Here is a 72,089-nt window from a genome sequence, read left to right on the forward strand (position 1 = left end):
AATTGCCCAGGGAAACTAGCAGATGGACTGCACAGCAACAATACCTACTGGGTTTTGTGCCCTATTCCCCACCTGCTCCATGGTGCAAAAGAGGTACAGTTCACCTGGTTGCAGAGGAACACAAATTCATGCTAAGTGATGCCAATGCAGGCTGCAGCCCAGCACCATTAGTACTGCTGGTAGCATGGGGCTCTTCTCACTTTGTCATCAGTCAGGGCTTGATGTACTAATCTTTAATCATAACGCATTGGCCTCCGATCTTCTCTTTTGCTGGTCAGGAGTATGTATCTAGTGTTTTCATGAACTATCAGTGCTGACAGGGAGTCACTTTTTTTCCTCGGTTGCAGTTTGTTTGCTTTTTGGGGACTGTTTGTTTTATTGAGCGAATTCCTGGCTAAAAATCCAATAGAAGGCAAAGGATAATTAGGCAAAAGACAGTGGTGGCTTCATTTTGTGATGAATGAATTCAGGAAGGAGAAGCAGTGAGACAAATTAAAATATGTTTGTATACAAATGCTCTGTAATGTTTTGAAATAGTGTAAAACCACTGTTGCAAAAGAAGCAAGGCTATAGATTTCAAAGCACTCTGAGTTTATTCAGTTGTAAATAAAAAGGATTTATCTTAGTGTTAGAATGCATACATATAATTAGGCTTTATCTGATGACTGTTAGTGGGATGGTAAAGAGCAATTTGAATTTAAGTACGGGCACCATTAAGTGAATCCATAAGTAACCTCTGTATATCTGTAGTTAGTTTCAGATTGCTTAAAATACAGGGTCTTATTCTACTAGCTGTCTGTTGCTACTTACAGTAACTTCTGGAGTTATACAGCTGAGAAGGAGCTCTTCAACAACCGAATCACTGGCAGACCTGTAAGCCTTTTACTGACTGTGCTTCATCTCAAAACTGTCTCTGACCTCAGCCTCTGAGAATCCTGTGTCTCTGGTGTTGATGAACTTTCTCGTGGTAGTTCAGGCTGCACATAAGCCAGTGTAACTGTGCTGCTGCCAAATGAACTCATCCTGTTCCCCCAGCCATGGTTGCCCTCTGCCTCCTTTGTATCTGAGCTAATGAAAGTAAGGGTACAGAGTGGGTCAGACCAAGGCAAAACTGTTTCTTTTTTCTCTTTGATTGATTAGGCTTGTGCTGAAATTAATTTTCAGTACTAACAGATCAGTTTAAAAATAAACACAAAAATTATAAGCCAGATACACTGCCATGTTCTATCTTATTTATGGAATGTACTGTACCTGGACTTTGTTTCTCTTTTAAGATAATAGATGGGAAACCATTATTAAGATTTTTCTTTTAGATAAGAAATGTTGATGCAGCCTCTAGAAGCCTTCACATGCTCTGAGCTACACTTCTGCACCTGTAGACACTGTGTGCTCCTGTGCCCGTATTAAGTAAAGGGAAAATCAGATCATCACAGTGATCTGTTTATACTGAAAGGATATTGATTTCATTTTGAAATTCAAAATGTTCATAAAGAGGTGTTTGAATGTTCTTATGTACAGGTGCTTTTAGGGAAATTAGTAGTATCTGGAATGTATTCTACTGAGCCAAGTTTACAGTGGTTTACATCTTGCCAGACTCCAAGGGTCTCAACAGAAATGAATGGATCACCATATATCAGCATTTGTGTCATTTTTTCTTACTTAGAGTAAGCACAATATATGTTCTGCAACCTTGAATGTCAGGTTATGAGCTTGCATGCCCTCTGCAATGATAAACTCCCATAGGGCGCTCAGGCGTTTGCAGGAACTGGGTGCCCCTTACAGAACATGAACCCTATTTCTAATGCACAATGTTCTGACGTCAGATTGAGAAATGCTACCCGCTGGTGCGCTTACATCCTCTGAAAACCAGCCCTGATACTGATGGCAAGTTCCAGATAGTAACTGTTTCTGATTCACCAAGTGCTGAAGCAACATCAGAAGTTAGAATAACATGTGAGAACAGTATCTTTATTTCAGAAGACCGTGACTCCCACCTGCAGAAGGGATTCCCATGCTGGGGAAGAGGCTGGAGGAATCTCAGCTGCGTATGCAATAAACTGACAAATATTTATAAACGAGGAATTACTGTGCATGTATTTCTTCAGGCCTATCTTAACTACTCAATTCCTACTGAACTCAGCCGCAGGTTCTTTCACAATGTTTTGGTAAGTTTAAGCATTTGATCAAGTAGGTTTTGATTCATAGGAAAGCAAACAGACTTGAGGTTGGGTTTGGTTTTTTTTTTCCTTTCATAAATCCTAAACCAGTTAAACTGCATTCCTGTTAGCCTGGTGTCCTTAGTGAAGAAATAAGTGTTACACACAGTATGTATGCAATTTCTGGATAGAAAACAATCTGTGGTTCTACTAGCATCCTTTAACTTATGAATCGTTAAGGAAGGTGAAGTGGTTTGTGCTGTCCTCACACTGAGGCATACTCTGCTAAGATGTGGTTTAGACTATGAAAAATAAGTTAAAGACAAACTATCTCACTTTCCCTTTATGATTTTCAATATGACAACCACAGAATTTACTCACATAGATAATATTAATGCATATTTTAATTCAGTCACAGCTGCTAATAGTTCCTTGTGTTCATTAGTGTCTTTGTGCTTTGTTTCCTGACATTTCTCCACTTCTTGTACACGCATCTCTTAGGTGGTGAGTGTTTTCATTCCTCTACAGTAACTAACTCCTCACAGTGGACTTGCACTTTGTTCTCAGAGGTGCTGGATGAGGGGAGGGAAAGGGATGATGAATTAGCTACCGGGAAAATGTTGTAATTTACAAGGCAGTAATTAGAAAATAAAACCAAATAAACTTAAACCAGCACCCTGCGTGCACCTTTAAGCAAACTTATTCTTCTACTCTGGAATCTGATTCAGGATGGGACCTTCTGTATCCTTCTGAGTGTTTGCAGTATGTAGCAGTGCATTTCAAATACTTGCCTTGCCATTTTCTGCCTACCAGTAATTTTGTGGAGGTATTTAAGTCGCTTAAATTTTAATCCACAGGTATTTGGAAGAAGGATGAATCAGGGGTCGAAAAGCACAGCTCATTAATTTTACATAAAGCAAAAGAATAAATAGGTCAGTATTCTGGGTGTTATTTTACTAATAGGATTGTCTAATTGCTGTGTAGTTAGTGTTTATATGGCACTTCACAGGTGTAATTTGTTGTACAGGACTAATGTTGTGTTTGTAGACTTGTACATCTAGCTATACTCAGAAAGAAATAATTAACCTCGCATTAAGTCCTTTTGGGCTTCTGGTGCATAGTGAAAGAAACCAGGTGGCATTCAGCTGACCTAGTGCTTATGTGTACCTCTGAGCTACATGCCTAGACCCCCCACTACAAATAGGAAAGAAATAGCCACCTTTGAGGAACAATTTGTTTTGTGCTAAAGTAGGTCTCTGAAAATAGATCATACGATTCATTTCTGTCTGCTTCTCGACTGCAAAGGAAGTTTATGGTGGCTGGGCCTGATGTGGACACCTACCTTGCAGATAACTAACGTTAGATAAGAGAAATCCCTGGACCAAACTAGTTCAGTGATTTGGAAGTAAATTTAAAGGCTGCTTAAAATGAGTCAAATAACAGTCTGGGCTGGTTGATTGAAGGGACTGACTCAAGGTAACTTGAAGAGACTGTGTACGCCATATACGTATGTACTTGGTTCCAAGCATCTTTCACATAGTGAATGAAAAATGTTATAATGCTCTTTTTCTTTGTCCTCCCAATCTATGTTTTTCTTTCTGCCAAAGCCTAGCAGGACACGTTCCTAGAGCAAACCCATCCAGGCTTAAAGCTGTATCAGCCTGCCCTGGCTTCCTTCCAGACACTTCTGAGCCTCTCATACCAGTCAGTCGTGCGGGTGGTATCTCTGAAGCTGAGTCACAGTCTCACGTGGTCTGTGGTAAGGTAAACACAAACCAAATATAAGACCTTCGTTCCTTCTTGGAACTATGGCAGACACAAAGCTCTCTCCAGCCTCCCCCATACTAAACTGATTGTCTTCTGCTGCGAGTCCTTCAGCCCCACAGAAGCAGTTGTTTAGGTGATCAGTGGAATCCACATCTACCCACATTTTGGGTGCCCAATACTGAATGGCACACTTTACCTCAAACCTCAACAACCTCTTTCCTTCCAGGGACATCTTTGCATGTCTGAGTTAGGCTGTCCTCTAGAAAATCTTTATTTTCAGGTTTTTGCTAACCTTATTAGCAAATAAAATGAAGCTATCTTTCTCAGTGTAGGATTGTGTTGTGTTCCTGCAAGGGTTTCTCCAGCTCCTTCCCCCAGAACTGGTCTTCCAGATGGACCAATGCAGGGCTGTGCTTCTGAGGGGCTCTCTTCAACCTTTTCCAAATCTCTCCTTTACTTCTCATTTTTTGCTGACCAGTACAAGCAGCTGGGCCTCATTTCCAGTTTTTCTAGTAAGCCTCAGCTCCATTGGAATAAGAACTGGCTAATACCCTTCTCCATGCACAGGGAAAATTACCTGTCTGCAAGGACCAAGAGGGGCTGAATGGGGCTGAATATAGGGACTGATGATAGAATATGGAGTATGACATCTCTAAGTTACAAATCAGATCCTTGTGTGTTGGGAGGAACCATGTCCTGAATCAAGTTAATGAGTTGTATGTAATTAGAACAATTGGGGAGGATAAGCAAGGATACCTGTCTTTATTCCATAGGCTTCCCTCCTCTGCTTCCCAAACTCTCATCGCTGCTTAGGTAGTTTTGACGTAGAGTTCTTCTATTATTATTATTATTATCATCTTATTTTCTCTTTTATGAGAGTCTTTTAGTGGCATCGCATGCACAGTCACTACCATCTGTCACGCGCTGTCCTGTCCAAGGAGAAAACAGTGCAGTCATATACATTGCTTGCTTAAACTTTAATGGGTTCACTGGTATGTGCCTACACTGGAGAATGTTCATATCTGAGAAAGCAGGAATGGAAAAAGTGTGCCTTTCACAAGGAAAGGCTTGTAATTGTCCTTGGTTTTGCAGAGAATGTGTTTCTACTATTTCTACTTGTTCAGGTCCTGAGAAAGCTCTCTCTTTTGCACATGTGAACATGCAGAAAGCTCTGGGGTTCCTGAGCTATTGAATTGAGATTTCTTTTTGGATCTACGGACAACCTTTTAGATTTCCTCTGACAAGCTTTAAAGCATTTTCGAGACCTGGAAACTGGCTCACAGTGGGGAATAAATTCCTCAGTTCACATGCTAAGCGTCCGCCAACTCTGTATTCACATTTTTCTGCAATGTTTTACTTAATCTTTTACTGACTGACTGATCATCATTGTTGCTCCTTCCACCCTCCACATGGTAGAATGCCCCACGTGCTCAAGGAATGTTGTGGGGCAACTGATATAAAGGCTTCTATTGTATCAAGTTGGCATAATTAGCATCTCTTGCTAGACGATTCACTGCTGAGAGGTTAGTAAGATAGCAAAGGCTTGAAACATCTAGTAAGGGGAAAAAAATGAACAGGGGATTCATGACTGAAATCTATTTCCAAAAAGACATTACTTATATTTGTGGTACTCCTAAGGATTGAACTATGTCTGCAACAGTAAGACCAAGGTAATAATTGGCATCTGGCCACTTTAAAAAAAACAACCATAAGCAAAGACAAATGCAGCTTGTACCTGGGTGGAGAGGGAAGATACATACTGAAATTGCATTGTATGAGAAGGTCATGGCTCTGCAGATGTGCTCATGCTGTACTGCCTAATACCAGCGAAGAGCTACAGCCCTTTTACTGCCCTGACATCTGTAGATCTGCACTTGATTAGGGACAGGAGTTCTATGGGATTTAAACATAGGTATAGCACTGAGGATGTTTAGGGTCTTAGGGATTCAGAACTCAGAAATGCCCATGATCACACACACTTCCCAGCCACGGAGATTTTGTGTAGTTAGCAACTATGCTTTGGTAGGCTGCTAACTGCTGTCTGCAAAACAGGGCAATGCAAGTTCCTGGTCCCACCCACCTAATGAAAATCAAGTGAAACTTTTCCTGCCTGTGTTGAAACATCCGCATGGAGAAACCTTTCCAGGCCAGGGCCGGGTGGGGCGCCGGGGCTGCAGTCGGGCGCGCTGCACACAGCAGGTAGGCAGAGAATTCTTTCACGATTTGGTGTTCTCCCTTACCACGCAAGCATAAAAGCAACCCAGATTAAACTACTGCTTTGATTTTACTCATTCTTTCTTACAAATGTCGAGTAGGTTACTTTAGGTGACTTTAATAAATAAGAAAAGAGAGGCGAAAAAAAAATGGTAGTTCATGGGTTTTGTACCTGTGCAAACATATTAAAGCCAGACAATCTAGAGCAACACTTTCCAAATAACCATAAGCTGATCCCTCTCTCTGTGAGATATTTACTATTTTTATCATCATACATAGTGTCAAGTTGCATCTCTTAATAACCATTTCACCCACTTGAACAGCAACTGCAATGTACTATTTAAGACTGTATGTGGAACTAAATAGAGCTGCCTGTATATTCTTGTGGCTGTGGTCAAGAATGTGGCACTCCATTGCTCTAGGTACATTTTTTTTTTTTTAAGTGAACAGATTAAAGGCAGTGAAAAAATTAGATCTGCTTAATGCCCACATGAGATTGTTTGAAATGCTCAATTCTTAATGGGATATATTGATTCTGTGATCATTCTGTGATCATTTTTAATAAAAATTAAGGAGGAGAAGCTGATTTGGAGCAATCAGCATGGATCTATCAAGGGTAAATCATGTCTGACCAGCCTGATTGTGTTCTATGATAAAATGACTGGATTTGTGGATGAGGGAAAGCAGTGGACATCACTTATCTCAATTTTAGCAAGGCTTTTCACACCATCTCCAACAACATTCTTGTATCTGAGTTAGGGTGTTATGGTCTGGATGGATGGACAACCAGATGGGTAAAAATTGGTTGGATGGTTGGGCTCAGAGGAGAGTGGTTAATGGGTGGTACTCTGCCCAGAGGACAAATAGAGTGCTTACAGGGGTCTATAGACTGGCACTGTCCAGTTTAACATCTTTATTAATTAGCTGGAGGAGGTGATGAAGTCTGCTTCCATCAGGTTTGCAGATGACACCAAATTGGAGGCAACAGTGGATATACTGGCAGGCAGGGCTGCCATAGGCTAGCCTGCACCTAGGCAGGCTGGAGGAATGGGCCAACAGGGACCTTACGAATTTCAGCAAGGACAAATGCAAAGTTTCCTTTGGGAATGCCGAGCCCTTGCACCAATACAGGCTGGGGCTGACTGGTGTTACTGCGAAGGCTCTGGGGAGTCCTGGCAGGCAGCATGCTGCCCGTGCCTCAGGAGTGTGCCCTGGCAGCAAAGGTGGCTAACAGCATCCTGGGCTGTGCTAGAGGGAGCATAGCCAGGAGCTTGAGGGAAGGGATTATCCTCCCGCTCATCACCTGTTAGATCACATCTAGACACTGTCTCCCTTTGAGCCCACCACCACAGGAAAGGCATGGAAAAATTGAAGCCAAGTTCAGCCGAGGGCCCGCAAGATGGTTGGGGACGGAGCTAAGGGAACCCAATTTGTTCAGCCTGGAGAAGAGGTGGCTTCAGGTGGACCTCAGCCTGCCAGGACCGATGAGGGGGTTTTCGAGAAGACAAAGCCAGGCTCTTCACAGTGGTGATAGGTGGGCGGACAAGATTCCAAACACAAATACAGGCTGGGAGGAGAACGAATTGAGAGCAGCCCTGAGGAGAAGGACTTGGAGGTGCTGGTGGACGAGAAGCTGAACATGAGCCAGCAATGTGCATTTGCAGCCTAGAAAGCCAACCGTGTCCTGGGCTGCCTCAAAAGCAGTGTGACCAGCAGGTTGAGGGAGGTGATCCTGCCTCTTTACTCCACTCTCATGAGACCCCGCAGGAGTACTGCATCCAGCTCTGGGGTCTCCAGCTGAAGGACATGGAACTGTTGGAGAGAGTCCAGAGGAGGGCCATGAAGACGATCATAGAGCACCTCTCCTATGAGGACAAGCTGAGAGAGTTGGGCTTGTTCAGCCTGGAGAAGAGAAGGCTCCGGGGAGACCTTAGAGCAGCCTTCCAGTACCTGAAGGGGCCTACAGGAAAGCTGGAGAGAGACTGTTTACAAGGGCATGGAGTGATAGGGCAAGGGGTAATGGGTTTAAGCTGAAGAAGGGCAGATTTAGATTAGACATTAGGAACAAGTTCTTCCCTGTGAGAATGGTGAGGCACTGGCACAGGTTTCCCAGAGAAGTTGTGGATGCCCCCTCCCTGGAAGCGTTCAAGGCCAGGTTGGATGGGGCTTTGGGCAGCCTGGTCTAGTGGAGGGTGTCCCTGCCCATGGCAGGGGGGTTGGAACTAGATGATCTTTGAGGTCCCTTCCAGCCCAAACCATTCTATGATTCTATGAAGAAACAGTGGGCATAAATTGAAACAAGAAAGGTTCAGACTGGGTATAATGAAAAGAAAAACATGGGAAAAACATAATATTGGGATTGGGTAAAATGGTTTAGGTGCTGAGCTGTAACAGACCATAAATCCTGAATAGTCAGACACCATTTCCTGTGCTCCTGGCTCCATTCATTTCATGTAGAAACCAAAGGTACTTTACCTCCCACAGTGACTTTTCATTGGCTAGCAGTGGAACCTGTGATATAGCCCAAATTCTTAATTAAAACAAGAATATTTTTTTCTTCAAAACACAGCTATAATATTTGAGTTAGTGCAGGCTCTCCTTGTGTCCGGATGGCATGTTGCAGAGCTGTATGGACCTACCTGCCAGGTTTCCTGTGCGGATAGCCTCTTTTATTTGGCTTGGACTGTGAGTTAGGCTTCTTGGCAAAATTATATTAGCTAGGACCCAGTGCTGCAGGAACGGGTTGCACGAGCATCTGATCTCATGTATGCCTGGCTAGATTGAATTTCTGTGCTGTGGTCCTCTCCTGTCCGTCTTCTGTAGTTAGCGAAGTAACAGCCACGCTAGGTCTCCTTGTTCCAACTGGTATAGCCTTGGCCAATGTTACGTGCATACATAGTGGGTAAAAAGGTTGGTTTTGTTTATTTTTTCTATTTAAGAAAGAAAGAAGCTGGTGGGGTAGAAGAGGTAGAGGATGGAGGAAAGGGGCAGTTCCAGCCTTTCCATGTCAGAAACCCAATACAAGTTCCTTACTCACTTCCGTCAGCCGTGCAGCCAGAGACTGCGCCAGTCATTTCTTCCCATATGGGGAGCATGCTCCAGGATTACCTATATCTCACGGTCTCCTAAAATAGACCAGAATTTCAATTCAGACATGTATTCTCTGATTTTGTACGTGAAGGAGAATGCCTGGTCCAATCTCAGGCAGAGCTTGGTCCTACAGCAAAATATTGCTCCTCTTCCACCTTCTCCCAGCTCTGAGTTTCCTCCTGAAGAACGGATAAATGGTCTGTTCATGCTGATTGTAGCATTAAGAACATCTCTGGCTTTTGTCAGCCAGTGGTCTCAGTGTGGCCAGAGGGTTCCAGAATTTGGACCCCCAGTCTGGCAAGCATGTTTTGGTGTCTTTTGGGGTCAGAGGTAAAGATTGGGGGTGGAGAGGGTATCGGTGTGATTGTACCTACCCACAGGGATGTTACTATGCCACTTCTGCATGACTAGTAAGAAGTGACCTGCTGTGAGTGAGGCTAGCAGCCCCGACCTTGAACTTCTAAAAGGCATTACTTCACGTCAAGAAACTTTGCCTTGAATTAGTCATTAATTCTTTATTATTACCCATTAATGATTCTAAAACCAAAGTGTTTAGCTTAATGAGTTTATTACTATAGATCCTAAAAAGTGTAATTCTGCTTCATTTTGGGGAATATCAGTTCCCAGGAAGGGAACAATTCAGGATGAGTTATGTTGTCCTAAGTAAACCTGTTTGCCCAAATACTCTCATAGCATAGTAGAGGAGCGATGAAAAGAAATGTGGTCCCACCCCTTCATTTACAGGTCTGAATAGTTCAGCAGAGGGTGTGTAGCAACACAGATAATTTACAGTTGGTAGCAACAAGTGGTTTTCTGGAGGAAAAAGTGGCAGAGAAACTGGATTACAAGAATGGTTCTGAGTCACAGAGTCTCCTGGGATGCTCCTGTGTTGGTCATTGCTTGCAGATGAGCTTGGAGTCAAACCAGCAACCAGCTAAATGGTTTGGAGGATTTCCCTGTTGAGGATGAGGTTGAGGAAGTATGACTGTTGTCTAGTTGCCTTGGCAGTGCTGTACACAGCAGTCAAAGGGAAACTTTGGAGCTGACCCTCTGCATTACTAGCTGATGGCATGTCCAGCTCTTCGTATACCCGGAGGAAGACTATGTGCAACCGGTGCTCAGAGTGACCTGCAGGGTACATTGCTGCACTGTGCCTAGTGTCTAGCATTCTCCTTAGCCTCCAGATATCATTCCTTCATTTTTAGTGTCAAGTGGGAAAGAAAATCTATAGACCTTCATTGCAGGGGCCCTGGGGTTTCTCTTGACATCTCCTGCTGTGAGGAAAGGTGAACCACAACTAAGAACAGGCTCACTTCTGAAGGCAAAATAGTTGCTGTGTCAGAAGAAAAGAACTCCTTCAGTATTATCAAAGATATGAAAATACGATCCGTTGTGGGCAAACTGATATGGAGATCTGAGTAGGTGGGCACTGACAGCAAAATCTTCACACTTACTGCTCATCATTTGTGGAGTGTCCCACTGAAGTGCATGACTAAGTTGCTCAACCACACCTGACTCTGGGTTCTTGGGGGATAAAGCCTGTTTTATAGCTGCTTCCTGCGTCGCAAAGGCACGGGTGATTTTAGCATTAGACATCAAACGTCCTTGCTACTGAGTTAGGGAGTTAACATGTTCCTAGAATCTCTTGTTAAACCAGCAGTGCACATTGGTATAGCTGATACTACATGTGCCTGTTTACAGCCTACAGCAATGGTGTTACTTCCTTTGCACTGTTCTCTTTGTCCTAGGCTTTTCTAGGTTTTTCACAGATTTTTGGGGGACATCAGAGGCTAGAACCACTCCATCGATTCTCAGGTTGCCTACAAGCTGTGCAGGCTTGCATGCAGAAGTGCCATTGCTAGGTTAATTCTTCACACCTCAAACCAGCCTGATGGATGATGAAGTTAGAAGCAGAGATAAGCGAGCCCTCCCCTGCATATCAGCAATATAATTGCACAGCCAAATTAAGGAGACTATAACAACTTCTCATCTAAGTTTGAAGTTGACCCTGCTTTGCATGGAAGATTCAAATAGATGACCTCCAGAGATCCCTTCCAACTTAAATTACTCTATGATTCTAACAAAGGAAGGATTTTTTGAAGAGAAACTGCAAATCTGTTCTCCCAGCTCTGAAGTCACCAGGGAAATTACTGGAATTTTCTGTGCAGGTCAAAGATGAGTAAAGATCACACTCTTTCCACCTATGGACTTTGTGAAGCACAGCGGTAATTAATATACCAGTGAGTTTACTATTTCTGGCATTAGTGAAATCATATTCACCTCTGTATGCTCTAAATTTGCTCCTAAATTCCACACAGAAATGCCCACCCTAAATTCCACATAGAAATGAAATACAAATTCACACCTGGCTGCATGCTCCCTGCAGATGTGTGCTGACTTTAAGGCCACTGCCACCTTAACAGTAGTTGCTCTTGCTTAACCCAGTGAGGGGAAGGCTGAATTGAGCCCTGTCCCTGGTTGTCTGCTCTCCCTACAGCAGATGAATGAGGAGGGGTTACTGTATGTACAGCAGGTGCCAAGCACATTCCGCAACACTTTTATTTCCTCTTCTTGAGGAATTCACAGACAAAGTAGATGGTGACTTGGCACTCGGAGTCATTCCACTCTCCCGTGCTGAGCATTTCCACACAGTCCTCACGGCCAGCTGGGTCATGAGGCTGTCCTTCCTTCCAGTTACTGTAGTTCTGCAGCGGACTGTTGTCTGCGTACACAAACTGTCCTTCTTTTTCCATGTCGTTCAGCCCGATGAAGGCTCGGAAGAGACCACTGTTGGAGATGTAGTCAGCAATCAGGGCGTTGGTTGCCTCATCTTTAGGCATGGCCAGTGTTCCTCCTCTGTCCCTGCAGTGGATCAAGGCTTCTCTGTAGTTCTTCTCTTCTTTCACGATGTAATAGAATTTCTCATCTGTCTCCCTGATACCTGCTATAACTTTAAATGGGAAAAAAAATTGCTTAATGGCTTTTCAACAGATATTGAAGGTGCTTCTGTTCCTATATGACAAGGAGATGATTTTTACATTAGAATTAATAAAAGAGAGAGAGGAAAAGTATTCCCACTGCTGAATTTGTGACGAACAATGAGGACATGATCAGACACTGATGGGGATGACAAGTACCTTGTACACATTAGGACAAGAACTATTCAGTCCTGATTGGCATGTGTCTCCTGTGACACTTCAGTATTACTTTGCAGATATCTAGTACTAATCAAATTAAGGCATGCTCAATGGACACAGAGCAATGTCTAACTCTGGATCACCCTCGTTGCTTTGCATGTTTTTGAATACAATTGTGAAAGACTGCCCTGGGATAGAAACACAGGGCTATAGATAGCTTTTCAGGCCCTTTCGATGTAGAGGAAAATCAATGTGACTGCTAAAATAAGACATTTTAAATACAGCCTGATATTCAGAGCTGCTGTAGCCACTAAGTGGCATTGACTGGGAAGGAAACTGTGGCTGCTTAGCAGCTTTACAAGGCAAACCTCTCAGGCAGCGTGTATCCTAGTGAATTAAGCAGTCCTGAGGAGCATGCCTGGGCAGATGGAAGTTGATTGTCCCTGCTGATGGATTGCTGGAATGATCCTTAGCAGAGCTTTGGCCTGGGGCAATGTGTTGGTTTTGGCTGGGATGGAGTTAATTTTCTTCATAGTAGCTAGGATGGGGCTATGTTTTGGATTTGTGCTGAGAACAGTGCTGATAACACAGGGATGTTTTCGTTCCTGCTGAGCAGTGCTGACACAGAGCCAAGGCCTTTTCTGCTCCTCACCCCACCCCACCAGCGAGTAGGCTGGGGGTGCACAAGGAGTTGGGAGGGGACACAGCCGGGACAGCTGACCTCAACTGACCAAAGGGATATTCCATACCGTATGATGTCATGCTCAGCAGATAAAGCTGGGGGAAGAAGAAGGAAGGGGGAGGACATTTGGAGTGATGGTGTTTGTCTTCCCAAGTCACCGTTAGGCGTGATGGAGCCCTGCTTTCCTGGAGATGGCTGAACCCCTGCCTGCCCTTGGGAAGTGGGGAATGAATTCCTTGTTCTGCTTTGCTTGTGTGCACGGCTTCTGCTTTACCTGTTAAACCGCCTTTATCTCAGCCCATGGGTTTTCTCACTTTTACTCTTCCGATTCTCTCCCCCATCCCACCATGGGGGGAGTGAGCAAGCGGCTGTGGTGCTTAGTTGCCAGCTGGGGTTAAACCACTACGGGCAACTAACGCTTTCCCAGACAATTCAGGAGTTGTTTAGGCACAGTTTAGGAGTTAGTAGAGGACCACTCCTGATAATATGGCATTGAGTTTTGTAGGGTTTAATAATATAGATGAGGGCTGTTCTGTGCCAGTTACCCACAGTCTCAGACACTTTTAATTTTGTGATACAGATCTAGTCCTAGAACTGTTGTGGAACCTTCTGAAAATCTCTGCTATGCCAGGAAACGTGCTTCTTTCCTTTCAATGGGGGCATTTTGCACTGTCCACCTGACAGCACTGCCTGCAAATGTGGCTTCTTACAACTCATGTCTTTGGGTGTTGATCTCTCGTTACAGGAAAATGATGCTTGCATTGTGGGAAGCATAGGAGTACCGTGCCTGCAGCCTTCCTGTGCTGCAGAAAGATCAAGAGGTTCTTATTGCCTTTCCTGCCTCCCTGGAGCAGATTGGCACAAACTTTTTCCTTTCATTGCCTGAGTGGCTGCGGAGCCAGAGTAGACTGGTTAGCAAGCTGTGCCTTGTGCTTTTCATGATTCTTTCTGTTGTGCTTTTGATCATTTCTGCATTGTTTTTGCTTTTATTTATCTGCTGTTTATATTCTTACAGGTGTAAGACTGTCTCTTTTCTGTATGTTTTCAGAGTGCCTCACACAGTGGGACCCTCTCTCTTTACCTGGATCTTTCCATAGAGCAGCAATGGTAGAAGAATAGCAATGATAAATGTTATAGGAGCCAATAAATCATATCAAATACATAAGGATCCTTACCGTTCTTTACAAACTTGATGGACGTGTTAAGACGAGCAACATTGATGTTCAGTTGTCCAACAACTCTGCGATACCTTCCACAGTCACAGACTGTGCCTGATGCAATACAAAGGACAGAGGATTTATCTCTTTAGAAGCATTCGTGTGCGTGCATGGAGGGGTGACTGTAGCCCACTTCCAAAGGTTCCGAAGACTTGGCCTCGACTTGTAGAAAGCCAGTCTCACCCTGCCCCACTGATCATATTTCTGTGGATCAAAGCACTTAATATTTTGGCTCTGTACACTCCCTTGCTAACTGGCTTAAGGATCCCTGCTTTTAAAAATGCGGATAGAAGACTTTGCTATCTTCTTTCCACCCATATCAGTGTAGGATTTGCACATCCTTTGCCCCTCTCGTTATTCCGTCTAGCTGAGGGGTGCGCCTTGTCATGGTGATCACTGCAGCACTACATCTGAATGCCGGAGGTCTGCCTTTGTATCCATAGACACCACTGGTTCCCTGGCATTCTAATAGAAACAACAGCCTCCATGACATGGGGAACTGCTGTTTTCTCAGTGAAGGAGTTTTATGAGTATGCATAGAGGTGGGACTGGCAAAACTTTGGTGGAAGGACCATGTTAGTGAACTGCTGCATGCACTGTGGGCCAGCAGGAATAGTTGATACCAGCTCAAATGATCAATAGCTTTCAAGCACTGACGTCTCAGTTATATTTTTGTTGGTAAACTGAAATTTGGCTTGATATAGGGTTTTTTGTTCCTCTTATTCTTGAGGAGAAAATTTGTTGCTGATGGTTTCCCATTAAGAACCAAAGTGGCATTGCATATGAAATATCCTAAAAATGAACACAGCTGTACATTCAAGGTGGGAAAACATTCAAGGTTATTAGGACTCTGAAGAAACTTCTGGGTCATCAGATCCAAATTCTTCTCCTGTAAGCAGATGCATTGCATTTATTTGACAACAGATTATGCTCTGTCTAAAATCACTTACGTTTTTTGTCTCCATGGTCCTGTTAGGAAACTCTTAAAGGACTTAATTCCTTTGGTATTCAGAAACCTTCTTCTAGTTTCTAGTATAAATATACTCCTGGCCTGTTTATGTGTTAGTTTTTATGATATCAAACATTGCCTATTAATTTAGGTAACTCTTATCCATATTTTGTATATGTTGGTGTATTCATAGCCATCAGTCATGCCCTACCCAGCCTTCGTTTTGGTAAACAAAACCTTTTCAGTCTCTTCCTGTTCATTTCACCTATTCTCAAGTTTATCCATGGGCCTTAAAATCTTGTGAAACTCCAGACAAACCCACCCTGAAATCAAAGACATTCTGCAGAGAAAAATGCATAGCATACCTGCTTTTCCCTTTTTTCCAGACACCCCCGATAAGCCTTTGACTCCTTTGTCACCTGAATAAAGAGGAAAAGATATTCTCAGATCTCCGACAGCGCACATGTCAGGGGACTGTACGTGAAAAATCTGTTTAATAATATATTAATGATGTGCTTCTGATAGGAAGCCCTGATGTACTGTACTGGCAGATGTGCCAAGTCAAACAAACCATGATTAATTCTGGTGTATGGAAATAAGGAGAACCTTTTAATAGCTAACTCACTGATAACACAGGCATCTTGTGTGCTACTGGTTCCTGGTACCACTCACTTTAAATATAAACTGCACAACGATCCTGAGAGGCTGAAAGCACTCAAGAAATCTGTGGGAGGTGATACCTGGGTTCTCGCATTGCCTTGCAGAGGTTCAGTAGCTCTATGAGGGGATGAGGTACCAGATGAGGCTGATGGGCACTAAGCCACTGAATTCATGTGTGCAACAGATTACGTGTGCGGGCAGCAGTTAGTACCTGCACAAAATGAGGTCAGTAAGGAGCAGCATTTCATTTCAGATATAGTTCATGGAAATGTGATTTATTTTCATCCAACTGCTTCCCTCTTCTTCTGTAAATCATAAAAATGATAGAAACATGTCTCAAAATGCTGTGCTACTATATGAGTGGAGGTGACTAGATTTTTAAAAATTGCAGCTGTGATTTGGATCAGGAACAGCTGGGCTTTATCTGAAATTCATGTCAGCTTTTTTATGAATTAAAACCTTCAGAGGTCGAAAAATACTAATGCTTGCTCTGCCTTCTTGACGGCCGTGTTTTGATGTGCTTTTTCCTTTATGTGGTTGTGGGTTTTTAAAGAATTTAGGAGTTGGCTGTCATTTTAATTAGCATTGCTTGACAATGCACACTTACTAGCTGAAATTTCAGGGTTGCTTCATTAAGAACTTGAATGTTTAATGGTAGATTTAAACAGGGACTTAGTGACCTTTGCTTCTGCAAATAAAGAAAATCAGAAAACTAGAAGGGGACATTAAATTGTACATTCAGGTTGAGAGAGGTTGATTTAATGGCTCAGAATATTGGTTTACTTACAGGTAAAGATAAGCAATTTGTGGGATTCTTATATTCTAGTCTTCTTTGGTGATTGAAGACACCTTAGGAGATAACTATCTGTGTTCTCAGTTGTCTAGGTACTTCGGAAAATTAGTCCCTCAGGCCAAATTCTTTTGTTCTTCTCTGTTAGTGAGGTTGGCTGGAGGCCATCAAAGGTTTATTAAAAAACATTGGCTTGAGAAGCTCCCCAGAGATATTGTTCCACCCACTCACCTGCATGCCTGGGTTGATGCACTGGTTAGAGACTACAGAGTTCCCCTGGGGATGGTGGAGTCCCTGCTCAGCTTTCAAGGCAGGTCTTGTGGCAGAAGTGATATTCCCTCTTAAGCAGCTCTTTAGGAATACTGGAAAGAATTGCCTGAGCCTCTTCTCAGATGACTAGAGCATAATTTCATGAAATTGTTGTCCAGGTAGACTTGGAGTCTACCTTGATTTGCAAGTAGTTGTCATCCCTGATTATGTGAGTGCTTTCTTAAAACTGCTAAAATCCTTTCCTTACCGAGCTGTCCTGCGCATTGCTTGCTCACAAGTCCCACAGCAGAGCAGGTGACAAGGTGTGGCATCCTGAGCAGCAGCAGAATATTGACTTAGGCCTTCAGCATCCAAAGTAGAGGCACAAATTTGGCTTTCTCTTTTAGAGCGTTCAGAGGATTTACTTCACAAGGGGCAGATTTCTCCCTTACTCTTTCACTATCAAAGAAGATTGATTTCTTAACCCATAAAGCAAATTATTTTAGCTAAGTCGAATATATTGCACGTGGGAAATAAAACAAGAATATCTCAGTTAGCTCTCGTCACCAATCTTTATGCATAACTTTATTTGGAGAGCATTGGTCACAGCATTATTTGATATTACTCCATACCTGGAACTCTCACAAAACACATATTTACCTTGAGGGAAACAACAAGAAATTTTCGAGACCAGAACTTACCCTTTCCACCAATTGGGCCAATTTTCCCAAGCATTCCCTGATCACCAACATCCCCCACAGGTCCTTTGTTTCCTAAGATAAGAAATAAAGAGGAAAAGAGTATGGATGGTTTGTTATTTCTTTCCCAAGACACTATTTAGGTCTCTGCTTTTCCTGAGCATGGCCAGTCTGCATGTCAAAATGAGAGGAGCCCCAAGGATGGTTGGAGGAGGCCAGCGCAGATCTCTGCTACTGTAGGATACTACAATAGGACATTGCAATGCACCTTAGTAGGACTGCCTGTTCAGGGCCCAGAAGTGTCATGTTTTCTTACAGAAAACACAAACCAAAACTGCTAGTGAGTATTCAAATATTGATTTTACTTCACAGCCAAACCAGGGCAACAGCAAGTTTTATTTGTTGGTTTTTTTCTCCACCCCAGACAAAAGCCTTTCCTTCTTCCTGGAGGTAAAGTCCTTGTGGCTTTGCTGGGAATCCTTCTTAAAGCAGGACTGCAAATAGGGAGCTACTAGTTTTGCTGTGTGTGCTTTCCTGGTCCTCAGAGCACCAAAATAACAAATGCCTTTTTAATTGATTAATAGTTTAAGTTCTAAAATAGCTGGCTAATGATGACAGCCCAATTTAGGGAGCCTCAGTTTGCACACTGAATTTAACATCACTAAGATGCTTCGTAAATGGTTGGTTACCTGATTCCCTTGTATCTTACCTGATCTTCTTTTTAAGGTAAGAAGCAAAAAGTCCTATGAATGCATTTAAAAATGGATTTTTTTTTTTATTGTAAGAGTAATAACAGGATGATTTTAAAGTTTCTATAAAAGTAGAAACTTTCCTGATTAGTCTTAAACTGCTGTCAAGGAAGAAAGACCATGGATATGCATTCTCATTAAGCTTTAATGATAAATTAAGTTTTTGAATTACAATATGCAAACAAGGCTGACACCATCACATCTGGTGTCTCCAAATGCTCTGCCCAGCTCACACTGTGGATATGGGATATGTTTAATAGAGCTGAGTCCTGAGACATCTGCAGCTCCTTGTTCTCAGCTCAGATGCTGTTTGATCAGAGGAACTTTGTTTCTCAGTGTATGCCTTCATTTGCTTTTCTGCAAAATAGGGACAACTGAGACTGGATTTTGTTGAGCATCCTGATGCATTACTAGGAAATAACTCTCAAAGTTCAGTTTCAAATAAAAGATCATTTCAGTAAGAGAACAGTAATCTTTCTGATTATACATATGATCTGGTTTATGATAATATATATGATCTGGGTCTTCTGGATCTCACTTATGACAGCCACTTGGGAAAGCAGCAGTAAATGTATTGGTTTGTTACATGACTCTATAAATTTATTGCTATATACAGCTGACATGTACCGGTAGGAATTGCACCAAGCTCTCCAAGTATTGTTAGGTTCACTGATTAATGTTTGACAGGATTGTGAAATCCACTGGTGCAACAGGACTGAAAAGTATTAAACGTCACTGATCATATGCACCAGTACAGTTGTGTATAATAACATTTATATACCCGTAATAGCCAACAAACTGTCATAAATACCTTTTGGTCCTTTTGGTCCAACCTTTCCTTGTTTGCCCACTTCTCCTCTATCTCCTTTTTCACCTTCATCCCCTTCCAAAAAACCAGAAAATAAAACATCATGGTACGTTTCTCTCACTGCAGTAAGTGCAACTATACATCCTCAGAAAGTAAAGTTCACATTTTTTTTTCCTGCTAATTTGTGTTTATTTCACATTGAAGGCACAATAGCCATGGGATAAATTTCCAGAGAAGAGCTGATGAATCTGACCATCATTAGGAAAAGCTAAAAACTTTCCCTTTTGGAGAGGCTATTCCAACATGAGAATTATACAACACCAATTCCTAGTCCTACCCTTTAAACTCTATTAGCTATAAAGCAGATAAATAAGCCAACACTTCTCTGTTGGGAAATCTGTACACACACAGTAGGACTACCCATGGAGGCAATAGGAATTGATTAATTGTTCCTAGTGACTCTGTAGTGACTCTGTGTTCAAGGTATGCAGATGCTTTTGGAATGGGAGGAATGTGATATGATGAAATAGATCTTAACATAGACTTCAGCACTTAGTATAGCAGAAGTCTTGCCTTCAATTTTTGACATGTGATGTTTATATGTTGATATAACATGTATTTTGCAATTACCCCAATGCTTTATTTTATTTTGAAAATGTCATACACAGAGTATCTGTAAGGGGTAAAATCATTGCATTTATTACAGTAGTGCAGAGATTTCTCCAAATGAGATCAAGACCCTATTACACAGGCTCCTGTATAGTACTGTGTAAGTACTCTCACTACTGTAAGAGACAGTCTTTCACTGAGCAGCTTACAGTCTAAAGGAGCAACACAGCAATTAGTGGGAAAGAAGTATTATGTCCTTCCTTAGGTAGCATAGTATTTTGCTTCACATTATGCAGGAAATTGGAGGCACAACTGAAGTTGATTTTCTGTCTACTACTTCTTAGTTTTGAGCCAGATCTCAAGAACATCTTTCCTCTTTTTTTTTTTTTTTTTTTAAGACAAATGCTGAGGGGGGACAACCCCTGCACGCCCCCACACTAACTGACCAGCAGGGAATACAGGCAGTCTTCCAAAGCCTCTGCCCCCATTCCCTACCCTGGTCAATAAGCCTTGCCATGCGGTGGGAAGCAGAGCCACAGTCCCTTGGCCAAGCCAGGATCTCAGGTGTGAGTGGCAGCTGGTTGTGTCTGTGCCTGCAGCCCAGACGGGGAGAACAGGCTGCAGTCCAGCATATGGAGTACCCAAGGGAGGGAAGGCTGTCTGGATGTCAGCAAAAGAGAAGTGGGGACAGAACAGCATTAGGTGACAAGACCAATTACCTGTCTCACTGAAGAAGGTGCCTCCAGCCCTGGCAGAAGGTGTTCAGGGCACTGGGTGTGCTGGAGGTGACCGTCCCAGGCAGCCACTTCCAGCCTCCCATGAGCAGTGGTTTCAAGGGCTTGCCTGAGCCAAGCACTGCATCCAGACCACTCGTGAACAGCCACTAGTGATTCTTCCCTGCACAAATTAGTCCTGTGCCTTTTAAACCCATTTATATTTTTGGCCCTTATAATTTCCTGTGGCAAAGAGGTCAACGATTTAATTATGTGCTGAGGGAGAAAGGAGCTTCCCATGGTTGCTTCCAGACTGATTGTTTCATTGGGTCTCATTCTTTTTTTCTGAAAAATACTGCCCACTCATTCGTGATTTACCTTCTCCTACTTCTGTAGCCATAGGTAGCATATTGTGGGCTGTTCTGTGGGGTCATGAGAGATGAGAGGTGGTGCATATTAATTGCAGCATATAAAATGTGGTATTAGCTGTTTGGCTCCTTTCCATGTGAGTTATGGGGACTGGGCTGAATCTGTCCCTGTATGCTGAAAAACGCTTCAGTGTTGGGACTCTGTGGTGGAGGACAGACCTACCTCGTTGGTCAGGATGCCCTTCGGGGGGTGGTCAGTGGTCCAAGCTGAGGAAGATAAAGGGCTAAACTTCAGTCCATTTTAGAGGGAGGAAACATTCGCTAGAGGGAGGGACAAGGGGGAAACCTCATGTGGTTGGTGTGTGTGCTGGCTCACTCAGGCCCTTTGTTTTTAACAGGCTGCTACACGACAAAGTAGGAAGGGAAAAGGCTATAAGCAGCCAGCAATAGCAATTTTAAACATCTCTATTTTCACTGGTTCTTAAAACATACTGGAAAAGTCAGTATATGTTTCCAAAAGCCAAGCTCCTTAAATATCCAGCTGAAGCTGTAGGTCTGAGCCTGGAGCTGATGGAAGGATGCCTGCTTGTACTGTGTTCTTGTCTAGAGATCATTAAGCAGCAGAGCCAGAGAATGTACAGTTTAATTTTGCTGTTGACCTCAGTGCTAACAGCATTTACACCTGAGAAACCCAGAAATTGTCCTTTCTAAACCCATCTATGAAACCCTTGAGAAAACTGTAAAGTCACTTCTCAGTAGTTCAGACATTCAGAAAAGATTCCCAGGGGCTGACAAAGAGCTGGTGAAATGAAATTCCAGGAGAAGGTTAAGAGCTGATCTGATCACAGTGTGCAAACCTGTACGGGGGGGAGAAATGTGTGGTAACAGAAAGGAAGCAGGGTGTGATTCAAAGGCTGGAAAAGCTGGATGAGCCCTGACTAGAAATGCAACACAGGATATTTAACAAATGGACCACACTTTCCAGCAGGGGAGGGAGACATAGGAGGCTTTCCATGCCCAACCTTTCCCTGTGCAATGAATTCCTTTCTGTAAGATATGCTCTAACTCTGCATTTGGTGTAGAAACTGGTGAGGGAGTTCCTTTGGTCTGTGTCATGCAGGAAAGCAAACCAGATTCCTGCTGACCTTCCAAACCAGGGCTTGTCACCCTGGTAGTCCTCATCACCTCTCTCAGGCCAGCTAGTTACATTCCCTGTGGCTTGCAGACAGCTCTGTGGGGTTAAACGCTCCAGAGAGACTGTTGTTTGCTGCAGAAGGAAGACTTGTGTGCAAGAGAGATGCCTTTTTTTTTTTTTTTTTGGTAAGAAACATTGCTTAGACAGTTAATCTTAGAAATAGAGCCTAGGAAAGAAAGTCAATCTACAAGTAGAGAAGCTGTTATTACTTTCCAAAGATGTTTTCTTCCAATCTCAGTTTCAACATTTTGAGCCACTGAAAGCTGCAGTGGCTTTTTCTGAGAGACTTTGGAGCAAGCTTTTCACACACAGGGCTGCTGGACATGAAGCTAGGTTGCCCTGTATGGGCTATCAGACTGAGAGCCGGCAGGTGAAAGGGGTTAAAAAGTGTGGGAAAGTTTGTTCTGGAGATTTTGAGAGATTAGGGAGTGTCTCAACTTGCGTTGCTAACACCTCGTGTAGTCCCAATTTTTGCCCAAACCCTGTAAAAGCGTAAGGGAGAGGGAAGTAAGATCTATCACCTGTTTCATCTTGGCGTAAAGCAGCCTACCACACTCTGCCTTACTTTCGCTACCTTGGAAAATGGGAAGAATAATAATTTGCCTATCTGTAAGGCAGGGAAATCCTGCTTTTCTCCTCATATTGCATCTGAGAATGGACAGGCCATTACAAAGCAAGGGGAGAAGCAAACAGTATTAATTAGTGGTACCATCTCATTATTAATTTAGGACTGGATTAAGCCCAGTGCTTGATAACATGGTGTTATAATTATAAATGCCTTGTGTCCGCCTTCAGCTGTTGTGTGCAGTGATCTCAGATTTTGGGAAGAAACGTGAACTCTTGGGTTATGCTCCCCCCTTGTGGTCTCGCTGTGATTTGCAACCAGGTAGGGGGGGATTGTGAGAGGTTGGTCGACTCTGTTTTGGGTAGGGGTTGAGCTGGCTTTGTCTCTAATTTATAATAAGCATCTCTCCCTTTCCTCTGGGACTTCATGTGAGCAGGCTATCCCACTGTATTAGCCACTTTTTTTTTTTTTTAATCTGCCAGAAAACTGAATCTAAATCCTGACAGTACTCTGGACTGGGTTTTTGAATTTTGTACTACTGTGCTTTGTGCAACATGAGTTTTCTTACAGAAAAAAAAACCCACCCTCTGATCCCTGATCTCATGTTCTTGTAGTTTATACCTAGAGATTAACTTCTCCTTTGTGCTGCCTTACACTTGGGGCAGTGTCAGGTTAAGTTTTTACCTAATCAGCAGATTGTCACCTTAAAACTGTGGTTGCAAGGCTGTCAGATAATGCACTGCACTGGCATTTGAAGCACTTGGAGCCAGTAGCTGAAGCAAGGCCATTTCTTGACCTTGTTAGTATTCCCTCAAGCTGATGAACTTCTTCTGTGTCACAGATTTAAAATACCAGACTATTAAAGTGAACACTTGGAACAATAAATTGCTAGACTCTTCCAGCTTGGGACTGTGCAAGACAGAAGGAAAGCAGAAGCCATAAGCAGTAAATTACTTTTTCAGCCATTAGAAAATTTTAATTGTAATTAAGAGGGAACCCCAGTCCTTCCTTCTCCTATAAACAAGCTCAGGAAAATGTTGAAGGTCTAATAACCAGCAGGATTTTTAGGCAGTTGAAAGGGTCTCTGCCTCTTTAGGAGTTTCACTAAATAAGACAATATTAAGAGGTTACATTTGGTAAGAATTTAATTAGTAAGAATTTACTGACAAATGACTTAGATTTCCCTGCTGAATATTTTGTAGGCAATTTATGGGATTTCTATTCATGAATGGAGGAAGTTTTCAGGTTAAATGTGTTTAGTGACGCCCCAAGTCTTGTGATCAAGGGCTGACCCTGGTTCTTGGACAATCAGGATGTAATCCCTGGGGATTACAGAGCCCACACTTATCTGTAGAGGCAGCCCTGCATCAGGGTGAGAAGATGCTTTAATGGCATTGAGAGCAAACCTGAGGACAAGGACTTGGGGGTGTTGGCTGATGAAAGCTCAACATGAGCCAGCAATGCCATATCCTGGGCTGCATCAAAAGCAGTGTGACCAGCAGGTTGAGTGAGGAGATTCTCCCCCTCTACTCCACTCTCGTGAGACCCCACCTGGAGTACTGTGTCCCGCTCCAGGGCCCCCAACATAAGAAGGACATGGAGCTGTTGGAGCAAGTCCAGAGGAGACCATGAAGATAATCAGAGGGCTGGAGCACCTCTCCTATGAAGACAGGCTGAGAGAGTTGGGGCTGTTCAGCCTGGAGAAGAGAAGGCTCCAGGAAGACCGTATAGCAGCCCTAAAGGGGCCTACAAGAAAGCTGGAGAGGGACTGTTTAAAAGGGCATGGAGTGATAGGACAAAGGGTAATGGCCTTAAACTAAAGGAGGGTCGATTCAGATTAGATACTAGGAAGAAATTCTTTCCTGTGAGGGTGGTGAGGCACTGGCACAGGTTGCCCAGAGAAGCTGTGGATGCCCCATCCCTGGAAGTGTTCAAGGCCAGGTTGGATGGGGCTTTGGGCAACGTGGTCTAGTGGAGGGTGTCCCTGCCCATGCAGGGGGGATGGAACTAGGTGATGTTTGAGGTCCCTTCCAACCCAAACCATTCTGTGATTGTATGATTCTATGAGGTCTGTAGGATGCCTAAAGTATAAAGCCGAGAGGAGCCTCCTAGCTGAGCTTATGCATCTGTCTCTCTGGGAGCACATACCATCCAGCCTTTTCACTCAGAGCTCTGCTGAGAGACTCCCTGGGTCCATGCAGGATTTTACTGAGACTTCACCAGGTGTGCTGGCAAGTCATGGCCTCAGGTCAGCTCCAGTTCCTGTCTTCTGACCAAAAATACTACAGAAATGTTAATGCTCTCTAAGTCTCTATTTTGCAGTGAATCAATTAAATCATTTCTTTTGAAGCAAAAGAAGGGCAAAGACCCTTGACCGTAGTGATCCATCCCAACAGGCAGTATGAGTGGCACTGTCCCAAGTTTAGCTCCCTGTACTCTGTACTTTATCACTACTTTACCCCATGGGATTAGCACCGACCACAGCCCCACATACCTTCCTCAACACACCAGGGCATACTCACCTTTCAAATGGTAGAAACACAACTTTTGCTGGGTTACAGCACAGTTGTCTTCCTACATCAGATACTCTGAATGGAAAAAAGTCCACTACCAGCCAAAAAGTCCTTGAAATGCCATGGGGGCATGTCTGATTTGCTGGAGGTGGTGGTGGGGGATTGTTAACCTTGATTAGTATGGGCAAGGCTGCTTTGTACTGCTTGCCTTGGATGCATTTAGCATGTCTAGGCATAGGCAATGTCCCACCACAAAGGCTTTGTATGGAATCTGTTACGCGGTTTTACCCTCTGATCATGTGTGACACAGTTCTGCTGAGCTCCATATTTCATGCTTGTAGTCCCACCCGAGATGGCATAGGGACCTTCCCTACCTCCATAGACAGAGTGTGAAGAGTACAGGTGATTTCTGCCTGTCCCGAGTGTGAAACTAAAGGGATAAGGAGACGTGCATAATTCTGAAGCCTTGAGACCCCTGCCCTCCTGGAAGAGCCTTGCAGATAGCCACAGGATTAGCTCTCAGCATCTTCAGTCTGCAGCCTACAGACACTGAGTGACCCTGACCACGCCGTGAACCTTTGCAGCACTTGCACATGCACAATCTCTATTGAGAGGTTTTGTCACCAGAGGGAGTCGCAGACTCCAAGAAATAAGCAAATAAAGCCGAGTTTGTCTTCCCAGTGTATGAGCACGTCACAGCTACGTCAATGGAAAGCCTCAAGATTTCCTCTAATTTCACTTTCAGTGTCTTTTAGATCCTTAGCAAATTTCCCGTAGCAGTGGGGATTCTTGCCTTCAAGCTATATATAGGTGCTGAGGACAGGATTTCTTCACATCTTCTGCCTATCTTCCCTGTCCTGCTTCCTCCCTTCAGCCCCCAGCACTGGCCTGCATGCCTCCCTCCCCTCTGCCTGACGTTGAGCGCTCTTCTGACCCTGTGTTGAGGGAATTCAACTCACTAAAGAGGGGAATATCAATAAGGCAAATAATACACATTTTTAGTGAGTGAGCAGAATCAGCTCAGTGAAAAGTCTGATGAGTAAACAGCCGAGCCAGCACAAGGTGAAGGTCAGAGTGGGGGAAGATGTTGGGTGTCCCTTTTTGGCAGAAAATCTGACAGATGAGTCAGCTGTAGTGTGCAACTGCAGCCATAGCCACTCTCTCAGGTGTCCTGCAGGAACATGCAGGGGTCCCACAGATTCCACTGTGAAAAATAAAACATTTTGCTCACAAGTTCTTAAAGTTCTTGTCTTTTTTCACCCAGCTCCAAATCAGACAACAGGGGCCCCTCCCTGGTGAAACAGAAAGAATCTTCAAGAATAAACTGGATTCTTTGCTCGCTTTTCTGCTTTCCACTCACAAACATCCACAACCTTCAGTGGAAATACCCTCTTCTCTCATTGCATTGCATGAGCCAGATCCAAGCCTTCAGTAGGCTTAGTGAAGCTCTGCTGACTTGTATTATTTGAAAGTGTGGGCTTTTGTGCATGACTGGGAAACATATTATTTCTTTAATAACACAGCAATAATTTAAATTATTCCTGATTCTCTTTTCACTTGGTCTGCCCAATTTAATTTTCCCACACTATTCCCCTGCCATTCTGACATGATCTCAGAGACCCATGGATTACGGTGGCTTCAGTGAGGAATCAGACTGACATTGGTAAGAAAGAGCCAATACCTTTTGAATTTATGTATTTAAATCCACACATACATGCTTTGTAGCTCAGGCTGATAAACTTCACAAACTTAACATATGCTACAACGACGAAGTCTAAAAGATATGAAAAATAGAATTATGTGTTGAAATTCAAGGGCTCTTCAGATCAATCATGAGGCGCTAAGAGGGAAGGTTAGTTATAGGTTTGAACAGTCTATAGGATGTGGTAAGGCATTTTATGTTTTTGGAAGGAAATGTGGATAACAGCATATCTGGTTTCTGAGAGAGTTTGAGATTTTCCAGGAGTGGAATTGCGTAAGCGAAATTAAAGCTGAGAGATGGACAGCTATACTGGAGACCACAGTAAATGCTATTTTGAAGCACCAGCCAATGTCATAGAGTTTATAGCATCATTTGTCAGAAATAATAATAAGGAAACGGTTTACATCCTAATTGCTATGGGAAACTCCCGGTATTCTTCAGATTTCATCTCATTACAGTTTCTCAACCTGGACCTGATTCAAGACCTTTGAAGTTCCTGTGTCTGGATTTCAAAAGAAATGAGCTGGCATCTGGGACAGATAGCAAGATCTAAAGCCAGTCTTCTGAAGCACTGAGCTCCTAGGAATCCATGTGAAATCAGCTTCTGCAGAGCCAGCCCCCGCCCCAGTCATCTCCCCCTGCTCATGCTTTTAATGGGAGTTTAGGAGTCAAAGTTTTGGGCCCCCAGCTTATTTCTCATGTTGTTGCGTGTTGATTTACTCAGACCAGGTCAGATCCCATCTCATCTGAGTCAACAGCCCACTTAAAACTTCCTGTGCAGGTTAGACAAAACTGAGCTTGGAGTCTCCAGGCTAGAAGAAAGGACAGAGCTGGGACATCGGTCGAAGGCAGAGCCCAAGGGAGCAGAGCCTGGTGTTCCAGCCACTGCCAGGGCATGGACCAACAACTTCTGGTTTTGCTCCCACTGCCTCCTCAGTCCCAGTTCCTCTCTCAGCAGCAGCAACAGCCAGCCTGCTTCCAGGCTTGGGAGGGTGGAAAGTAAGCGATAGGGCCATGACTAATTTTGCTAGGCCAAGCACTTGGCTGACCTGGGAAATTCCTTGTTTTGTTTATGCTTGACCTGGTTCTCTTCAGCCCCAAGATGTCGATGGAGTACAGAACTTGGCCTTTACTGCCCTAGTTTCTCCGCTGTGGATACATGTTATCTGATGTAAGTTTCCAGAGGTCCTGTGCCAAAGCAGTCCAGCTAAGACCAAGTTGTTCCTAAACATCTCATGCCAAACACCAAAAATCACTATTTACAAATACTGAAATCTGTTTTGGTCCATAGCAAAGACTTTTTTTTTCTTTTTTGGTTTTCCAGGGTATTTCAGTAAGGGTCCTAGAAATGTCTCCCACGTTTCTGTTTTTAACTGCTATACAAGCCAGCTTGCTGTGTACTTCAAAAGCTTTCTCAAGAAGGCAGAACAAGACAGCCATTGCACAAGGACTGTGTTCACTAGAAAGAATCCCCTTTTTGAGAAGAGACCTGAGCATTGCCTAGAAAAGGAAACTGGGAGAGGAGTGCCAGCTTTTGATTTCTCTTATTCTTTTTTTCCCTTTTTCCGGAGTGCATATTTAGAAAATTTCTTTGCATAATTTTTTACAGACTTCAACTTTCATTTGCTTGCACCAGCGATGGAAAAGCAGCAGATAGATGGAGGAGATTGCAGGGCGCCTGATTTGCGTCACGCAGAACCACCAGAGGTCAGACTTAAACTCCTAGTCGTTTCTAATGCTGAACAGTTTAATTCAGACTGACTTCTGTCATCACAACAGAGTGCAAAAGGCTTGCAGGACATTTACTGCATTCCTTCTGTTCCTGGGAGACTGCATCCTTCCAGAGTATTTTCTAGCTCTTTGGGTTATACACAAAGACCTCTGGTTTTGCTTCATGCTTTTTGGGAGCTGGTGAGACTGTCACAACCGGTTTGAAGACTTTCCTGATAATCAGCCTGGAATTACCCTTTCTTTTCATCCCATCACTCACATCATACTTCTCTTGTGACATCTCAAGTATGAGCATAACAAAGAGTGTGTTTTTGAAGGGGAAGAATTTGACTTGCACAGATTAACTTGCACAAGTTACATGTGGCTTGTACAAGAAATGGCCAGTTTTCACAACACTAATGACCCTTTTCGAACAGGTGATTTTCAGGGTGAGCATGCAGGGAGGTCAGATGCTTGCTCCTGGAGCAACTGTGAATGCCTGGATGATGAAGTGAGTAATGCAACCTCCAACAGCACAAGAAATAAAGGGTTATAAGTTCTGAGCCTCTCCAAACAACCCCACTTCTTCCTCAGCTTTCTCTTCTCCATTAAATCACAGAATCACATGGAATCACAGAACGGTAAGGTTGGAAGGGACCCATGGAAATCATCTAGTCCAACCCCCCTGCTAGAGCAGGATCACCTAGAGCAGGTTGCACGGGATCGTGTCCAGGTGGGTTCTGAATATCTCCAGAGAAGGAGACTCCACAGCCTCTCTGGGCAGCCTGTTCCAGTGCTCGGTCACCCTCAGAGTGAAGAAGTTTTTCCTCATATTGAGATGGAACTTCCTGTGTTCCAGTTTGTGCCCGTTGTCTTGTCACTGGGCACCACTGAGGGGAGACTGGCCCCCATCCTCTTGACACCCACCCTTTAGATATTTATAAGTATTGATTAGATCCCCTCTCAGTCTTCTCCAGGCTAAACAGACCCTGTATTGCTGCTGCATAGCACCAGGGACCATCTCACTTGGAGCCCACAGACTGGATCTAGCCTATAGGACAATCTGTGCCTTGAACTGGGTTAGGTGAGGTGGGACAGTGTAGGAAGTCTTACAGCTACTAAATACCTTTTCATTCCTTGCAGTTCTAGGTGCTTTGGCCCGTTAGACACTCCCATGTTCATATGGAAGGAGGAAATTGCCACAACAGGAGTCTGGCCTGCGGTGGTAGAAAAAGCTGGCCAACGTACCGTGTGAGCTCAGCACCTCTGTCTTGTGGCATCACCACTGTGTTCTACCATAGCCGAAGATGCTGAGTAGATGGAGGTGAGGGGGTGAAACTTGCACAGCATGGGTCAAAACCCATTTTCAGGAGAATGGTGCACAAAGGGGCACAACAGATGTAGCACAGAAAACAAAATTTACAGCAACAAAAGTCAGAGGCTTGTCCATTGTCAGGGTTAAAGTTTGAGCAGCAAAATGTTGCCTGTGGCTGTGGTGTGGCTGTAGGCTGGGGATCGTGTGCTCTGAGTCCATAGATGTAAGATGGATGGAGGAAAACTGGCAGCTGGACAGACTTTCTTCTGCCATATTAGGTCAGCATGCTTCATCCTTGACTACAAGGGATGCCTGAGGAGTAACAGGCTAGTTCACACACCCAGCCTGCTCGGTCTTTAATTGCCCAGCTGACTGACAGTCAAAACAACCAGTGCCATTGAAAGCTGCTTGTAACCGTCCTGGAAGAGCTCAGCTCTGGTAGGAATTGAAATTGGTCTATAGGATCATATCACATAGACTGCAAAATGTATTTGATGACCTGCAATGGATGTGAGCCAGTAATTTGGAGGTGATTTACTCGATACTCCTTTTACCAATCATGGATCTTGGGCATGGTGATTTAAAGTAGCAGTGAGGACCGTGCCAATACACTGTTTGGCTCCTCCTGTGTCTCGGTGTCAGCTAAGAGGCAGTAGGACTGGTAATGACTAAATCCTGACTTTCTCAGTATCATGCTTGCAAAGAATCATAATATCTAACCTTTAAATGCTCCCTATACAAGCTAGACCACAGAAACCAGCTGGAGTCCCAGCTAGTCTCATGTTGTCACCAGCCCACCTCATTAGCCTTGTGACTTGTTAAACACAATTCTGTCAAACTTTGTTCTCCAGCCTGCCGTTATTCAGATACTAACTAAACAAACTCCCACTAGCTCTCCTGGGGATCATTACATCTCTCTGCATTTATGCTGTGGCAGCAAAAGTTTAAGCTTGGATTGTAATCATAAAGAAATTAACTTGCTGATTAAAAATGGTCCTTTAAGCAACATGCATTTGAATAATCCATCATAAAAACAAATGAGTCTGTAGCAGTGCTTTTGACTTGATAATCTTTTTTCTGCTTAAAATTTAAATCAGTTGCATTTTTTTCTCTCATTCTGTAGCCTATAGAAAAATACAATGAATTACTAAAAAGAAAGCAATAGTTCGAACTGCAATAGCCATGGTGTACAATATATATTTTAGATCTGTCACTGCAAGATAGATTTGTACATCATGGACCTAATTTTTGGCTGAGGTACCCTCAAGGCAATTCCATTGACGTTAGTTGTGTTACACAAAAAGTAAGTTAATGCAGAATATTTGGGTTCAGATATTTGCAAAGTGTTTTGAAGATAAAAGAACTGCACATGCCAGAGCTGATCTAGTTCTCGTTGAAATCTGTAGTGAAGGTCCTATTTAATTCAACAGGAGCTGCTGGATCAGGTCTGATGAATGCAGCAGAGCTGTGTTTACAAGAAAGCATTTGGAAATAATGACAGTTCAGTCATGTTAAATATTGCATATCTCTCCCTACCTATAGGTGCAAAGCGAACCATTAACAGTTCACAATAGGTGCTTACTTTTAGACGAAGTCACTCAATTTATGGCTGCTAGCTGTACTGGTTGTGTGATGAATACAAGAAGTAAGAGAAGATTTATGTGGCTGGAGAAAGATGCAAAAGGACAACTCTAACTCACATGAGGCTATGGGACACTGTTCCTGAAACTAAACAAAAGCAAATTCAAATCTCCTTGCTTCATCACTTCCCCCCATCACAGTTCCACTTTTCTAGATGTTTGTACAATCCACAGTAATTCACATCTTTCATCCCCAGCCCATGCCACAAGCCCTCCACGTCCCTATTTTAAAAAATCAGCCTTTATCAGTACTGGTCTCAGCATTAGCAAACTGATACTCCTCACCTTTTGGTCCAGGTAAAATTGTGTGTGTCGAGCAGACATCTGTCGTAGGTCGATTGTCAACATCAAAACCAAAAATCTGAACTTGGAAGATAAAAAGCACTACTAGGGTCCCATATTTCCTTAGCTGTTGTTCTTTCTTGCTGCTCATCCTTGCAGCTTCTCAGGAAATGCCTTTCGTTGTTACAGTCTTAACAAATGCAGCTGATTCAAAAATAAATGCTCCACTAACTGAAGCAGTGCAAAGTTGGGAGCTACATGCAAGAACAGCTAAATAAAGTGAAGAAAGGAGTTCGACAATGCTGTAGTTATTTCTGTTCTGCACATTATCCAGGATATTTATTTAACACTGACAGCTGTTTATTCCAATTTATCTCTTATCTGTGAGATGTTTAGCTGCTTTTGCCATGGAAAATTTCTTCAATACATGGGGATATCTGTTTTGTCATATTTTTTTCCTTTCGGCACTGACTCTTCATGCCCAGCTTTTCACTTACTCAAGAGACAAAAGACTTTGGTATTGTATCCAAGCGAGTACTAATTAGTTATAGGATACTTGTGGCTGATTTTGTGCTGGAAGAGTAATGCAGGCTCCATAAAACATATGGAGAGACTTTTCCACAAAAGCTTTCCTCCAGGGAGACCATTAGTGACAAGAGACGAGCTGCCAGTCTGCTGTGGGTGGAAGCCTCTGGTGCTATTTCACACCTTTTGGGTGTCATGCACCCTTAGCTCTCAGAGCAGGGAATGAAAAGTTGATGTCATCAATGGGTGTTTGAGCCATAAACCCACAAATGATGATTTTATGCTTACAGATTACTCCACAATAGTTGCTCCAAGCCCAGATTGTGTTGGTAGACACGCTACAGAAGGGCAGATTTCAGGATGAGCTCAAATGACTGCAATGCCTCCTCTTATACCACCTTTCTCCTCTCCTTGCTAACCGGAAGAGACCATACATCAGGACAGTGGTATAGCATAGGTCCCAGTGAAATGTCATCTTTGGGTCATCCAGGAAGCTGCTGCTGTTTCAAATCTGCATGAGGTAGCTGTCAGGTTTTCTGTTGGGTGCTGGGACTTTGCAAAGAGGTGTAGGAGGCCTCCTGGCTGGAGGAACAGGTAGTGTGCAAAACCGCTGTATATCCTTTTGGAAGGAGCTGTGACAGATATCCATCCATGTGCAATCCCTTCCTAGAAAAAACTCTAGCTTTCTCTTAGGGAGAGCACAGTAACCAGAGACAGCAGACTATTCGAGGTAGCCTGTCAGCAAAGAAAGAGGAGATGAGTATTCGCAGTCTTTCTAGGAATTTCGTTAACTTCTGGTTTCTTACACAACAGAGGAGACAGTTACTCAGAAAGCTGAACTATGCTTTTGAACTGCCTAGTGTGTGAGAGCGCATGTTTGCTTTCCATTCTAGGCAAAAAATGCATTTCCTATGATAATAGCTTTGAGATGCTTTCCTCATTATTTAAGAGAGTATCAGTTCCTTAGCCCTACAATGTTTCAGCCTTTTGGTAGACAGAAAAAGTAGCAGCACTGATGTTAAAGTGAATACCTTTTCTTAAAGGCTGAAAGAAGGCTTTGATTTCAAGCTTTCATCTGGGATGAAATGTTGGCCAAAGTCCCAAGAGGGGTCAAGGCACTCCTCTCCCTCTTTCTTTCTAGCCTGGTCTCAGACTGTCCCACTTTTCAAAACACTTTTCTTTTTTGTTAAACTGTGTACAGTACTTTTCAGAAATAAATAGTGGTCTCTGTCCTAAAGAATGTCATCTAACTAACACCCTCAAATGTGGCCTTAATAACGGATACGCCACAGCTAGAGGAGGCGGGGGGGAAAGAGAAAGCCGGGATTATAGACGGATAGAGTCGTACCAGGAATAAACTCATTCCTCTGTGATTTGTGTTGGGCACTGTGCCTCTGACTTGTACACTGTAAATCTGTTTTATTTATCTTTTTCTTTTCTTCACTTTCCATTTTGTGAGCAGAAGGTCAATGTAAGAGCAAGAATAGAGAGCGTAGGAGTGGGAAGCTAGTGTACTTAGCTTTGGAGGAGGCATTTTGGGAAATGTTTCCAAACTGACGTGAATGATGCTATCTGTTCCACAGTACTGAGAGACTTACAGTGACTTCTTTGTTATTTATCAAGGATAAAGAGGGGTAAGTGTAAGTGAGAGAGGAAACCATTTGTTTAACCAGTTCATTCACCGACCAGGACTAAGCAGGGAACATTTTTTGGCCACTGAAATTCCTGTGATCATTTTCAAATGTTCTCATTCCACGTTAGAAAAGGAATCAAGACTCGACTATTTTTTTTTTCCTCTCCACTAAAGTCACAAAATCCCTAAACACACAGTGAGAAATGAAGCTTAATATATCCAAGAGCTTGGTAACAAAGGAACTTATTTAAAATGTAGGAGACCCAGATTCAAATTCTTTCTCTGCCTAATTCAAACCAGTATTTGCACCAGAGCCTTAAGGTTATAGTGCCTTATTACAAGGCTGTTTGCTAATCATTTATGTCTTCTTGTATGTTGGACCAGAAATCCTGTCCTGGAGCTAGGAAACCTGCCTTAACAGGCAATCCATCAAAACTGATATACTAGCACAAAACCCTTGCATTTTGGCAAACTAGTATTTATCAAATGAGTTGCATTGAAAAATCTTCAAGCAGCTTCATTGGCGATGGAGATTTAATGAGGCACATTGCCTATTGTGTATGTTAATTCTTATTGAATCAGACTTAGAGAAATGTCTGTAGGGAAGAGAGAAAAGCAAGCTAAGCAGTGTTCTCCAGACATAAAAGACATAAAGCAAACATTTACTAGGGCTTTAGAAGGAAACCCTGAGAAGACACAAAAGAAAGTCCTGAAAGATTCTGTTGCTTTGAGTTGAGCAGTAGTCAGGTAACCTTTGTGTAGGGCATTGCCTCCTTGGAGTCCAAGTACTTCCTTGGAAATGTGTATTACCTTCACTTGCTTATTCTTCAGACGTTAGTAATTAAATACCAATAGACTATAAGGAGTACAGACAACATCCTGAAATGGCATTGTCATCCCAAGAGTGGGATTGTTTACCCGGTGTGCAGTACACCAGTATACACACAGAGCAGAAGCATTTTATTTATTTCATGTCTGTACAGAGATGGGTGCTAGGTGGTAATTCCACAAAGCTAGCACACTACACACAGAATCTACAACATATTTATCTTGTTACAGGATTAGAAAAACCTGCCTAAATTTACGCTAATTTGTTATTAATTATCGCACCATCTCCTATTGGTTAAGCATATTTAAATCAGCACGCATGCTCCTTGAGGGTGTGGGGGGTAATTTGTGTCGTCCTTTAATTGGGTGGGTGGTTGAAAACTCTCCCAGCCACCTTTCCCTTTCCCCAGTTAGTGCCGATTTTTGTTGACTTCAGGCCTCTCTGGCAATCACCCAGCTCTCGGCACCTTCTGGGGCAGGATGTTTCCTTTTTATCAGTTTTTCAGCTCTCCTTCAAGGGTACTCTTTAGCAAAGCATGCTTTTTATCAGTCTTTCTGCTCTTCAAAGGTATAGTCATTAGCAAAGCAAGGTAGTGCATTTAACCCTAAATTAAACAGTGTCTAAGCACTAACCCAAACACATTGCTGTCCCTGTAAAGTGGAAAATTCTGCTTTATGGATATCAGCATTCATCAAAAGGTGGCCAGATCTACAGCCAATTTTAATAATTTGTTAAGTCCTAGATCCTGTGGTTGGACTCCAGGCTAATCCTGCCTATTACCATGGGCTGATTCAGCCACAAGTGCTGAGAGTCCTCTGACATCCTTTCTAACCCAAATTTAGTATTAAGAACTTTCCTTTTCTGTACCTTACTATACTGAATAAACCTGGGGGCATCTGAAGTAAAAGAAAAAAAAAAGTGCAATATTTCTCTGCTTTGGGATCCTACATGGTTTCTGTTCTCCTGGTATCAGAGGTCATGATGATTTGGAGTGTTTCAGCCTGTCGTATTGGATACGTCAATCATGGTGGCAAAGCTTAGAGGGACTGGAAGAGGAAAAGCAGTAACATGCGGTTTGCCAAATGTAGGGAGGAAAGTAATCCTAGGGCTATTTTGTAAAACGTCATTTTTGGTTTTGACACCACGCAATGACTACTCAAGCCTGTAAACACAGTCTCCACCAGTTGTTTTTCTGAGTAAGACATAAACAATGACTAGACCTTGATATGCCTGCAAATAACCGACAAAAAGAGCTAAACTGAGGACAAAATTCTCCAAAACCTCCTTGCTTCTATGTTCAGTAAAAAGAGCTTGTAGGACTGTAATGAATTTAGGTAATTCATGTTGGATGTTTAAGGGGCTTCATGAGCCTCAGCAGTGCAGAAGTGTATGTTCCTCTATGAGCTATGACCTCCCTGGTTTCCTGCTCGTGAGTTTGATTCTGTTGAGTTGGGTACCTTGAGGGGTGGGTGTGAGCATTCCCTAGTCTGACACAGGGACGGGGCTCTAGCTCTAGGAGAACCTTAGGTCTGCTTTAGAGCTTACAGCCCCTTCTTGGGATGCTCCTACCTCTCCTTTCCCACTCCTACCCCACTCAGCTTTTAGCCCTTAAACAGAAAAGCTGACCCAGATTCCAGCTGGAAGTGTCTGCTGCGCGGCAGGAGGGATTTGGAGACAGCTGGTACCCAGGGAGCAGAACGGCTGGTCAGCACCGAAATCTCAGAAAGAGCTTGGGTTTCAGACCACAGATTGAGATAGCTGCTGGATGCTTTAGGAGGTGCAGTACTGAATCCTGTACCCTGTTTTTTAAACCAACCTCAATTGTGTGTAACTTCTGCTCACTCAGGCAGCACTGCATTACAACTTTGCATTTCCAACTTTTGCACTTTGCAGGAATTTACTGGCTCACAGTGACTGTGTTATAAGCACTTTTATTGTGAACGTTTTCATTGAGAATACTTCTCTGAGAGTTAGCCTGCAGGCTTTCACTTCTACTGAAGATGCCTTTGACTTTACTCATACGGCATCAGGCTTCCTGAGAGGCCTGAGACAGATACCTGTTGTTATTGTGTTCCATGCAATCACTTGGAGAAGCTGTCTAAAAAAGTAAGGCATTCACATATGCATTCAGAGATGTGATAGAAAGCGAAATACTCAGTGTGGTTTGTAATTGTGTTTATCTAAGTGCAGCCTTTTCCTGTGTCAGAACAGATTTTTGCAAACAAAAGGGCAATGATTCAGTTCCAGGGGATGACTGACAAAATAAACCCCAGCTTCTGCTGACCTGATACAGTGCTGAACAGTGTCCTACCCTGGGAAAATATTTCCTGCTTCATTTTCATAAATATTTATGTAATTCCTTCTGGGAAACATGTCTTCTTCAGAAAACTGAACATGCTGCTCCCTGACACAAATTTAACTGTTTGTTTACACATGAGAGATTATGGGCATGTACCCAGCCTTGGATTTTTACATTCTTATCTCAGGCATTTCTGTCTTTTAGAGTTCTCCTTCACTGTCCTCCTAGAGATCGCATCATGTCTTAAGCCACGGAGCTTAGTTCTGGCTGTGGAATTTGAACATCCATGATGCTCTTTGGAGAGTTGTTATTTTGGGCTGCAGAAATAGGGACCAAGTGTAACGTTCTGTGTGGAATCACACTTCTGTCCTGCCCAGTTAATGCCCTTCTCATTCTGGTTTGAGGCGCCTCTCTGGGGAAAAAAATAATAAATCATGTAAGCAATTAAACAGAGGATTGCATGGCTAATGAAAATATTTATATTTAGAAACAGACGTAAACACACTGCTGTGAACTGAAATAGAACTAGCGTGCAGTCTTTTGAGTTCGCTTTCTAAGTTCATAGTAGGGATTAGCGGCAAAGTCGTGCACAAGTTGCCCCAAGAGAACAGTTATACCCCCCACCAAGACAAACCAAAAAAGGTTGATCCTGCTCTCTTTAACATTTTTAAGAGAACAGAAAAGTTACTGACCTTAAAGTACAGACTGACAGAGTCTTTTATAAAGCCTTGTATTAGTGCAAAGCTGAGCTTTGCTTGCCAACACGCTCACAACCCTTCCACGAAGTGGTGAACTCTGTGGGGTGCTCTGGAGAAAGCCGTGCGGTGGGTGGAAGACAGAGTCACAAGAGATGGCAGATGCAAAGCTTGTGCCCAGGATTAAATGTGCAAATGAGTGAGTGGTACCTAGGTGATGTGCTGACCTGTGGATTTTTGTATGAAACCTGTTTATCATGCAGAGCAATGACAAAACTTCAAAGCACAAGCTCTGTCAGTCCTACAGGATCTTAGGCTCCTGGTCCTAGCATTCAGCTGCTGTGTCTTGCATTACCCATTTGACCTTCTTGTTGAACACATGTCTTTATAGATAATAAAGATTTATAATTATTTAGTTTCTCTTTTTTCTTCTTTTTCAGTTCAAACTCTGCTGTGCACTTTCCAAACAGAGCCTGAGCCAAACAGCTTTTAGCATTTTCTTCAGCACTTTGCAAAAGAAACCCCAACAAACCAGGAGGCAGCTACCTGCTCTGGAAGATTTACGAGCTCATACAGTAAAAAGGGAGAAGGCAAGGGTGTGAGGAAGATGAGAGAGAAGGAAACAATGAACAAGGAAGGATCCAGAGGAAACCAGAGAAAGCTTGAAGACCTCCCTCCTAGCACATAGGTATGTGATAATATGTGCATAGTCTAAAACAGGCATTCCAGATTATTTTTTTTTTCTTTTTCTATGTTGTTGAACACCATCACTGGTGACAGTGGCTGCTCACTGCTTCAAAGGGGCTGACTTGCTGCCCTCCAAGCTCCTGGCCTTGGTCACTGCCTGAACCCTGATACCAAATGTGTCTCAAGACATCTGTCCTGCTCAGTGAACTCTATCTTACCTCCTGACTTGCTTCCCTGGTGTTTGGGGACGCACAGCGTTGTGTAATGTGTATCGTAACGTTGGTTTCATGTCTGCGTGGGTGTCCTTCTGGCAAGAAAAAGAGTTTTGTATCTCGTTCTCCCACCTTCCTAGTTACAGTCTGCCAGACTGTTTGCTAGTGAAGGGGAGGGAGGGTGATGGTGGTGGCATATTTTCTGCTTGACAGCCTAACAAAACCAAAGGGAAAAAACCCCTTCACTCAGTCCATACTCAGAAAGCTGTTTGTTTTGGCGGCTTTTTTTTTTTTTTTTAACCTGCTAATGAATTAGACTTTTTACAACTTCAAGTTTTGTGTAATGAAGAAAGATCAAAACATGAAGGTATTTTTTGTGCAATTCTGATTATTGCTACTACCTCGGGAGCTTTGGAAACTGGGAGGCTAGATTCCCATCCCCACTTCATATGTATGTCTGTGAATTGTGGATGCTTGCTTAGGTATACAATGTGGTGTCATTATGGCTGGGTTTTAGTTTAACAGTAGTTTAACACAGAAAGCACAGCACTAGCACGGGCTGGGTAAAAGGACTGCTGTGACTTCTACCATTTGGAGTAATTTACATCACTTGGAACTACTGCTGAGCCACCCCTGGCAAGAACAAAATTGGGCTACAGGGCTTATAAAATGATTTCTGAATAGTAATTACTTTGCCATTGATGGGAACTGTTGGGAACCACTGAGTTTTCAGCATTTTTCCCCAAGGCAAGATTCCCTCAAACTTCAAGTTTTTGTTTGTCTCTTCCCCACATAGGAAGTGACACCTGCTTGGGTGCTTTGCTTTTTAATCTACCTGCTCTCTAGCTGCAGCAATATAAGTATAGATATAGAAGAAAGGCTCATAAATCAGCACAGTATTTCTCATCACCAAAAATTGGTGCATGGTTTTGTTTAATGTGTGGGCTTTTATGACAGCGTTCAAAAGAATTTATGACTTTAGAAGCAACATTAAATCAGTTCCAAGGACAACGTCGGACTATGTCCAACACTGACAGTAAAACATTATGTAGCATTGTCATTTCTCCAAGGGTTTTGGAGATTCCAACTTTTTTATAGGATTCACAGTCATTTTCAGTCTCAGGGACAGGAAATTGCCACAATCTGATAGGTGCTTGCAGTTTGGTCAGAGCAACCTGTGCTGGGACAAAGTGGTAGATCCTGGCAGGTTTTTGTCCTATGCTGTGGTGGAGAGGTCTTACTCCCTGGGCCATAACCAGCCAGAAGCAGTTAAGAATAAACCTGAACTTGTGAGAAGCTGGGTTAATGGTAAGAGATTACCTCTAATACTAACTGGTCCTTGGCTTTATAGCACAGAGGAGATTTGCCATGCAAAGCCTCGACAGTGCTGCATCACAGATCAGATGTTTTCTTTCCAAAGACCAACAACTTAGTCAAATGAATAAGGACTATGCAGATAGCAAACAGAGCTTGAATGCCCAACCTATCATTAAGAAATCTCCAATTGCTCTTCTCCTTCCTCTCCTCCCTCTTCTTTTCTTTTGCAATACATGTCCTGATTCCTTGGCGACAGAAATTACTTCACACAGTGGAGGAGGCTGTTTGGCTCATCTCAGAGGTGATTCCAGCTTCATGCTGTTGACACGGTCCATTAACTGTTGAATCTGTGCAGAGGCTCCAGCCATGCTGTTGCATCCACATTCCTGCACTTGGATTCCGTGCCCTTGTTCCCCAGTCAGTGCGTGTGCATGATGGCTTGGCCACCCAAACTCGTACCCATGCAGTAGGATGGCGCGGTGCCTGCTCACAGAGGTGGGAAGCCAATTTCACAAGGGTACAGATGAGCACTGGAAGTAGATTTAGGCTGGCATCCTGCTCGATGTTGCCTATGCCAGTTCCCCATCTGGAACTGGCCTCTTTTCAATGATAACTTTTTTTTTTAAAATTTCTAGACTTAATCGATCTGGAAGTGAATTACTGCCTGTTAGCACCAGGAAGAGGTTCACAGACAGCATGCGTTTTCCTTTAAGGAGGATCTGTGGTGGGGAATGAGTCAGTAAGCGCGAGTCTTTCCCTGTGTGTGGATGCCAGTGTGTCCTCAGTGTCGACTCCTTCAGATGTGATGACCGTACCTGCCGTCATACTATGCCATACGGACAGGCGCATGTTCAGTGAGTCTCTCCGTGCTGTGGTGGGGAGGGCAATGGAGGCACAGACTGAATGCTGAGCTGCCCTTTTAAAGGAGGCAAAGGGCAAGAGCTGAGATTTATTGACTAAAGCCCCAAACATCATGGCAAACATGATGGCTTTACACCTCCAAAGATTTGCATCAACCAGCACTTAATAAATAGTAAGTAACAGGGACACACAGTAATAGAGCAAGGAAACAAAGGAATTGAGTAATCTTAAATAGAAAGCAGGGATGAGAAAAAGAGAAGTTATGATTTATCTGTTATTCTAATTACATGGGATTAGAACCAGACTAGAAACGTCTGCTGCTTTGATTTTGCTGCTCCTGGGATTCCTCAGCCCTTTTCTCCTAAGTGGAACATTTCAAGTGAGCAGGATCTGGCCTGAAGAAATCCATAAAGCTGTATCCATTACTTAGGTTTTCTGTTTGTGCTGATTTAAAGATTTGGCCGTTTTGATTTTCTTTGGATTAGCTGAGCTCAAGGGAACTCTCCAAAGGAATGTGCCATTGGTTTTCTGTTGGTGGTTTTTTATGTGATGCAATGCATTAAAACTTTCATGCAGGCAGTCATTAATTGTCAAAACCAAAAATACCCCTAAACTCTTGTCTGCAATTATCCATACTGTGCTATATTTGGGACACATTATGGTTTCTATCATTAAGAAGGCCTCCTTGCAATGCCCCATCATGGATAAAACATAGCCACAAAAATGATGCATATGGACAAAATATAAAGTGAAATTATGGGTTTCTATACTGAAATGGAACTACTGATGATGCATATGCCAGACACAAGTGACACACAGAACTGAACTGTTAGTAAACAGAGGGAAAACTATAAATATGCTTAAGACGAGACATCACGCATTGTTTCAAGTGACAAACTTTGTACTAAAAGAAAGAAAAAAGATCACAAATCTACACAGACAGCACTGCTAAAAGTTATATAGCTGCATGATTCATTCCCCAAAGAAATCAATGTCAGGATGACATTTTTTTCAGGCAGTACTGGCAACTGCTCGTAATTTGGGTAAACTTTCTCTGCCCTATAAAAACAAACCATCAAACCAAAAGGTAACCACTGAAACAGCTACCACTCAACCAAAAAAAATAGTATTTTAAACAGAGCACAACATAAAACTGCATGAGTCAATCTACCGTAAACTTTCGGCAAATAGGATGTGTCATAGAGATCACCTTCGGTGTTTCCAAAGAGCATAGGCTTATACAGCAGGCTTTTTAGAAACAGACTTTCCTCCAAATAGTAATTCCCTACTTTCAATAAACCCTGACTGGCTGCAACTAGTTATTTCTCCTGATACAGACAGCCAAAATAACTGACTCATAAACAGAAGCCTATGGAGCTAGATTAATTACAGGGATTACATACAGTATTCAGAGTTTTTAAAACCAGAAGGGATCATTACGATGATCCTGACTGGCCTCCTACGTAACATAAGCCTTGGAATTTCACTGAACAATTCCTGCTCGCAGCTGCTAGTGATGATGGGAAGATGTATCATCTCTATTTAACTACTTCAAATGAGTGAAAACACAACAACTACCCCATTCCAGTGGCTGGTTACCCTCGTTTGGTAACTTGATGGATCTTCTGGAGACCAGTGACAAGTGGTGTTCCTCAGGGGTCAGTACTGGGACCGGCACTGTTTAACATGTTTGTCAGTGACATGGACAGTGGGATCGAGAGCACCCTCAGCAAGTTTGCTGATGACACCAAGCTGTGTGGTGTGGTCAACATGCTGGAGGGAAGGGATGCCATGCAGAGGGACCTTGACAGGTTTGAGAGGTGGGCCCGTGTGAACTGCATGAAGTTCAACAAGGCCAAGTGCAAGGTCCTGAACGTGGGTCGGCGCAATGCCAAGCACGACTATAGGCTGGGTGAGGAATGGATTGGGAGCAGCCCTGAGGAGAAGGACTTGGGGGTATTGATTGATGAGAAGCTCAACATGAGCTGGCAGTGTGCGCTTGCAGCCCAGAAAGCCAACCGTGTCCTGGGCTGCATCAAAAGCAGTGTGACCAGCAGGTCGAGGGAGGTGATCCTGCCCCTCTACTCTGCTCTTGTGAGACCCCACCTGGAGTACTGCATCCAACTCTGGGGTCCCCAGTACAGGAGAGACATGGAGCTGTAGGAGAGAATCCAGAGGAGGGCCGCGAAGCTGATCAGAAGGCGGGAGCACCTCTCCTGTGAAGACAGGCTGAGAGAGTTGGGCTTGTTCAGCCTGGAGAAGAGAAGGCTCCGGGGAGACCTTAGAGCAGCCTTCCAGTACCTGAAGGGGCCTACAGGAAAGCTGCAGAGGGACTATTTACAAGGGCATGAAGTGATAGGACAAGGGGTAATGGGTTTAAGCTGAAGGAGGGAAGATTTAGATTAGATATTAGGAACAAGTTCTTCCCTGTGAGGGTGATGAGGCACTGGAACAGGTTGCCCAGAGAAGCTGTGGATGCCCCATCCCTGGAAGTGTCCAAGGCCAGGCTGGATGGGGCTTTGGGCAGCCTGGTCTAGTGGAGGGTGTCCCTGCCCATGGCAGCGGGGTTGGAACTAGATGAGCTTTTAGGTCCCTTCCAGCCCAAACCATTCTATGATTCTATGAAGAAACAGTGGGACAAATTGAAACAAGAAAGGTTCAGACTGGGTATAATGAAAAGAAAAACATGGGAAAAACATAATATTGGGATTGGGTAAAATGATTTAGGTGCTGAGCTCTAATGGACCATAAATCCTGAACAGTCAATGGCAAGGGGACCAGATGATCTTTAAGGTCCCTTCCAACCCACACCATTTGATGATTGTATGATTCTATGATTCTGCAATGCATATTTAGTAAAGTCTATTTAATATGTTTAAACATGTGCATTTGAAGTATTTATAACTTTCTATCAATTGTAGGCCCAAATGCCAACTAGTTCTACATCCTATATCCTAAAAGCCAATTTATGACGTGGTGTATCGCAGTTAGAGAGCACCTTTTATCCTTAACTGTTACGCTTCTTACCAGTGAAATTTTTCAGCACACAGCAATACATGTGTCTTGGGTTTCTTTCCATTAGATAACAGTCCTGAGGTCCACTTTTTAGGTTGTTGCAGCATATAGTGTTCTTGACAAACTCCACAGCTATTTAAGTTGGAGGCTTTAGTCATACCACTGTCTTTCACATAGGGAAGTGGCTCGGATATGCCTGGCTGCCCTTAATGACCTTGATTGTTCTCATTTGATGCTCCTTAATGTCTCTCTTGAGAAAAAAACTGAGATCAGATATTTGCAACAAAACCTCAACATTTTGCCTGAATAAGCTTTTAGGTGAGGCAATCAGTTTGCTTCATAAAGGAAAGCGTCATCTCTCCATTATGCATTGGAAGACTATTTGGTTTGCAGATCAACCAGTGCAGTGGTTACAGAGAGAGCTAAGATGATCCTGTGTGAGTCAGTTTAGGTCCAGCAAAGCGAAGGAGTTTAGGCACAATGCCACAGTATTGCTTAGGCAGTTGTTCCCAAGAACAGTTCAGGTCCAGGAGGAGTTGTGCCTGTGTTTTTCTTCTGGCTGTGGTCTCTCATAACTGGAGAGTGGAGAGTTGATTCCAATAGATTTCCACAAAGCATTTGACTTTGTATCCATATGTGGGGGAAACAAATTCCACCATGAATGAGAATAAGAAAGCCAGGTAGCTCTTTTAGTCCCACCTTGTTATACTGGAGAGGCATGTGACAACAGTTTGGGAAGGACGCATGATGCAATTGGGAAAGAGATGGGAGCAACAGAGAATATCCCAACCTATCTTTCTGTGGAAAGGAGGAAACAGGGTAAAGAGAAAAACATAGGGAAGCTACAGAAAGAGAATGAGCTTCTCCAGTGGGTCTTTGAATGCAAATGAATGAAAAAGCATGAGTCCTTGGAAGCAGTTTTGCAGGTGAACATTTAGAAAGACAACAAAGAGTTAAAGATCTGTGATGGAGAAACAGAACTCAGATTAACTTCCCTGAGTTTTGTACCAAATCCTTTGTGAATTACATAGCATGGAAAATGGACCGATTAAATATGAAGAACTCAGTCCACCTCTTCACCAGGTTCACTTCAACAGAATGACATAAGCTCACAATGGGAGCAGGTATATGTAGAACGTAAGAATGGACACATAAAAGGTCCTTCCATTCCAAGTGATTGTTTTTCACTTACTTTGGAAAGCAGAAAAAATACAGGGTGAATTCACATGACAAATAATATGATAAAGATAGTGAGACTTATGCAGAAAGGTTTCTACTGAAGACAATTCTGTGCTTTTGCCCAACAATACAATTTTGTGTCCATGACAGCTTTCATTTTGGCATGGCTTATCAATCTGTATTGTTTGGTTCAGAAGTTTCTGAGGTTTGCAAAAAGGAGAAATCACAAAGAAGGGCTGATACATTTAATGCTGATGAACAGCTTATCTATTATCAACATCCCAACGAGGAAGCAAGGCTACTCCTTGCTACATTCACCGCTGCTGCAGCAAGGCTACATATTGGATTATTCAGTGAATCACGTTGGAGAGCAGTAAAATGGACCATCATTCTCAGTATTTAGTCGAGTGCATAGAATTTTACTAATGGGACTTGATTTTTTCTTAAGACAGAAAATCTAATTAAAAAACCCCAGTCTAAATGTCAGATCTCAACTACTGAATATGTCTGAGTGTCAGAAGATCAGAAATTTGGTACTGTTTATTTAACTGAAAGAATTTTTTTTTTAAGTCATAGATGTATTTGCTTACCTAAGGGCTTTTCAGCTCTGATGGAAAATTCCTCACTACCTTACTATAACTATTACAGTTAGTGTCTGTTGGAGAATGTGATGAATGTTACCAATAATTCAAAGAATCACCTAAAAATCAATTGTTGATATGGCTTTATAGATACAAATTCTACAAATTATTATCTTCTATGCAATTTCACAAAGCCGTGCTGTGTCTTCCCTTAGCTTCCTGAGAAAATCTACTATCTGCATCAGAGACTGAAACTGCACGCTCTTGATAGTCACTTGGGAACTATTAGCATAACCTCTGTTTTTCTGTCCTTTATTTTTGTAATGTTAACTGACTGGAAAAATGAATAAATATGTAACTGTAAACGGCCATTTGGAAAATCCAGAACTTTCACAGAACAGTCATGTGGACAATCACTTGTTCTCTGTGTCTCAACTTTGTGGTGGTCTGGGAGGCAAAAAAGACCTTCCTCTGGCAACCCCCAAAGATGAACAAGTTAGAAAAATAGTTGTACTTGGGTATTTTGTTTCCTGACATCAAAGCTTCTTGAGAGAGCAATGTGCTATTACATGACATTATTCTTTTTTTTCTTCTTCCTGTAATAGCTGTGGCAGAGACTCAGCATTTGCTTTGTACGTTTAAAATTCTGATTCATTCAGGGAGACCAGATAAGAAACCTGCTGAGAGTTCCTCTCACCCTGAAGTCAGTGGTAGCACTTTTACTGGGATATTCTGGACAAGCAACGGGCACTCTGTATGTGGGTATGCACTGGAGGAAAGGAGGAGATTTTTGTCCAACCTGATGCTGTGTGGTAGGCTGTATCTTATATTATACCTTTAATCATCAGGGTGGCAGCTGGTCTACCTGCATGCCTGGGAGCCCTGACCCATTTCAGCATAAAAGGTTCTTGTTACTTCATCCTGAGAAATTTTAACATCTTTGGTGCTTCCAACAGGGCTTTGAAATATGGCTATGTGAGGAATGTGCTCATATGTATGTGGCAGGACAAAAAGGAGGGAGCTCTTAGTGTAGAAAAAAACACATTTCGTTTGTCTCAGAAAATTGTTTTTCCAGAGATGTTTCCCACCTCTCCCTACCAGAGCTCAGAGAAGCTGTGGCAGATTGCCCGCACCACAAGCCGACGCCGGCGTGCCAGTAGCTCCAGTGCAGCCAGCACAGCAGGAAAGGTAACAGAGATGCTGGAGCTGCTCTCTGGAGAAAGGGGGCTGGGAGAGGCTCCCTCCTTTGCCCCACTCTAGAAGCCCTCTCCAGCCCCTCTTCCACCAGTTCACTGGCAATAAGGTGTGTGTGGCTGGTAGCTGAGTGTTCACCTAGTTTCTCCAGCAGCTGGCTTCTGTGTAGCTATCACAAGCGGTCAGCACCGATGTCCCATTGATGGCGAAGAAGTGGCTGCATATGAACAGAGTAGGCTTTCTTTAAAAAATAAATTAGACACGCACACTTGAAACTCACACTTCTTTTTTTCTTAGGTGGAAAAGCAAGTCCTCTGAAGCTGGGAAATGCCAGATATTTGTCTGTCTGGCCAACCCAAATTCAGCCTGGTGTTTGTGTGTTCTGCTATGATTTTCAGCTGCCTTCGTCGTGGGCTCTGTCTTCCCCAGGGCCCTGATTCATATGAAGTTAGATCTGGTTAAAAAATCAACACTTTGAAATTAGGAAGTACCAAACCTGGGGTTTCCCACGGATCCTTCATTCTGCAACATTGCATGCCTCCATTTCATGCCTAGCCTGAACACAAAGTGTCAAAATTTAGGCTATTTGGGCAAATGCAACTGTGCTATTTCCTAATTTTTGAAAGTTTGATTTTACCAGTGTTGCAATCTCTTAATGCTCTTTCTTTGTTAAGTAATAAACAGTGTGGAAAAACTCCCATTGAATACAATAATCCGAAAGGATCAGTGATGTGAATGGACTGCGAGCTACCCATACAGCATTACTGCACTTGCTGGATCAGTTCATCCATTCATATGTACCTGTCACTTTTCAAGCACCTAAATCAAATGCTAGTATAAACTCCAAGGCATAGGAAGGAGAAAAGTAAATAATGTGTAGGCTGTGAGCAGAAATTCAGCCTTTGTACTTAAAAGTAGAGCAGAATTGTAAGAAAACTGGCAGATATTTTAAAATCAATAGGAAGATAACCCCTCCAGCCCCCAAAACAAATTATGAAGAAGCTTTAAAAAGCAACTTCAGCCATAAAGAAGACTAAATATTATAGACGCTTTTTTTTTTTTATTTTGGGTCTTGCACCAGGCTGCTGAGCTGAGGCTTGGCAAACCTACACCTTGTTTCTGGTTTTGTCACTGACCTGCTGTGTAACACAAGCAGACCCAGACATTCAGTGTTTTGTGTAGTTACCAAGTAGGCTTTTATGGCAGATTGTCCCTTTCCTATGAATTTTCCTTCATGTGGATGTCTACCCCTAAGATTAATCTAATAATAACAACATATTACAGGTTTTCAGCCCTATTTTATTTTCCTTTTCCCCAAAGAATCGTTTGCTGACTTTTTATATATTGCGGCGCCAGTGGAGGTGAACGGATGCAGTTGAACTGTTAAGACAGAGCCCTTCCCCAAGATGTAGCTGAATTGTTAAGACAGAGCCCTTCCCAAATAGCTCTTGTTTGTTGCAACACGCTGAATAAATATGACAAAGTTTTCTGCATCAGCAGCGCTTTGCTGGGTGTGAGTGTGTTGACCCCTTCTCAGTAAAAGCTTTTTGACACAAGTGCCCAAAGGCATGTGAGCTCCTATTGTTTGTAACTATAAACTACTGGTTAAAAGTGACTTGAGTTTTGAGAAGATATTACTGTAAAATATTTCTTTGTCTGAAGCAGCATGGCACTTGACAACATTTTCAGACTAAATGTGCCTAAGCACCATTTTGATATATTTGAGTATTAAAGAAGCAGCTTAGTACCTCCATAGGGAAAATTGTTAGTTTTTTTGTTCACCAGAGTATCCTCAGCTGGTTTACTTGTTATTTCAGCAAAATGAGCACTACCCTGTGTTACTTTGGGGGTACATCCACTCCTGGGACTGGGCACAGAACATGCACAAAGCACTCAGGCTATTGCACATTACTGTGTAAAAGGGATGAGTCTTTACCCAGATTCTTGCCTTATGCTTCAAAGCAACTCTTACAAATTGTGTCTTTAGTCCTTTCAGCAGGCATGTTTGGTACAAGATGAAAGCCGGTAGTTTCCTTACTTGGAGAAAGAGATACCGTGGCAAGAGAGTAGCACTGCTTCCAGTCAATGTAATAGGTACCACATGCATAAAATGTCCATGTGACTTTTACTAAGCTCGCATTTAAAGTGAAGTTGGCTCTGAAGTGAAATCCCCTTAGGAACTGCAGGTGGAAAGCCTGCGATGCCTTTATTCTACCTAATTGAGGGAAATCAAACCTTTTAATCGTCAGTCCAGTATCAGAGCTGGCTGATTTCACAGACTGTCAAGGATGGGTTGATGTGTTCAGCCTTGAACAAACCTTCGTTGTCAGCTTTATTATCTGTTTTGCTCTTACTTTCAGTTTTCCCTTAGCTAAAAAGAAGATGAGCTGAAAAAACTGGTTATTTGTTAAGGCATCTCTTTTTCTTGGAGAGCTCCTATAAAAATTTCTCAGGTGACTCTCACTTCCCTGAATACCTCTAGTAGACTGTCCAGTGAACTAGGAGTCTGATAGCAAGCAAGAGCAGGTGTAGATAAATGTGTTTTCACTTTGATACTCTTCAGCCTCCCAAGCTTATATGTTAAACAAAAATATGAGTCAATCTTGATACAGTTAAAACACAGCATCATAGTCTGTGCGCCCAGCCAGCTTCTTCCTACCCTGTCCCCAACAGTTTTACCTGTGGAGCTACCTCTGTTATTTGCAGCATTTTCTTCCTTTCCCCTTCCCCTTCCCTTTTCATCTAAGTTTATTCAAAATTATTTGCCAGTAACTACTATGACTAGCTTTTGCCAGCCAAACATATGAAAAATATTGTTTCAGTAACGTCTCCATAACTTTGATCAAAGCCTGCTAAAATTGAACTTGTAGAGCTGTTTGGTCAGGAGCTGAGTTGGAGAAAACTGTACTTTTCCTAGAAGGCTGCCATTTCAGTATATGAAGAACTGGATCATCTCTCTTGGGGAAAAAAAAAAAAGGAAAGGTAATTTTCAGCATGCCACATTATGTAACACTTTTGCCACATTATATAGTGATTTTACACTAAAAATGAGCACTTTTAAAAGTAATTCATGGAATGAGATTGAAGCACGAGAGCTGATAGATGCAGCATTATGAAGAGGACTAGAAGGAGCAGGTCTGTCTGCAGTCACTTCACCTCATTTCACTCAGGAAGTAAATATTAAACCCACCAGAATGAGTTATTAAAGTGTGCTGTAGTATTTTAATATGCTAGGGGCGTTCTTATCCTGATATTTCTACAGATAAGATGGACTGAACAGAAAAAACAGAAATTCACTGTCAAAATGTGGTTTAGTGGATGCTGTTGAAAGTGGGATTTTTGTTTTACATATGATTGTTATTGTTTATCAGCACTTACAGCTTAATTCAATGGGAGAGGAAACGATAAAATGTTGGTACACTTGCTCGTCAAAAACCTTTTTCTTTGATTTCCACAGGCATATGCTTTTGGCCTACAGCTCACTAAATCTGTTGGGTATGGCAGTTTCTTTGAATATTTGATGTGGGTTTGTGGTAAGTGCAGAAGTGAATTTAATTAAGAGGCATAAACTCTACAAAAATGTTCAAAATGTCTATGGATCTTTCTCTTTTCATTGGCTTCCCTTCACTTTTCTATCAATTTCTCTTGATCTCTGCTTCTTGCAAAGTCTATAATTATGATGTTAAAATTCAGGAAATATTTTTTCACTATCTGTTCTGTATTCCATCTCTTAGTTTCATCTTGAAGTAATATTGTGTATCTGTTATACTTAAATTCTTGCAGTATGTCTCATACAATTTTTGTAGCTACAGTAGACAAAATCAATATTTTATTATATCCATTAGATACATAATTAGGATTGCAACTATCCTCTTAAGTAAGATCTTCAGCTCTTCCTTTAACATACTATATACCCAGCAGAATTTGTGCTAGTAAGTAGCCCTATGTATCAGAAGACAATAGTTTCAGGCTTTATTTTAAGTCATAGAATCATAGAATCACAGAATGGTTTGGGTTGGAAGGGAACTCAAAGCTCATCTAGTTCCAACCCCCCTGCTGCGGGCAGGGACACCCTCCACTAGACCACGTTGCCCAAAGCCCCATCCAACCTGGCCTTGAACACTTCCAGGGAGGGGGCATCCACAACCTCTCTGGGCAACCTGTTCCAGTGCCTCACCACCCTCACAGGAAAGAATTTCTTTCTAACGTCTAATGTAAATCTATCCTCTTTTAGTTTAAACCCATTCCCCCTTGTCCTGTCACTACACTCCCTGATAAACAGTCCCTCTGCCTCTACCTGCATTATAGGATCGTGCAGATGTGGTTCTGTTAGATTTTTGTAGGGAAATACTTCTAACAACAGAGATACCATTTTGTGAGCGTGTTAATGAGAGAAGGAGCAATTTCTACTGCTGAAATGCTGGATTAGAGTTCCAGCCTCAGCAGAAGAATTGGTTACCTACAGAAACGTCATTCAGTTTCTCTCTGTCACACATTAGTCTCCTTCCAATAACTGTAATATATATTAATTTTTCCTATTGCATCTATGTAAGATAGATATTATGAGCAGGTAGAAGGAAGATGCATAACACTTACTGCATTATCAAACCTATCTCTTTCAAAGGGCAGGAGACAATTCTCTTTTTTAACAGCTTGAGTTTCTTATAGTTAAATTGAACAAGAGCTAAGGATAGAAAGCACGCCTGAAACTCATTCCACACCTGAGATGGCACTATTTGCTGTATTAGGATTGTGATCTGCATCCCTTCTTCTATGGGCAGATGTGGCTCATACTTGCATGAATGCTAGGCATATGTGTGGTGTGTGCTTGTTTATTTATTTTGTTTATTAATTGTTTTTAACAAGTATTAATTACTCTGGTCTCTGTGTTTGCTTATTAAAAATGTAAACAGAGCTCTGAAACTCAGTAAAATTCCTCAGGTGCTTAAAACCAAACATTTGGCATTCTTTTCAGAATCAAGTCTTTAGTTCTTTTCCTTGTGCCCTGCTCTGGTGTAGCAATTTTTGACACTTAAACTCACCTTTCTTCACCAGAGAATTTGTGCAGAGAGTATATTTCTGCCAGAAGAATATGTTTTTATTGCAATGATAAATCCCTGAAGGAGGATTTTGTAATGGAAACACTGACTGCTCCTTAAATGACTATGGAACCAGAAGGCTAGGCAACACTTAACAAAAACAAGGGCATATTTCAAAATCAGACCTACCATTCCTACCTTGATAAGGGCTAGAGGAAATCAAATGGTTCAGCTTCAACCCGGACGCAAAGCCAGCAATGCTGATGGTATTGCATTGGGCACAAACTTGGTCCAAGACTTTAGATACATTCAGCTTTCCAAAGATCTTGCAATCTACCTCGTATCAGGCAGCCGGGGGAATCCTGGAAGGAACAACAAAGTGCCACAGGAAGTGGCACTGTGATTCAGAAGATGACATTCTTCCCCCTGAGTCACTCATGCCCTGCTGGGGTGCCCTCCTGCAGGTAAATCCCAGCACTGAGGCTCTGAGTCCTGACTGCTCCACGCCGTAAAACAGTGAATGACACTTGTCGCACGAATAGCAGCATCCATCCTGGCTTTTGGCTATATTACAAACTGAGTAATTACCTTAAAGTTCTGGTTGCTTTAATTGCCTGTGGTGCTTTCTTCTGTACTTCCTTCCCCTTGGTCTGTGTCATGTTGCTGGCACTGTTATAATAGCTGCTGTGTTTCTAGGGGTGACTGGCTTTGCTTGATGCCCAGGGGGACCTGGCTACATTTCAGTGATTTCTGAGTTGCTGCTTCTGTGTCGTGCCTTTTTAGCTTGTGACACCACTGAAACAAAAGCTGAACTGCCTTTCCTGTTTGGAAAGTGCCCAACCTACTGGGGTTCAAATCCAAATAAGAATACTGCTAGCCTGAGGAACACTGGAAATTTGTGCTATGCCAGCAAATAAAAATAATCTTTATGTAGCATCACAGGCATGAAAAAGCCCAAAGTACAATAGGCAGAAGATGCCATTCCCACATACAAAACATATTTGGCTTGAGTCAGTTATTATATTTTATTTCTAGTGCATATTTTAACACTACCAGCAAATTGTCAGCCACATGTATCTACATCAGGAGCACTTATCGCATATTCATAAAGAATGAACAATTACTCTACTCCTTTGCAGGTTATTTTTAAAATAAGGAAGCTCTTTCTTACAGTTATGGAATAATAAGCATAGCAATTAATGTTAACGACCAAAGTTTGCTAGATAATAAAAGCACAAATAAACTTAATTCTCCTAGACTTCAGTTGAATTTTTATCTAGAATGCCATAATAATAACTGATTTGATTTCTTTTCAGTGGAAACTACTTAATCAAATGCAAATTTTAGAATGGCTCTGAGGCTCAGAAACCACACACCAAATATCTGCTTTCAGTAGATTTTTATGGTGGCTTATAATGGAAAAGCTGATAGAACTTTAGCCATTGCCTTGCTATCAAATGCTGCTGTAATTCCAAATTAACATGCCTCATGTTATCTGCTAGCTCAGCTGCTTGCTTTGCACTCATTACGATATGAGAAATGCTGGTTCCTTGGTAATTTTATTAATTTTGATGTCTGAGAGTGGGTGTTTTGAGTTTCTTCTTCTATTCAAAGCATATAGCAGAAAACACTCTTTAACTCATTTGTTGGAAACCTGATCTCGGTAAGAACTGAGTGTCTTTTGACTTGGTTCTGTTGATTTCAAAGAGCTGAGAGTACACAGTGACTCACAAGACACGTTGGCACCTGGCAGAATCATGTCCTAATCGATCTGTGTGGCACTTGGTGGTTTCAGTTGGCGGAGAGTCACGCAGACTATTGCCTTTTATTGTATTATACATTCCAACCTAAGTGGTTTTGCAAGCCTTGAAGTTTGCTTTGAGCTCTAGATTCAAGTGTTTCTGAAGCATTAACGTAAAAATCCTTCAAGGTATCACATTTCCTGACTTCCATAATGAAAACATGCTAACTGTAAATTTCATACAACTTTGGTGAAGGAAAATGAAGCAGTGTTATTAAGGCTGCAACTCAGAGCAGGTTCAAAAGCTCAGTGAGTCTTAATGGACATTTTGATACATGTGCTGTGAGTTAGGTGTCTTTTTCCAAGCCCCAGACACAGCACACTTCATGTAAAACCTAAAAGAAACACAGCTGATATTGCCATAATCAGCAATTATTTCATTCGGTTCTGTTTAGTAAGGGGCCAGCCTGCCTTTAGCTTTTGCTAAAATTTCCACTGAAGTCAACAGACTATTTAAGCACTCAGCAAGCATATCCTTTTACTTTATTTCCTTGGTTATTTTTGAACATTTACAGCCTTCTAATGCATGTACCTGTGTACTTATACGTGTGCCTCTAATACCTTAATCTGAACTGGTTTTATACTGTCCTTTGGCAACTATAGAACAGCTGTCTAGTTGCTCATTTTGTGCAAAGATTACAAAGGATGCAGATGAAACTAGATCTTAGGGCAAGAACTTGAGAAAAGCCTTAAGAATGTCTTAAGAAATGCCAAATTTTAAAATGGAAGCTGAGTTCCCATTTCAGGTATATTTTATCTGGAGATGGGGCTTGCCTGCATTGCAGAGCTGGTTTCAGTTATTCTTTTATAGTTGACTTTAAACCCAAATCTATATTATATCCCCACATTATGCATGATGGTGCTTTTAACTTGAGATATTGATTTGCCAGAGGCGTTAATACAAGCTTCGGCTAACACAACTCTTCAGTCATTAACAGGACACAAGCTGCCTCCTCCTCTTTGCTGCTTTTACTGTCTGCCCAAAACTTCTCCCTTGCACCAAAAAGGCCTGGAAGTTCCCTCTCACTTCACAGAGGAGCATTTCCGACCCACGGTTCAGCTGTCGGAAGAGCAAGGACAAGTACCACAGCCCCAAAGGGCTTCACACCACGCACAGGTGACTCCAGTCCAAACCAAGCAGTTCAGGTGTCACTTCACAGTGTGGCCACCTCCATTAGCATGAGGCTAAATTGAGCTTAGATAACATAACACTGAAGTCAAGTTGTTCTCCCATATTCTTCAAAGTGTTACTGAAAAGTCAGTGAGACTTATATCCTTCCATGCTTTTCGGCACCTATAAAATCCAGACCACAGCTCATTTTGTGCTGGATCAAAATTCAATGTTTTTCAATAGCAACCTCCAAGTGAGGAATGGACACAGGAAAGTATGTAGGCCAGGCCCTCATCTACAGGTTGCATATTAAACAGTTTCTAAATGAAAAGGTGGTTTGCTGTGCTATAAAATAAAGTCATCTTTCTGCAGACCTACAGCCCACCGGAACGAGGGGACAGGATGGAGTGTGCCTTTTCCAGTATTCCCCACCCACTGACCCAGAGCATGAAAACCACAGAGTTCTTGGAACTGCAAACAGTGTTTGAATTCAGACTAAAACTGGAAAACAGAAACTGGCCTTTTTTTTTTTTTTTTTTTTGAGTCACATCAGTCAATGCTATTTACAAAATCGGTTTATGGAGACCACAGGTGGACACTCTGACTCATTACACATGAATACTAAATATATCCAAGACAATCTTGGAAAATCCCATAAAGAAAGAGGGAATAGCCGTCTGATTTTTATATTTATAACCTTGGGTTTTGGATGCCAGTAATGGAAATTATATTGTTTTCACAAAAAGCAGGTGAGGGACAGTAAGGGACTGAATGATTGCCAGGCTGCATGTGGCTGGAAGGAGAAGAAGGCTCTAGGCTAGACACGGAGGAAGGTTTGTCATGCTGCCGTAGGTTGCCGTTCGCATTTGTGGCAGGCTGTGGTGAGGTTAGCAATGCATTCCACAATTGTCAGGAGTTAAGCAAATGTTATGTCCTTTAGCCAGGGTGAAAAGCACACCTGCCCAGGAAGCTGGCGTAAAATTTGGTACTGCCTCAGCCCTACTTCAGTGCTACATGGAGAATTTGAGTAGTACTTACGGCCTCATATCCTGCCACATATTTTAGTCTCTCTGATCTTGAAAACCAGGGAGGTCCAAGGCCTGTAATATATACAGGAAAGCAGATAATGGATCCCTTTATGTTTGTCATCACTGAATTCTGTTTTGATGGATGTTTCGGTGCCAAGGCTTCTCTTATTCTCACCGCTGAACGAGAGCTGTTGCTGGACTCCCTGCAGTCCCTAGCTTAGCCCTGAGAAATCTAACAGGGTGAACCTGAAACAAGACGTATCAGTTCTAGCCTGAAAGATTACTTTACACATCAGCTGAGAAACAACAGCTTCTGTTAAGAGGAACTAACTGAGGAATGAGTTGGTGATTCTAATCTTTCCTGAAAGACCAATAAAGTGAATAAACTAGATGCCAAAATGCCGATTTTTTACTTAGAGATCACCCAAACCTGTTTTGTGGGTTTATGGTACTTCTCATTGCCAAGATCCCAAGCCAAACTCTGTCTAGGCAGTGCAGATCAGTTCCTCACTGCTCCAGTCTCTGAAACAGCCCCAAGACTAGAAAGAACTTCTCTGTTGCTACAGGCTTGTTGGAATTAACAATGTGTGGGTGGCTGGGAACGTAGACACAATGAGAAACTCCTGACGCAAAGTCAAATTGTCTTAATTGTTTTGGTCGAAGCTGTGTTGCACTTTGTGAAGGCACTTTGTATCAAGTGGTTCGTTGATTGAGCGGATGTAATGGGGATTTGCTTGTGGACTTTCTTCCTACTAAGATCTGCTAATTTGGCTCAGCTTGCTGATCCTTTAGCTAAATAGACGCAACTTCAGAAAAGTCACTCTTCTGGTACCCTGAATGACTAAAGTTCAGGAGCTGGAAAAACCCAACCAGCCTATCTTCTTGGCTCACTGCAGTCAGTCTCTAATGAGCTCTCCATTTGTTCTGCGTGTCTCTGTAATGCTCCTTCTAGCCTGCTACTAAAGTACTTCTAATACCAATTTCTGTTTCTTCACTACTTTCAAAGGAGTTGATTCTTCAGCATAGTACGCTCATTTCCAACCATTTGCCTTTAATACTATCTACTTCAATAGACTTAAACCAAAATAAAATATTGCTTGAAATGTTCAGAATGTTGTTGTTGTTGTCTGTTGAATTTAACTCATCACCAGTGCAGAAAACGCAAACAGCACAGCACAAATGGAAAAGTTTATTGCAAAACCAGAGGAATGGCAAAGTAGTATCCCTTTTTTTCCCCTAGAAGAATGAGCGTCTTTGTTTCAACCTTAGGTCCAGCAATTTCTACCACCTCACTGTCTGCAAATCTTGGTTCTGTGTTGTTCATCATAGTCATATGAAATTATTTAACAGGTATTTTGTAGCCAAGGTCACATGAAATCAGTTAATGAAAACTTAAAAGTGAATTCGCCAGCTCAACTCTCATTGAAACACTCTTTTGGCTTCAAAGAACCTGCAGAGTTGTAAGAATGAGCAGGATTGGGCATTTTCCCAATAATAAGATGGCAATAACAGGGAGGAATGCTTGGCTATGTATTATGGTAAGTGAGCAATGCATCCATGAATTTTATATATTTATATTCTTAGATACTTCATGATGACTTAGATCTGTGGCTAGTTTTAAATTACTCAGTGCAGGAAAATCACATAGGTGGTCTGCAGCCATCGCTAAGACTTTTCTAAGTACCACCAACAAAAGTAAAGGGAAATGTAAATCTTCTTTTGGGGGAGGAGGTGGAAAGGAAACTTTTGGGGGGTAAAGGATAATTTTATGACCCTAACTATGTTTCATTTAAAGCTTTGCAATGGCTTTTCACTTCAGTTCCACTCAGTGCACACTTCGGTCTCTGTTATAAAGCAGCGCTACTGGAAGATTCGCTCTCTTTCATGAGGTAAAAGGTTCAAAAGACAGAAAAAGTTTGACTGTTTTGATACTGAACACCTGAAAGCTAAGCCCTGCTTCAGAAGCAGAGCTCCCTCACTGCTGAGTTGCCAGCTGCAGGCCTCCTCATTGCTGTCTCTCTGGACTCAGGGATCACAAATTCAGGTTGCAGACTGTCCTGATTTCAACGAGAAGGGATAGCGTACTCTGTACTCAGAGTCTCCTATGGCTTGATGGTTAGGCTCTGTCCGTTGAAGCAACAGTCGTGGACTCTATCACCCTAGAAGGTCCACAAGCCAACTCTCCTACTTGAGCAAGTACCATAATCTCTGGATTACTGTGTCGCTCACTTCTTCCCACTATCTTTAAATGAAGGTGGCTGTGGCTGCAGGTCTCGGTGCACTCTGCTTGTGTTGTGAGCACACCCAATGGATCAAGCAATTTATGGCTGCAGTTTCTTTTTGTATGAATCCCACAGAGCACTAGTCAGGAGAATGGCTTCTGAATGCTGAGCTCAGCCAAGGCAGTGGTTCTTGTGAGTAGATGTAATAACTGGAGGTGCCCATCCAGCTACAGGTGCATATATGGATTAAATGCAGCTTTCCTGCATCACTTGGAGTCAAAATCATGCATTGAATTGCATTTTAGGAGTGTTTTTCATTGCAAAGGAGGTTTGTCACTGAATGTGTGACTTGTTGTATTCATTCCCTTGGTTAGGTATTAAAACACAAAACTATTTACAGGACTTCTGAGGCCCAGAGTTCATCTAAGTAAGAAAAAAGTTCCGTATTTCAATAAACAAGGGATGAAGCCTTTCAAGAAAGAATCAAACCTGTTCTTGTCTTAAAGGCAATTGCTCTTTGACTGCTCTGACTACTCTGCATCTTTCAAAGGAGACCACACTGTCAGCTAAATGATTGAAAAATAAGATTTTTTACCAGACAGTATAAAGTTAGACTCTCCAAAGTGTTTTAAACAAAGTTGAGACACCACAAAACTTCAGTTCAGTATGAATTGTTCTTTGTGCTGCTTCCACTAAGGAAAAATGCACAAGGTATTTCCTCTGCTGAACACAAAAATTCTTCTCGCTTTTGCTGCAAGAGATTTGGGTTTAGTTCAAAGGCTCTACTTTTTAAACCATAAGAATTTCTTGCTAGACACTGCGTATGTGAGTCTGTGTATACCTTTATGATTTTAAAATAAATATATTACAATTTTAACCTTTTAAAATTCCCCACAACAGCATTCTACTCTAATTCTTTTAACTCCATTCCCAAACTAAGCCAACCAAAAGTCTTTTTTGATCTGATAAGAACCTGAATAAAGTCCTCTTCTTCCTAATTTCATTAAATCTGGGAGAAGGAAGGTTTGGATTTGTCTTTCAATATTTTCCCCAATAGTAATAAAAGAGTTACTTGGTGACTTAGTGCTTCCTTACATTCCCCAAGGTCATATAGAGAAAATGTTGCAGCAACAAACCTTTGAGTCCTGGTCCCATAATATAACCATTGCATCCCTGGGAGGGAAAAGGGGAAAAAAACCTAACGATTCTTCGAATAGAAGAAGAGCCTTGGGGCATCTGAGGATCTGCCAATATCTGTTCACGCCATTATGATAAACAATGTAGACAAGAGAGGACTTGTAATGTACCGTCTGGTTGCCTGCTCTTCTAAGCAAATGTTTAGCCACAAAAATCAGTGGGGAAAGGGCAAACATCTGTATGAGAACCTGACTGTTCACAGCAGAACATTTTAGGTAACTCTCTTTCTTTAAAATCTTGAGGGAGTTTGAGAATCAAACCAACAGAAACCAGAAACCATTTCCTCTGACTTAGGAGATTCATTTCTCCTATGGGAGAAAACTCTAGCTGCAAGGAAGTCCGTGGCTGCCCTTCTGCAGTGCCCTCGTTATAAATAACAAACGCTTAAAGCAGCTGCTGCTGCAAATATCCTCATGCTACTCCTGCGATGAACAATCTTCCCAAGGAGTGCTCCGAGTCCATGGGAGCATGGCGCGCTGCCGCTGTCTGAACAAATGGCATGGCCGTCAAAGGCTTCCAGGCCGCGCTCTGACCACCTGCGTGGCCTCAGCCAGGTGGGCTGCTCTGCACAGAAGCAGGGTATGGCTGAGCAAAGCCGTGACTCTGCGGTCCTGCCAGTGATGTCCGGGCAAGTGGATCTCCATCGTCTTCTCCAAAGCCAGAAGATGCTCAGCTGTGAGAGGAACACAGTCGGAGCTGGGAAGCATTGCCCTGCTGTGTTTGTACGAGGCAGCAGCTCCTGCTGAGGCTGGAATGACACCCTCCTTTTTTTTCCTCTCTCTGCTTAGACCACTGGTCTCAAGCCATGAATCAGGAAAAGGACGTACTACCAAAAAACAAAAAGAGCGTGTAACTCGTGAACACTGAATTCCAGAAATTCCCTCGACTCAAATCCTAGCTCCAGTGGTAGTATCAAGAAAGTAGCATAGCCAAAACCAGAGCCTGGGACAAGGAAACGAGCTGATCAGATCTGCAGTGTCTGTTGTCCCCCATTGTCCCCGTTAGGCAGCTATTAAATATCATTAGCCTGAAATTCCCAGGGACAGGGCCTGATTAACATTTTTCCGGAATATACAGGTATCTCATAAGTGGACTATAATAATGCAATGCTGTTCATTCTCACAGAACCTACTGAACACTGGCTCCTTGAGCATACTCTACACTATGAGTTATTTCCTCAACTTTATTGGTTACACTGGAGAAACGCTGCACCTTTTAATCTAATGCAAAGCAATGCTTTTATATTTTTGCATGTGCTGTAGTCAGCAATGATTAACAGCTTACGTGTCTCAGCAGTTTCTTTTTTCTTCCTTACATTTTAAATAAAATGCAATGGAAATTCAATACTGTGATCCGTATTCTTCCTTCTACCCACATAATTTCTCAGAGCTGTCAGATCTCATTCGCAAGCCTCCCTTCTTCTGTCATCAGAAAATAATGTCAATACTCCACACCACCTGATGCATCCTCTTGCCACTTTATCTAAAGATCAGAGAAAACGTATATAAAGTACTAACCAAAGCATGAACAATTATAACCGTTGGGCCTGGAAACAACGCAGTTTGCAAAACATGTTGTCTTTATTATACACGAATATTATACCTGAATAGCCTCACAGTGAAAAGGCTGGGTGTGTGCAATTATCTCACATACCACTTATTATCTCTAAAATATAAATATTGAAAGAGCTTTGGAAATGTGTTGTTTCCCCTCAGTATTGGAAAGCGCGCAAGCATAAAAAAGTCTGAATCCAAGACCACACTTAGGGTTTTCCTGTAAGGAATGTATTATGGAGAACACCAGGAAAGCTGAGGACCTGTATCTGAGCTGATATCTGCACTGATTAAAAAAAAAAAAAAAAAAAAAAAAACAAAACAAAAAAAAGCCCAAACAAACAAAGAGAAGAAAAACCCCACCCTCTTAAAATGGAGCGGAATGCATCATTTGTATTTATTTGTCTCTCCAGTTCCATGGAATGCAGCTCTAAGTTGATTGACAATTAAGAGTCTTCAACTGGAAAGACTGAAGGTCCGTTGAGTTGCTTTACTGGAAAACCCTGTCATCGGTCAAAACTTTGCCCACGAAAGGAGAAGGCTGTTGTGATTCCAGTGTGAATTCCACTGTTTAATGAATTTAAATCCTTGCCAGTTACTGTCGAAGTTTAACCTTGGGATACCTTGTTCAGTACTTTTCTTGTAGATAATGAATGTCTGACGAGAAACATTTGATATGGTGCAGCCTTAATATCTTTAATACCAAATTCACTGTGGTATGATATACCTGTGGCAAATGTAGGAAACAAGAAAAAAAGGGCCACAATTACCCATCCACTTCTCTGTTGTGGGCATTGGCGAGAACTTGCAATGGCTACAGCGATACTGCCAGACATTCTTGGAAGAAACACCACCACAGAGGGCAATTAATACCGCTTGTTTATTTTCTGGCAGCCTGCAATACATACTGGGCCACTGAGGGAGAGCCAGAGGCTGCTTTAATCTTCAAGAATTAGCAATAACATGCTGTGGCAGGATTTTAGAGATCGGACTGAATCCACATTAGCTTTATTGCACTCACAAAACACTGAGACCACACGGATGCTAGTATTTTCCTGTACACCCATAAATGCCACTCAGATTCTGGCATTGAACATCTGATTTTATTTTATTTTATTTTATTTTATTTTATTTTATTTTATTTCATTTCATTTCATTTCATTTCATTTCATTTCATTTCATTTCATTTTTTTATGTTTTATTGTTTCCCTCCCTGAGTTACTTCCCCTCTCCTCAAGCCTGCCCCCTAAATTTCCTGTGACTGAAGAACACATTTCCTTCCATCTCTCATCTCTGACTGTTTGGTAGAAACAGCCTCAAACGATCAAGAAACAGACGGATGGACTGTTCTTGGTGTTTCTCCCAGGAATGAAGGTTCGGTTGCCAGTGGCTTTAGTTTCATTGGAAGAGGCAGCTGCTATCCTGCAGCCAAGTGGGAAGATTAAATGATTTGGGGACAGTGAGTTCACCCAGGACAGAAGGGGTGGAGAAGACAGTGTCTTGGCACAGCGAGTCGCTTTTGTGTTGGGAGAGCAAGTGCCTGGACTAGGCTGTGCTGGGAGGTACAGACTAACCCAGAAATGACTAAAACAAATGGTCCTTGAAACATGATTTGGAGCAGAGCCTACAGCACGTCTGCAGCGCACATGAGATAAATCCTAGAAGTGGCTGGAAGGGACGTCTGACTCGACGTCTGACTGCAACAAAAGGCTGACTCTTACTTTAAAGTGCTCGGAAAGGATGAAGAGGCCCACTAGAAAAATTGACTGGGTGCTAAAAATGACAGACACTACATGACTGCTGGGAAATTTAGTACCTGATACTGCCCGTGGGATGGGCAGAGGATATGCCTTGCTTAGATAAAAGCACTGTGGTGTATTTTAGAGCCTCAACCATCCTTGAACTTGCTTCCTGATTCCTGAGAAGGGATTGGTGTCACCAGGGGTAAGATTGTTGTTCCAGATGTGCATCTGGGTCTCCCTCAGTCTCTCAAGGCCTCTCCTGAACAAAGGGTCCATTAGAAGATGCTCCCCTGCCATTGCAAAGCTGCTCAGAGGATTTAAGCACATTAATTTCATAGTGAGAGCCCATAGGTGTATTCCTCTGTGCTTCTTCACATGATTGGCATGAAGACCTCCCCCGCTTTCTTGTAGACAATAGACCCCAAGCTCAGCCCTGCACTTTAAGCTCTTTAAAAACTGGAGCTTTGGTACTTCCCCCATATCTAACAAAGCATTTCAAACCCGTTCTGCACCTACTCGCTGCTTCTTAGACCTGGTAGGCAAGCACTGTCAGGCAGACAGGAAAAGAAGCTCCCCTGGGAGAGATTTTTCTTCTCCGTTTCCTGAAAAAGGCCTCTCTCTGGCTAGTATTAGGAGAAAGTGATTTTCTGTGTGTAAGCCTTCTTCCTGGTGTTACTGGCAAAAACAAGGGACAGGTTTAAATAGCTCCTGGGCGGATCTCCTTTTGAAACCAACATCCCCAGCTCAAGCTGTCTTGCAGACTGTGTGCCCTCCTGACGTGCCCATAATACACAACATGCCTTTGCTGCCAAGCGCAAGGATTTATAGGAGAGTGGTGGAACTGTATTTGGAGGAAAAGGCGCACAGGCTTAGCGGCAGAAAACAGCAATACGTCTATATGAGCGATAAATTAAAAGCTCTCCCCTGGTAACTCTGCCAAGAGTTCGTTAATTTGGTTTCCTGCCTGCTGGTGTAAACATCCAATAGCAAATGTCCCCTAACCACATGGCTTCATCCTTCCACCTCTGCTAACCCTCTCTGCCAGTGTGGTGGCAGTGGGTATAATAGGCCTAAAGTCTCCAGGAGTACTTGGGAAGCCTCTCGCCAGCCCTTTCGGAAATGTTGCCTGGTTCTTTCCGGAGGCTTTCACACCTACTGCAGCTCTTGTGATTCCAGCATCAGTTGATGGGGAGCAGAGGTTGACAGAGTTTGTTCAGGACCGCAGCTGTTCCCTAGAAAGGACCCTGAGAAGCCAGTGGAGACCTTCTGCTGTCTCCAGATAAAATCAGCTGTAGCTGACTAAGGTTTATCTAACCTCTCCTCACACAACCCTAACGACACTGAAGCCATAGCTTCTCCGCACAGTCTCTTCCTGTATTTGACTGTCTTCCAAGCAGAAAGTATTTTTCCAGAGTGCAGCCTACATTTCTCTTGCTGTCTTTTAACTTGGTTTCTTCCTCTTCTATGCTAAATATGGGTAGAGAATGGCTAATTTTACTGTTAGTTTTAACTTTTTTAAAAGACTTGTCCCCTTCTCCAGCCTAAGTCATCCCAGTTCTTTCAGTCCTTGCTTTGCATAATGCTTCATTCCTCTCTCTTTCATTTGTCCATTTGGTTTCTGTTTTGAGTAGATAAATAGCTACAAAAATGCTCAAAATGACCCTTGGGGGATTCTGAATAAAAATCTTGTAATCTCTGTAGTCATCGTCTCCTTTACCCATACTAATAAGGCAGGATGAGGTATGGGTAAAACAAACAAACAAACAAACAAGCCCAAGGCACAGATAATACAAAACATCTGTAAAGGAGATGGTAAGTCTCTATTTTGCAGCTCTGGAGCTGTTTTAGCTGTACAGCTATTTTAGTAAACAGATTTCCACAGAGAAGAGCAGCAACTCTGAAATACAGTGAGAGCACCTGAATCTAGTACAACTGGCATGCGGTCTCCACCGCGGGCTCTCTGGCACTGCACCACACTCAAAAGTGAGGGAAAAGTGGGGCGCAGTGCACCCAAAGAGACCTGCGAGTAAATGCTATTTCCTATTCTTCATTCCTGTTAGCTCAGAGCTTACATTCACGTACAGTGGTGGGTATCTCTACAGCAGCTGCCCTTCAGCCCCTTCACGGGTAGTTCCGAGTCCTCTGGAGCAACAGACCCAAAACTTTATTGGCCTGTGACACTGCTGACTGCAAATATGGTCTGGAGCAACATCATTTATTCTCCTTCTCAGCTTGGATGTTGGTAGTAGCAGTCGTGCCTGGCTACACATAATGCCGGAAGTTGGAGAGTCTGTAATATTGCCTGTAAGCCACTTCTCTGAAGCTTCAGGCTATGGAGCTTGTGTATCATTTGCTAGGATTGCACAGTCTTCTGAAGCTGTTCCCTGTAACATCAGGTTTAGCCACTGGCATAAATATAGATATTTGGCAAGGTATATTTCTGGTTAAGACTCTGAAGATGCATGAGGTAAAGAATTAAATGCTTTCCAAACCCGAATATATAAAATGTGCCATGCTGTATTATAGCATAGCTGCGGAGAGGAAGAACGAACGTTTACCAGCAGAACGGGTGAATCAAAATGCCAGGGTAGTTTTTGACAAACATTATTTAATTTGCATCATCGCGTATATGCCTTTTCAATGTAGTATGAGAAGTGCAAACTGGTCATATTTCAGTGTAACCCTCTATTAGGGAAACATTTATAATTTCATCCCAGAGCACATGGGTAACAAGATAGCCTTGTTAGCAAGCTGCGCGTCTGAATGAGTCACAAGCCTCTTACACCATCGTATGGATCAGAGAGGATGCAAATCTGTGAAGATTTCCCTGTGGATCTGTGGATTTTCTACAGATGCATCTCTTTCTGTTTCCACCATCAGATCTCTTTGTGGAATGGAAGTTTGAGGTCTGTGATCTTCCCCAAAGGGGACCTTATCTGATAACTTTGCCAGACACCTATTCCACTTGAGTCTTTTGAGAGGGTTTAAAGAGGTAAGCTTGCTTAGCCAGTCTGAATCTTCTTCTTGCGTAGACATGTACTAAGCAGATATTTACCCTGTTTCGGTCTGTACAGACCTGTTAAGAATCATAAGCTTTTCTTGTCCTGGTTTTTTTGGTTGGGTGTTTCTTTTTTTTTTTTTTTTTTTCCTTTTCTGATGCATTTGCTTTGGGAAGGGACACAGGGATATATGTTCAAGTGATCTTTTGAATATGCTTTTATGTGTGAGTTGACTCTTGAAGCCCAGATAACTGTTATAGGGAAAAGGAGGAGAAAAAATATCTGGAGTATATTTTTATTCTACCTTTATTCTGACATTTTAAAATTGCTTAGCATAACATATAACGCTGGCACCAGGGAGAGACAGAGATGAGTAACTGGGGAAGCCTGGACTCTCCCTTTCTCTAGGGCACTCGAGAGTAGTAAAACCCAGTCTGAGCTCCGAGGGACATAACTGGTTGACTGTGATAGAAGTAATAGAAGGTTTTCCTCCCTGAGACCACCTGGAAACCAGAATTGGTCTGCTGCCATTCACCCCATTACAGCATTATAACCTGACCCAAAATAAAGTACTTTGAAATGTGTTGAATACTCGTATTTGGTACCCAAGACATTTTTTAGCCTTAGTATGGCCAGATTGAAACTTCCCAGTCCTATTTTGAGAAAATGGGTAAGTCATATCATTCACAATGTGTTAAGGGTGAAGTTCCCCTTTCAGTGCAGTAATTTCAGGAGCTTACCACCCCACATCAGAACAGAAGCTTATTTTGTATTACATTGTCATGACTACAGCCATAACTATTAAGAAATATCATTGTGGAGACAAAACCATTATTTTTTTGAGAAAGTCTCCATTAAAAAAAAAAAATGCTTTGAGTAACACCTGTTGGGAAGATCCATCTGTAAAATTAAGATATACTTTGTCAACGAGGCTATAAAATGATGACTGAAAGACAGACAGATATCTTCTAGTGAGAAGTGAAGGAGGAACACTTAAGAATGAGAGAGATTTAACCTTCACAAACTGCCAAAGGAAGAGAGAAATTCCCTTTCATGACATTTTCACACCAGTGCTTTCCTGGAGGATTATGTTATAGTCAAACATAACTTATTGGAAGTAATTAGGTGAAATTCAATGATTCATGTTATGCGGGAGACAAGGCTACATGACCTAATGGTCTGTTCTGGCCTATGAATTGTTTAAATATAACTAGTTATTTTATGCATTTTTTTTCCCAATTCAACATAGTTTAGCAGTTAGTCAAGATAGAATTTGGTTATTCCTAGTTAGGAAGTGATAGATAAATGTGGGTAATGTTTACTCGAAGATTTCAATGGTCTGCTCATCTTGATGTGGTTTCTTTCATGGTTTTGCACATGAAGGACTCCACAGAATGTGGGACATGACTGAGCTCATGGTCTGAGGTTATACAGTATGATATCCAGTTCTTACCAAAAAATAGAGGGCTTCTTTGAATAGGCTGCAGGAATCCTTTTCCAGGGAGATCACCGCACGAGGTCTTCTCCTTTCATGTCATGTTTTTCATTGTGAAATTTCAACTGGTCACAAAGACATTAAAGGTCAAATTATCAACTGGGCAGACAGTGCGCATGGAGGGCACAGAAGGCCAACGGCAGCTCTGATCTTGTGGTTAGTTCTGTAGCTGCCCTGGGCCCTGCACACGCTGGATTCGTTGGGTATGCCGGATACATTCCATACTGCTCAACAGCTACCAAGGACGTGTAGGAACCCCTGATTTGCTTGCAGTCACTTTGTACCTATTTCTGTTGCTTTATGCATCCACAGGAGATTACTCATTTGGAGGGGACAGATTCCAGTAGTTTGGGTGCACACTGCTGAACTGGCTTGCTCTTAAACTAGAAAAGTTCTTCCTGTACCTCCTGCTCAGTGGCACCCAGGACTTCTCCAGAAGTAAAGCATGGTGTGAAACAGCTCACCTGGAGAACGGCTGAGTCCTCATCCTGGGAATGTGCAACATTCCACAGTTTCAGGCAGGGGGAACAAAATGAGCTGCATCCCACCCAGCTTCAGCTTACAAAGCTGGTTGGAAAACAGTGAACCTAAACTTGTCTCTTGCATCACCCTTTCTCCTTGTGCTTCATTACCTCCACATCTGCCATTAATGGGCTGTGTTTTCAGTGCTTTTATATCATTTATCGTGGCAGGAGTGATGCCTGTTACAAGTTTGCCTTTCAGTAGAATACATAAAAGAGAACAGATCAGCACGTAGCAGCCTAAAAATATTATTTTTGTATTTTTAATATCTTATGAGAACACATTCATCCTTAAAACCATGAGAGGGCAGCATTCTCTCTATCATTCATGTTCTCTTTCTGCTGGAAAATTAAGAGAGACTTTCTTTAACATTCATCTCATAAACCGCAGAGAAGTGTTATATATAATTCAGAGCTTGGTTCAATACTCTTTGTAATCAATAGGAATGTTTCCCTTGATTTAAATAGGTGTTGGACTGAGGCTTCAGTTGTTCAAAATGACATCAGGAAGAACTGTCTGCATAATTTAAATCAGAAGATACTGAAAATAAACAGTCAGGAAATAATTTTGGTAGTGGTTAACCATTGGAACCAAATCCCAAGAATACTGGTGTATTCTCCACTTCTTGATGTCTTTGAATACAGAGTAGATGTCTCTTTGGAAAAAGTGGACAAAAGCTGCTGGGTTCAATACTGAGGTAGCGGCGTGGTGTTCTGTGAACTGCATGGCATAAAAGAAAAGTTGATGCTGTATGTATGCAGACAAGATAAGCCACATATTTTTTCATGCTCTTAGTAATTAATCAGTGGAACAACACCTTAAGGTTTCGGGGAGTGATTTTATAATCAAAATGGGATGTATTTCCATATGATCTTCTCGAAGTCAGTTCAGAGCATTTGCATCATCTGTATTACACAAGCAGCCAGGTTTGCAAAGCAAAATGACCTCCCTGGCTCTGGAGCCCATTAATTTGGCCAATACAATTAATTTAGCCAATAGTTTCCGTGCAAAATTTTAGAGCTGCTCCTTTGAGCAACGTGCAACACATTATTGCAATAATAAATGGCTGGGGTTTTTAGAAGAATCAGCTGTGCATTTTTTGCAAAATTAGAACAGCTTAAGACAGAGAGAGAGGTTTTGAAAAGGGGAAGCAGAACTGTTTACCTCCAAATAATTGCTTCAGAAATAACGTAGGTCACAAGAAACTACAGATTTTTAGCCAAGTGAATATTTAGAGATCTCACAATGTCAGTCCAAGGTAGAGTGGCAAGTGCTAATTAGCATTCTTGCTTCCAGGTTCAGCAGAGAGAAGGAGTATTTAATGAACATGGAAACCAAGCTATTCCTTCTATACTGCTTGACATGGTGACCCAACTCCGACCTCCACGGGTTTGTGATGAAACTGTATTTTCTTATTTGTTTACTTCATCTCCTGCTGGTGAGGGAAATTCCTGTATGTCTCTTATTCGCTGTAATTCAGTCATTTCAACACCCCTAAAATGATGCACAAAGTTTTCACTGTGAATACCCTTAGGAGGTACCACTAACTGTGGTTTCACAGAAAAGTCACTGGGACAAACACAATGGTGGGCAACTGTACACGATTCAGGGAGTAACATGCCCCAAGCAACCATCCTGTGTGTGAGAAAGCAAAGGACCTCCACAAGGGTTGGCAGTAAAAGAAACAAAATGCTATTTGATGTCTATCTGCTTGCATTTTCTTTCATTTTTCATATGCACTACTTAAAAAGGTTTCCCATTGTTTCAAGGGGAAAGAAGTTGTGTCTATCTGTGATTTTTAATTAGGACCATCATAAAGAAAAATGTTAATTTTCTAGTTATGTTTTGAAGACTCCTAAAGGGTGTTAGCATTTGTTAACTTGAAATATTTTCACATTGTTTCCATAACAAAGAAAAATGTGAGGTATTATTTAATTTCCCATAACTTGCAGTATAAAAATGAATTCAATAACAAGTGAGCTTTGCCAAGACGACTGTATATTTTTTTTGAGAAATAATGAAGCTGGTTCAGACTAGCCCAAATTTTACATGGGGTTTGAATTAGCACTTTTTCAATGGATCTTAAAAGCTTTTTTCTCTGCTGTTCAACTTAATACCAAAGCTCCAGCTCAGGAAGGTACTTCATAGTGTGAGCCAACCCTATTCAAAGCAGCGGGTACTGACACACTTAAGAGTTGGACATGTGCTTGCATATCTCAGGAACGAGGGCTTGGCATGCAATGAAACTAACTGGGGTGTGTGGGACCCGCACATGATTTGAGTCTCACCTCAGTTTTGATTTGATGTCTAAGATAGTGCCTGCCGCTCTTAATTGGTGTGTGGGATGCCACTGTCTCATGCTTGACCTTATCTTGATCTTATTTATTCAGGTAACATTCAAGAAGCCACAGCCCCATTGTGGGTAGCTGTAAAACAGGGAAGTATAAAATGCAAATAGTCAAGACAGGTCCCAGAAGAAACATCATAACATGCAAGGAAAATGAATAAGGTAGTAGTCGCAGCAACATCATAGCTTTACGCCTCTTCCTTTTTGGACGGAAGATGGGGTAAGCTTGGGGAAGGAGGGATGAGATGAGGGAAAGGCAACAAGGCTGCTTGAAGGTGTGGAGATGGAAATAAGGGGTGGAAAAACCCAGCTCTCAGTGCGGGGCAATGGAAATCCACTCAAGAGTGCTCAGAGGTACTTGCTCTGGGTTCTGCTCCAGTCGGATTCACTCTCCTGATTAAATCCAGTCCCTACCGGCCGCGCAGCAGGGAGAGGGGGGATGGAGAGATAACCATCACTGTCTGGCTTTCGCTGTTGCCAGAGTGGCTGACGAATCTCCTTCGCCACCCTTCTCGTCTGCACGTCTGCCTTTAGTTTGCTTTTCTCTTTTCTGTGCAGAGCTGTTGTGGAAGACCATGGATTTTGACTCATTTTAACAGTCAGCTGATGTATTCAACAGGGAGCTTATTTTGCTAAATAAGCTACAAAGCAAAACACCAAGAAGCATATTGCAGTGAAATAAAATACGGACTCTAATTGACGCAGTACTTTTGAATAAATCTTTCCATTGTCACAGTCAGCGCACTAAATGCCAAGGCCTGTCAGCACCACTTCTTAGTTACCTTCCCAAGGTAATTATAGCTCTTCTCACTGCAGAATCCAACTGCATCCCAATTTGAGGTATTAATCTGTTAGCAATCCCAGTTTATGGCTTTTTACCCAAACAGAATAAAAAAAACACAAGGCAAAAATAAATGACAGGCTCCATCTTGCAAGACAGTCAGATCCCATCTCTGCCTGCAGAGCCAAAATAACTTGGAGATCACTGTAGATGTCTTGCTGGGAGTGCGTGGGCGAGGCGGTGCCACTGCAGAGAAGTGAAGTCAGCTCTTTCAAGAGCCTTACACTGGGCCACCCGTCCTTCTGTGGAGAAACGGCCTTGGGGAAGTAATGTGCAATTTCTCCCTTCTCCTTTAATGTCCATATTCCCAGGCAGTCCCAGTCCCTGTGGGCACGAGGCTGAACATTCGATTTAGCAAACACGTGCAAACAGCCCGTGCCACCCACATGCGAGGTTTATAAATAGTAAATTTGCTGCATTTAGTGATGGAACTGTGATGCTTTTCATCCCTATGCAACTTCAAACTCTGCGTGTGAGCAGGAACAGCAGCCGCTTTGTCCTTGGAGTTGCTCGAGTCTGTACACAAGAGAGTCATCCAATGCGCACGTATGATGAAATTTTACATCTGTCCTTCTGGGTGGCTACCTAAGATTTCCACTCCGAACTTGTAAAATCATTTTATAGGCAGAATGGGAGGAAAAATGAACCCCCAACTTATGAGAAATATCAGGCAAAGGGAGTAGAAAAGGGGATGTCACTGATTGCAGTCTTCTGCTGTTGCAGGCTAGACATCACACGGTCCCTTTCACAAAATTAATGGTTTAGTGAAAAAAAAAAAAGTTCTGATAACAGTCTGGCCCCAAACCGTGTCCCTTGCACCTCACTGACTTCAGCTGGCATTTCTGGGTTGTACGTCAGATTGCAATTAGGCCTTTGCAATTAGAAGAAAAAGAAAGGCCTTTTGTAGCATTTTGTGGAGAACAGGTTTAAATAATTTAAGTTTTTAGGCTTCCAGAACTGATATTGTATTGTGGGGAAAAAAAAGTCATTTTTTTATATTTTCAATTTTCTTCCATTTTTCACAGGTGGCCCCTTTCTGTTCTTCTCTTGCACTAAAGGGCCAAAATTTGTCCTGGTAAATTTATCTGTAAAAATCTATTTAGTTCAAGATTCTGCTATTGTGAAGAAATCCCATTGTATTTAACAGGAGTTATTCAGGCAGGTCCTATATAAAAGTATTATTCTCCTGCAAAATCTGCCCTAAAAACCTTTTAGAATTTATTCGTGATAGTCTGTAGGGGGGTTTTTTTCCCAAACTACTATATGGCAAGGATATAATTTTGTATTAAATTCAAACAGCTCAAAAAGTGTATGAAAAGATAATAATGTTCTATTAAATGCTAAAGGACTTTCCTCCATGAGGATATAAGCAAGCCTTACAGGAACT

The 72,089-nt window shown here is 42.4% G+C and overlaps 1 protein-coding gene and 1 long non-coding RNA gene across 2 annotated transcripts; both read right to left on the bottom strand.

The window, feature by feature from the left end:
• Positions 1–9,722: 9,722 nt before the first annotated feature.
• Positions 9,723–32,952, bottom strand: COLEC10 (collectin subfamily member 10). The gene is made up of 6 exons (XM_054817375.1): positions 31,782–32,952; positions 19,170–19,241; positions 17,613–17,684; positions 15,578–15,631; positions 14,222–14,317; positions 9,723–12,177 (listed from the first exon to the last, which is right to left on the bottom strand). Exons 1-6 carry the CDS (start codon positions 31,927–31,929, stop codon positions 11,786–11,788), a joined length of 834 nt encoding a protein of 277 aa, XP_054673350.1. The 5' UTR covers positions 31,930–32,952; the 3' UTR covers positions 9,723–11,785.
• A 6,605-nt stretch (positions 32,953–39,557) lies between these two features.
• On the bottom strand, positions 39,558–52,320 carry LOC129202908 (uncharacterized). The gene is made up of 2 exons (XR_008575862.1): positions 52,043–52,320; positions 39,558–47,022 (listed from the first exon to the last, which is right to left on the bottom strand). It is a non-coding gene; the product is annotated as an uncharacterized LOC129202908 (long non-coding RNA).
• Positions 52,321–72,089: the final 19,769 nt, after the last annotated feature.

The sequence above is a fragment of the Grus americana genome, chromosome 2 (assembly GCF_028858705.1).
Source record: "Grus americana isolate bGruAme1 chromosome 2, bGruAme1.mat, whole genome shotgun sequence".
NCBI classification, from domain to species: domain Eukaryota; kingdom Metazoa; phylum Chordata; class Aves; order Gruiformes; family Gruidae; genus Grus; species Grus americana.

Excerpts from the sequence above, each read along its gene's own strand:
- COLEC10 (XM_054817375.1), bottom strand. The coding sequence starts at position 31,929 with ATGAGCAGCAAGAAAGAACAACAGCTAAGGAAATATGGGACCCTAGTA. Across the intron at positions 17,685-19,169 it reads TGGACCAAAAGGACCAAAAG|GAAACAAAGGACCTGTGGGG; the intron begins GTATTTATGACA and ends TTCTTATCTTAG. Across the intron at positions 14,318-15,577 it reads TGGAAAAAAGGGAAAAGCAG|GCACAGTCTGTGACTGTGGA; the intron begins GTATGCTATGCA and ends GTATTGCATCAG.